Consider the following 68,426-nt stretch of genomic DNA (forward strand, 5'->3'; position numbering starts at 1 on the left):
TGCAGAGTTTGGTTAAACACACATCAGGGAGGAGAGTGCTGAAGATGGGATGGCCCAGCCCTGCAGCCAGCCATGTGTGCTGCTCAAAACCCCGATTTCAAAGAGACACAGCAGGTAAAACACTTGTGAACTGTATTAGCTTTATGACTCTGTTGACTTTTCCAAGCCCTGTGCTGGCTGCCTGCCTCGGTGTCCTGTTCTTTGCACCCACACAGAGTAAATAGGTGTAACTGCTGTGGCTCTGCGGGCAGGGGACATGTACTGTTATAAGGTGCAGGCAGGGAAAGGTTCCCAAGGCACTGCAGAGAGGAGCTCACTGGGGCTGAAAAAGGATGGAGGGGAACAAAGAACCAGGAAAACCTTCAAAACTTGTGAATTCAGAAGGCTCAGAGGTAAAGACATTGACAGCACCTTCCCTGAGGACAGATGCATAAGGATGCGAACAGGGATGTGACAGCCTTCCACTGCCCGAGCACACCGGACACACAAGGGCTTTAACTGGAGCGCCTGGAGCTTGGCAGGAGATGAGGACACGCTGACCAAGGCCTGTAGCAGACACTTCATTTAAATCTAACTGACCAGGAGATTTCCCCTCTCCTCATTCCCATTCTCCCAGCAGGAACAGTTATTATGCTAAGTGAATCGTTCAACCACCCGGGACCACCGCCTGCAATCGCTCACCCTAAGCAGCTTTAGTGGTTGCTTGGATCAGCACCCTGGGACTGCAGAAGGTGTTTTACCCTTTGCCCTGCTCGGTTCTCAAGCTCTCCTCTCTTCCTACCTCTTTTAACCCCACGGCTTCGTCCCCTGTCCCCTTTTCCAAGTGCAATGTGTTAAAATAGGAGTATGAACAGCGCTTATCTGATGCAGGGGAGTGCGAGAGCTGGCGAGCGGCCAGCAGCTAATAGCAGCATAAAAGCAGTTTGATGGGGAAAGAGAATTAACATGTTAATTGTCAGGCTGGAGAGGGTGCTGGGGACCAACCAGAAGGGATGGAAATGAAGAAAAAGAGACATTTTCTGATTACAACAAAGGTCTGAGGGAGACAGGCAGGTTTTGAGGCAATTTTCTTCCTTTTTGTCCCATTCTCTGCTGCCCTCCCCCAGCTCAAAACCTCTACCCAGAGCCTGAGGCACTCACAGGGATTTATCAGGAGATCTCTTCCTTTCGAGCATCGTGTCACTGCCAGACGCACCACGGGCTGCAGAGCGGTCGGCACCACCGTGCACAGCTCTCCCCTTCCCACAGGAGCAAGTGATGCTGCGGTGGAGACCCTGTCAGGGGAGAAAAGTGATGCTCGACAGAGCCCTGCACAGTCCCACCTCGCAGCAGGAGCCGAGGGCACAGGGGAGGTTTCCAACGCACTGACCCTCCCCTCCATCCCCAGGGAGGCTGGTTTTGGTGTTTCTTCTCTAAACAAAGGGACATTGGTTGATGGATCTTTTACATTGATTTCTCTCCAAGCGATAGAAAGGAATGCCTGGAAAGCTCAAGCAGGAAGCTTAGCTGCTTTAACCCTGCCTCCACAGCTCGCCGTTAACTGGGATTAAAGAAAGTCAACTAATGCTTCACAGCACCGGGATTTCAACAGCACGGAGCCTCCCGAGGCAGAGAGCCGCGACGGCAAATCCAGCAGGATCTCAAAGCAGCCGCTGCGTCTCCCCGCGGATGCCGTTTAACCCCGGATTTGTGAGCATCCCACTTTGGAAAAGCAGCTGGAATCCCATCGTTGACTTCCCTTGATGGACGGTGAGCGCTGCCAGCCAAACCCTTGGTTCCTCACTGCCCGGCTGCCAGCACCAGGGCTTGGATAGGGAAAGCCTTTTCCCATGCACGGGGCTCCCAGCAGATTCCCGGCGCTCCCGGCCCATCCCGGCTGACCAGCGGATGATCCAGTGTGTTTCCCTGGTGCGCTGGGGGGAACAAGGGCCAGGACACGAAGGTACCTGTATTGTTTTGTGATTCCTATTTGTGGGTGAATGCTGTAAATATGAGCCAAGAACATTTAAAAGAGGGTCCCTGAGCCACGCGACTGAATTCATTTGCTTTTAGACAAAATGCAGCCAGTTTTCAGCCTTTTACAGGCAGGAACACAGTTTCTTTCCTATGCCAAAGACTGACTGCGTTTGCTCTCCTGCTTTACTTCTGCCGTGGAGGATATCGAAGCAAGAACATGTACAGTGAATTGCTAAACTCAACCAGTGCCACTGAAGCTCACCTCATTCAGACCAACACGCCCTACCTGAGCAGCACACCGAGACCCGTGAGCTCCTCCGCTCTCTACATGTCCACAGCCCGGGTGTTAAAAGAAGGGGAAATAAATAAGCCAGACCTGGTGACTTACATCATCCTGTTTTTCTTTCTGTTCTTGACTGTGACATTCATTGTGCTCTTCATTAACTGCCAGCTGAAAAACTCTTTCTTTGCTACTCTTCCTTACGACAGATCGCTGAGAGAAGCCAAGAGCCCGTGGAGGACACAAGCTGTCTGACACTAGAGAGCAACGATGGGTTTACATCAGTAGCAGGCACCTGAGCCCCTGTGCAATAAGGCGTTATCTCCATGTGTTGCTGGATGGATGTGACCCTCTTTAAGAGGAATAGGCGGCATCGCAGGAAAAGATCGCTGAGCAATATGCTGTGTGCAAACGGGAATAGGTGTAAATAAAAAGCTCTGTTACGAACTCGATAGAATGCTTTAGCTAATTTATGCAGTTTTGTGCTACAAAATCACCCAGTGATTCCAGATTAAGCTCTATATGTATGCAAATGTCATCATCCACCCATTCAGTGTCCATACAAGGATATTTGCATTAACAACCATCTCTGATTCGGGCATCTGGTGGAGCTTGTTACCCGCGTTTATGAAACCATAGCATCAAATGTAAAACAACCACAGTATATTTACCTAACAGTTCCATGCTGAGGGTATGAGTTTACTTTCCAGACCCATTTTTCTCCACTGCTGCTGTAATGCAGTGGGAGCCCTGCCAGGCAGGAGGAGGAAAGGAAAAAATACTTATTTAGACTTTTGATTGTGATTCTGTTAAGACTGGGGATTCTTTGGCGTTTTACTGCATCATCGATAAGGGTTGAAGTTAATAGTTTTGTGAAGCACTAAATACTTGAAGGAATTTATCTTCAACCTTCTTAAGCTACAAAGGAAATGACTTGCCAGGGCATGAAACCAAAATAATCAGGATGGGGAGAAGGAAAGAGAGAAGACAAATACCATTAACAGCATGTAAACTAAGGAAAGAGGAGAGCAGAGTTCAGTACAAAGTAGGTAACTTCTGCAAGCCATTAACAGTTTTACAGGAATAGTTGCTTTAATGCACAATACACCCCCACTCCTTGCTCTTTATATAAACCTAGCATGATTAGAAGCATGCTTTATCAATACAGTAACAGCTTGATTCAACACTGATTGCCAGAAAACCCCACTGGTTTACTTTATTAGTTATCCCACTTTGCTCTAAAAGCTTCTGCTTAACCCTGCTAGCTGAGATGCTAGTCTGCAGCTGCTGGTTTCTAGCAATCTTGCAGTTACAGCACAATTCCCACTTGTCTTTCCCCACAAACAATGAGCAAAGGGCTTTTCTTCTAAGCCCAGTGGCCCAACATGCAACCAAATTGCAGCTCTCCCGAAACCCAGGGTCCAACATCTTATTTTTGCTAGTGCATCATCCATCAGAGGAATGGGGTTCAAACTGTGGCAGCTGCTGCACCCCTAAATGTGTTCTTAACACAGAGAGTATAGCCGAGGTGCTGTGTGTATATATGTACATAACTGATTTAACCCAACTGAGATTTTACAATGCAATTACACACACACACACACAAAGCGTGGATATACAGGAGCCTGCTTGCAAGCTTTTTTTTTACACCAAAATGGCACAGTTGATAACACTTCCATGTCATTGTCTTGGTTACCGTGTTTTATTCTGCTCAAGTAAGTTCAGCTACTCAACAACAGGCTGGAGCATTTTATTCCTTGATAGGTGGCCAATTTTGGTCTCCTCTGAACCAAATTTAAGCGGTGTGATTCCAAGCAATTATTCTAATGTAGAAAGCACGAATAAATTGAAGTGTGTTTCTCTCAGCCCTCTTTGAATAAATCAAGTTTTATCAAATCAGGCATTTCTGATTTATTGTGAAGTAACGACAGCTTGTTTTCAGCCACCAGCCTTAATGAGTTTGCTCTAAGAAGTCCTGCTGGCAAAAGCCTCAGAGCCTGATCAAGCACGTGTTGCACTGCACCCTTTAATCTAAATGAAGGTCCAAGAACAACCCAGGGATAACCTGATTTTTCTCCACAGCCCGATAGCTGGGATAATAGCCCAGAGGAACCTGTCACACTTAGAGTGCTAGCTGATTTCTCGGGAAAGCTTTTGTGCATGCCCTGTGTTGCTCTTATCGATATCCAGAACCATTTCTATTGCAGAGGAAATGCTCTATATTAAGGACTTTGTAACATTGTATGAAACACTATGTATAGAAAACAGCTGATATATGTTCTCTTACCAGAACCAGAATTAAGCTGACCATAAAATATACTTCCCAACTGCAGGCACACCAATGGGCATTCATTCACTTGCTCTAACAGGTTTTTAGGTGCATGGCACCTGCAGGGTCCCAAATGCATACTCCATCCCTTCCCTTTCTGCATGTCACACTCCTGCCCTGGCACAAATACACCATTCATTGGGGCTTTAGACCAATGCCTTCCCAAAAAAGCCTCTTGGCACCCGCAGCCCTGCAGCAGCCTCCTCCGAATGGCTTCTCTTCAAGCAGACTGGAGGTTGATGTACTAAAACATGAAGGACAAGTGAAATACCAGGACTGTGGGACACAGTGCTGTGAGAAGCAGGCTGGTCCCAGCTCGGGGCAGATCTTAATCCCATGCTTTGCTTTCAAATGATGAGTAGCTCCCATAATGCTTTGGAGAGCATCCGTATACTTAAATCCACAGCCATGTGCTCTGCTGCATTAGGACCTGTGTGTTAAATAGGGTTTTAACTCTTCTCCCTCTGGGCCAGGGAAACAACTCCCCGCTTCCACCTGGAAGCAGTGAGACCTTTCATATCCATGCTACCCTTCCCAATGGTTATTGTTACAGTTCAGTGTGCTGGCTTTAATCTCTTAGTCCATGGATGGTTTTGAACCAGCTGCCCACAGGGAGTTTGCACAGCACTGGCACTGAGTAACCAAGGAGATGCCAGTGCGATGCTCCTCTGCAAGAGCACCCCAAAATTGGAAGCTCACTCATCCCATTGCTCTGCCTGAACACTGGGTTAACATTTGGGAGACCCATCAGGAGCCATCTTCCTTCTTGCATTTCCTACCCATAGGTGGGATTTCTAACCCCAAAGTTAAATATTTCATGCCTCTTTGGGGTGCCTCATGTTGGTAATTACCCTGGTTCTGCATGGCAAAGCAGAAAGCAAAGCTGCCCTGCATGATCATGCATCCTAAACTTGCACTGCCAGGTTTAACATACCGTATTTGCCTCTGATTTCTTACTGGAAACTTAAGGAGAATTCCTTCTATAAAGATCATCTTTTAAATATCAACCCCAAAAAATAGATCTTGCCTGGCAACATTTCTCTGCTGGGATAGATCTCCTGCCTCCACAGCTCTTGAATTAACTTTTAGACTGATTTCTTTTGTTATATACAAAATACACTGTTATACCCAAAACATATTTCAATGCTGTTAGTTGTTGCCAGTGGCTGCAACATTGGTCTTTAACTGGACCCCCTACAACCACGTTTACCAGCAGATGAAACTGCAGCCTTAGACTTACATTCAGAAGCACAGATCAGGAAGATCAAGAGAGAACCCCAAATTGGGCTTTCCCTTGGGTTTGCACTCATCCAGAGCTCAAAAATGGTGCTCACAGATTTATTTGTAGAGCAGACTCCAGCACCCATAAGGCAGTTAATAGTATATTTAAAAAGAATTTGATGCCAGCTGCCTGGAAATAGTAAAGCACCAAAGCACCCATCAGAAGAGTTTTATGTTTGTGTAGTCTTGTATTAAGGTTTGCTCCCTGTTTCAAAGTGATCTATACTAGTACTCCATCAGCCTAGAGACAAAAAGGCTCAGGGGAGACCTTACCCTATCCCCATGTCCCAGTATTTAAAGGGTGGCTGCAGAGAAGACGGAGACTCCCTTTTTCCAAGCAGTCACATGGAAAAGTGGAGTGATGGGCAGGAGTTACACCTGGCAAGGTTCTGACTGGACATAAAGGGAATTTTTCCCAGTAAGAGCAACCAGCCATTGGAATAATCTCCCCAGGGAAGTGGTGGATGCCCCAACACTGGACACTGTTATAATTCAGCTGGACAAGGTGCTGGGACAGTCAGTATAGGTCATGTTTTGCCTAGAAAGGTTGGACCAGATGACCCTTGTATTCTATCTGACCAGTCAGAGGCTGCTTATTTGGTGTCTAGAGGTTAAGTCCTTCAACTGTGCTGGATTTTGAAGACTCCATAGGATGGTTTTAGAGGAAAATAACCCTAAATATAGAAACAGGGCAAAACCAAAAAAGCCAGACGGTGTGGTTTAGCCTATCTGCAACAACCGGCTGGCACATACTCTGACTTCTGCTGTTCCCAAGGAAGCCTGGGGACAGATGCTAAACAGCTTGTACAAGTCTCAAACCTCCGCTCTAGAGCTTGTGCAGGCTTCACTTTTCAGTCGAAGTAAGCAGCTTTCCAGCATGCACCTTTCTTCTGATTCACTAGTACATTTGCAAGTGGTTGGAGTGAGAATTCACACTCCAGAGCTAAAGACAACCATCTCTGCTGTGCTTGTATGATAAAAACACACAGGATGACGATTCTTTACTTCAAAGATTACACACAGATAGCCAAAACTAAGGCAAATGATTACTGGTGTTCAAGGTGACCAACCCAAAGTGCTAAGAAAGGCTGATCAGCACAAGTCAAGGCTAATTGAGCATTAAGATGATGCATTTTCTAAACCCATTTACATTTAACTGAGTGGCTGACAATTCACAGGTACTTTGGGACCTTTTACACATGCCTCAGCACACACACCAGATGACAGCCTGCTCTGCATCAGAAATCAGATTAACACTGTTTAAGATTCCAAGGGAAACTAGAGCCAGTATCATCACTGAGTGTAGTCCGTTTTTTATATTAGCAGTGTCTGGAAAACACAAGCTCTGAATCACACAGGCCCAAATACTGAATCGGGCAAGTCAAATGGGAATCAGCATTTCCCCAACGAAGCGCTTAGTTCAGGGAAGCTATTTGGAAAAGCCTGATTTAGCACACAATCCAATCACCAGTATCCTCTGACTACAGTACCTACAGCAAAAGTAACTTCCAAGTCTTCCTAAGGAATTTCTATGAAGCAGTTCATCTAAATGAGTAGGACTTCTTGGGATGGTGTCGGAGAAGGCACAGTCCTTGCCTACAACTGGGCAGGGAGCACTCTGGGACAAGAAAGGCCGATTTCCCTCGGTACAGGGCACTTTAAATGCCAGTGATATATTTGCTTTTTACCTAGCAGTGAACAGAAGTAGCCTCTGACTCATTTCACACACAATGAGGGTTGGATTGGGGTGAAGAGGTTTTGACCAAGCCTTTTATTTCCCCGTCTGAAAAAAAAACATAAATGAACAACTTCACAGGTCACTTTGACAGGCTACTCAGAGAGATGTATTTACCAATTGTTACTACACATCTAAATTCCCAGAGAGGAAGGTTAACAAAACCTCTTCAACCTATAAAAGATTTGTTTGTTTTTTTTTTTACTTTATAGAAAGCTATTAAGAATTCCGTGTGAAGTTTCTGGAAAGTCAAAAAGCTACTGCAACACTTCATGTGGATGTTACTCACAAGTTAAACTGTATCATATAGGTCGTGCTGTCACGGTAAATCTGGGAGCTTCACATGGCAATCATTTTGGAAGTAAAACCATCAAAATAGTATCAGGATATATATATATATAAAATAAATTATTACCTGAGTGACGGGATCCTCCTTAGTATAGCGCAGTTGCACATTCAGAGGAAAGCACCCCTATTATTGTAGAGATGAGAGAACTTCAGAGTATCACTGCACTGTGGCAGCCTGCTGGCCAGGTTAAAGCCCAAAGCAGGCAACCCACACACAAGATGAAGCACTAGGAACACTTTTATTTCAGTATTATACTAGGCAAATCATTTGTCCTTTCTGTAGCATTCACAGACTGGCTGGAATTGGAAGGGACTTTAAGAGATTATCTACTTCTTAAGTGGGTTTCCCTGTGGGACTGGGATTCAGTATTTTTGTATTCATCCTACCCCAAAAAGAAAGATTTCTTTTAATTTATGCACTCCACCAATTGCTATTTCAACCCGTATTTCTATAGTATCTTGGTAAACAAAAGAAGAGTTTTCTATGCCTCAATCTTAAAAATTAAAGCTAAAAGAGAGTAAAAGAACAGCAAAGAAACTTCTCCTGAATTCCCATTTTACTGGAACAGTGGGAGGACATTCAAAGACCTTCATTTCAATGACAAGGCTATCAGGTTAGAGGCCATCAGTTTAAAGCTCTACTCAGGCAGACATGATAATGGTTGTTTAAAAATGTTAAGGTCAGCCACAAGGGTAAAAAACACCCAAACAAAACCCCAACCACCCCCTATACAATGTGTTGCTGATACACTATTGGATGCAGCTTTGCATTACCAAAACCCTGCAGAAAAGTATTTTTAAGACACAAGATCACATCTGTACGAGGAGAAGATGGTAAGGCATCAGCAGCGAGTTACAAGAAGTCATAAATCAGCCCTTGGAAACAAGTATTTCAGACATACTGAGTTACAGAGAAAGGAAATGAGGAAAATCTGTTTTTTTTTTTTCGTTTTGTTTATTGAAATATGAGCAGCAGTATGCAAAAAAAATATCTTTAAAAACATAACATAGCAAAACCTAATCATTTAAAATTAACAAAATAAAAAGATGTTTAGAGTTAAAGGAAAAAACAACTCATGGCTAGAACTGTGTTTCCTACAATGTAAACAAAAAGCATAAAGGTTATGCTTGCAACAAACACAGAAGCAGACTTATGGAGCAGCACAATAAAGCAACATTATGTTGTAATCTGATGGTCTGGTCTATTGATTTGAATTCAGAATGGGACACCTTCCTGAAACACAACTATAAAAACTTAGTCACATTTGTCTTTTGAAGTAAAACATTTGGGTTGGTGTTTTTGTCCTAAAACCCATCACCAGCAACACTTTGGGGCAACTAAAACAATAACCTGAAGAAAAGTTTGTGTTTTAAAGGAGGGAGAAAACCCAACACATTTTTGCGTTCTCTAGACTTACACTGCAAGAGAATCTGCCCAAGAATTGAGAACTTTCACACTGTGGTATTGTGGGGAGAGGAAAAAATAAAAATAAAAATCATAGCTTCAAGCAAAACCAATTCTATACCAAATGATAACACATGGGCTGGTTCATCACTCTTTTGACTAACGGATTGCTCTGTTAGATTTGTCTCTCATACTAGAGACATGTCAGTCATACTAGAAAGTTTTATTTTGGTCCTATAGATACTCTAACACACTGTCATCCCTTCATGTACAACTACTTCATGCCTAATGCAATTAAATGAACGTAACACTTACGCAAGGCACTGGACTGACTGCCAGCAAGACTGAAGTCCTCTAAGGAGGAATATTCAAGCTACTGTCTTAGTGACTATAAAAGCAAACCCAGAAAGAACTTTTTCTAGGCTTTTGCTGGTATTGCCAAAGCTGTTAGTTAATGCTGTAGTTGGTGCAAAGTAGAAAGATGCCCAAAAGAAGAAAATACACTACGAAAGCCAAAACAGTTTTCACTGAAGAGTAACATCATTCTAAACTGGGCTACACTGGAAAGGCTCAATCCTCCACTACCACCACACTACTGACTGATTCAGTTTCTCCATCCCTCCATCTAGATTAAGAAGTGACTTACACACAAGTATGCTGCAATTGAAGCAGCGCTTTCTGATATCACTAAGCTTAAACCATCATTAGGGCCAAACAATTCTCCATCCAATCCATCCATGCACTGACAGAGGAATTTTATATCAGCAGCACAGTTGACCTAAACATGATCAGGAACTCCAGGAACCAGCAGCACACATTTGCTAACTAGAAAGCTCTCAAAAAGTCCTACAGAGAAGTAGAACATAGACAAATCTTACTGGGTCTGCTCCTGCAAGCCTACCTTGGCAAAATCAGCAGTCACAAGGATATTCCCAGCACTGCATATATTAGAGTTCAAGAATATGTACACAAGCAGACTAATGCCAGAGTACTGTAGTACTTAATGACAGCATCAGAAGTGGGTTAACTGGATATTATTGCAGAAATTATGGTTCAGTGCATGGGTAGCCAATCTAACCACAATACTAGCACTAAGCACCAGCTCTGGCTCATGAACACCCACTTCAGCAGCCATTCTTGAGTCATTTCACTGGCCACATCTAAACACACAAGTGAGCACAGATGAAGCCAAGTGAAAAACATTTTGGATAAAGTAAAACCTTGTACCTACAACTGAGATCTTTCCTTAATCCAATGTGCCATGACGTTATAAAAGCTAATCAAGAAAAAGAAATTCTGTAGTGTCAAACATACATATTCAGCAACTTGACAAAAGAAAAGCCTGATCCTGTGGCCAACTGACTTCACATCTTACTTGATCAAAAGAACCATCTCTGGGTTGCAGCTCCGAAGAATTAAAGAGAAAACCCCAAAGGTGAACAGCAAATCAAGTTCTTCCCCTTCTCCTGAACATTCAGTTGTTTGGTTTTGAACACACTTGAGAAACGGCTTAAAAAACACTAAACCCATAAAAAGTACACCATCAAATACAGAAATTCTTGTACAAGAGAACATCAGAGTTCTGCAGAAGTGTTACAGTTTATTCCTTTAAGGCATTTTATAGGAAACATTTTAATGACACGTAAACAATTTCATTTCTTTAAGATCACTTGTTACTTAGGTACCATATGATGCATGATTTCCATGTTATTCAATAGAAGACACCGGAACTTGTGTAAGCAATCAATGTCTCATGATTGCAGTAATTAACTGCAACACACCTTTGAATAACTATTTGCATTTTAGAGTTTTCAGCCTCTCCCCCAAACACTGAACCCTTTTCTGAAGAGGTGATCAGGAAAGAGAAAAAAAAAGAAGACAAGAAGGTAAAAAATACAATGGGACTTTTTCTGCATGCAAAGAGATTTTGTATATAATTCACTTTAATTCTCTTAGATTCAGCCTCCTTTTTTTTTAAAGGGGAAAAATATACATATGTTAACTGATTTCAGTGTTTAGTACAGTGTTTAAATTCTCTACTGAGTAATACAACAGCACAGGCAAGAGGATTCCTTACATGTGAGAAAGAAATTTCATCATCATATTAATGCAGTCCTTCCATCCCATAAAGCTGCCAACTACAGCTACAAGTCTTCTGACTGAACACCTGCCACCAGGGACAGGATCAAGACCACTGTTTCATGTAGGCTACAAATAAGTGATTACTTTTGGTCATTACCAACAGGTCTGTATTAAATCACATGATCTGGAAGTAAAAGCTTCTGCAATCATTTACTAATTTGCTAAGCCACTCACAGTCTTTGGAGAGACTCAAACGCATACTGAAAGTGAATTAAATACAGTGTAATCACTAATACTGCATAATGTCTACGGAGAGATTAAAAAGGCCTAACAAAGATCAATTCCAGACAGGTAAAATAAACAGCTAGAACACCAAAAAGAGAACAAAAAAACTTAATTCCTTCCAAAAAGTAGTAAGCGCTGCCATTTACAAATAGTAGTGTTTATGTTAAAATAGAGAAGGGTACCTAAAAAGAAATAGCCTTGGCAACCAAATCCAAATGGCATGAGTGTAAATCAAAGCAAAACAAGGATTATTACTCCAGAAACGTGCAAGATGTTTACCTTGTATTGATTACTATTGAAAACGGTGGTTAAAAGAGAGATTACAACACTAAAGTGGGAAAAAGGCTAAGAACTGCTATTCTGCATTAATATAAAGTGTTTATGACAGCATTTTCCAATAGACAATAAAAGTGTTTTTTTACAGCACTCCAAGATTTGTAAAAAGTATATTTCATGTGTACACTTAAAAAAACAAAAAGTCACATTGCTCAATCTGAGGCAAATTAGCCATGATAAAGTCTAATTTTGTTTATGACAGATGTCAATCTTAAGATGTTAAGCAACTATGCTAAAACTACAGCCTGCAAACTGGAGCTGCACATGTTCAAACAGTAAAAGAATCCCAAACTATGATATGTATTTATTTGCTGAAGTCAGTCTTCATAATTCTTGTCCCTCCAGGACAAAAAACATTTTCCAGTTAAGACATACGCCTGTAACTTCTAGGGGAGGGAGGGGAAAAGTGTTCTGAATCTTTTCAATAGACTTTTTTTGTTACCCTTAGGGCTCAACTGTCACTTAAGCATCACAAGAACAAATTGAAATGTAAAACTGATTAGCTATACACAATGGAATTGGTCACAAAGGGCTTTAAAAAAAAAGAGAAGTTAAACTGTAAGATCCATTCTCCACATAGCTCACAGTATCCACACTGGAAGTTTCGCTAGAATTAGAATAAGTTCGCTAAAAATAAGGCTGAAGATAGAATTTCAGCACTATGAAACAGATGAGATGGGATTAAGGGGAGAACCCATTTGTGTAAGTACTTTATCCAGCCACTGGAGGGGCCCATGAAGGTGAATTTCTATCCAGCATGGGGTACTCGTCACATCTTGTCGGTGATATTCAGCTCCCCAACCCTGTAAAAATGAACAACATGTTATCGATCAAGTTAAGGACATGCTTTCAAAATAACTGTACTAACAAGCAGCAGGAAATCATGTTCTAAGATATTTATCTGAAGGCAACTCATGATCTAGCGACAGTTCTTATCTAAAGGAAAAAGAACATGAGGCTGGGAAGGAGTGGGAGGGAAGCTGCACCTGGAAGCCTAAAGTTTTATCTGCTAAGCCTTGAAGTAACTGCAGGAGCTCCTCTTGGAGCTAGCTCACTGCTGACTCAAGAACAACTACTGGCTATGGCCACCTTTTCTGTTTCTCCCTCCTGCTCCCTAACCTCTGTACTCTCAAATTGCGCAATATTTATCATAACTGACAAAACAAGGTATCTTTTGGACAAGATGCAAAAAAAACCCTGGAAAGCCCAAGTCTAGACTTTGTGCTAACTCTGAATTGGACAGCATCTTGATTAAACAAGTTGAGAAAACACCACTGAGAGTAACAGCAGAGTCTGACTTAATGAATTCAAATCATGTCTTTTTACCCCACACCAATTATTTAAAACTCAGTATCATCTCTACTGACATTCTTTTAGTGGTCTTGTAATTCACTTTGTTTTTTCAAATTTAGAGCATGAGCTCAAATCTCCCTTAATAAAATTATAGCAACCACGATTAAATGCCTGTCCTGAATACTGAATTAACTAGATACCCATCATCCAATACAGCAGTGTGTGCTTTCCCTTTCTTGCACCAATTTTCCTCCCTCCAAACTAACTATTTTCAACATAATTACCATTTAAAAGAACCACAACAGGTCAGAACAGCTTTGCTACCTTTTTACAGTGCAAATGAAATTGCCGCTGAATACCCAAATCCACAAGAGATACCAGTGCCCGATTTACCTTTACAAAGCTCATGCGAATGGTGCACATTTTGGTGAGCTCGTACACTGCTTCAAATCCATGGTTGACAGACTGAGCTAAAAGCTGAGCAAACTCCTGATTGTTGAAGATTTTCAGACTGCATCCACTGGGAATCTTGCATACAGTCGTTGGATGAAAGCCATGGTGGTAGTTGCAGTTCCTGCTCTGTACAAATATGCTGCTATCACTTAAACACTCAGCATAGACTTCCCCACCAACATAGTAGAGATGAACTCCTGGAAAACAAGATAAAAACATTTCAAATTACTTTTTTTTTCCTGAAAATATAGTACTTAATACAGCTCCCTCAAAATCAGAGACAACAAAGTACATTTTCTGTTTGAGGAGCTTTTCAGTAAGCTCTTTTGTCCACATTATAACATACTTCCTCAATTCAAAACACAATAAGCTTCATTGTACACTAGCCACTAGATGTCCTTCTCTCATCAATTAAAGAACAGAATGGAAAAACTACTGCCACACAGCACTTATTTCAAGCTATTTTCCTAGAGAACTTCTGTGGGTTTTAAAACTCCAGTCTTATAAAACTGATGGTTTCTGTCTATGGCAATTCCAACAGAAATAAAAGTGTCCTAGGGAAGGGGCAATGACAGACATGAACGAGAAAGTATATCCATGCTCTGACATTCATTTTTGTATTTTTGTGAAGAGGTAATCCAATTAGCTGCACAACTTAAACACCATCAAACTTTACAGATCTGATAATCAAAGCCCTTAGATTTTCACATCTGCCTGGATTCAGATATGTAACATAAATGCTTCCCCTTCATTATGTACTGAAGCCTATATATCGCTGCAGACTATACTGCAGTTTGCCAGATGAGGCTGCAGCAAGTAAGCAGATGCAAGTTAATCTTTCAGAAAGCAGCAGCTGTTGTGAACATTGCTAGATCTGCCTGGGACTAAGGCAGGATGGTTATGCAGAGGAACCATTGGCTTCAACCACCCTAAACAGCTGTCAGAAAATCTGGAGTGAGCAAGAAAGCATTTTCAGCACACAACCCTGTATGTTTAAAAAGACAGGGACTACCACTTGCTAACTAACAATCTTTTGAGTAAAGATCTTCCAAGAGATTTCTAAAGAGGGGAACGGACTAATGTAATAGTCTGAGAAGAACATAGGTACCTCTAATTGTGCACTGGATTATGCTTAATATCACACTTGCAATGGAATACTTCTGCAGGGAGAAAAACTTACCAAGTAGGATTGGGTAGTTGTAAGGAGACAAAAAAAACAAGACTTCCAAAAGCCATAAATGAACAGTATTTTAATCCAAAAAAAAACATAGAATCATAGAATGGTTTGGGTTGGAAGGGACCTTGAAAGGGTTCCAACCGAGGAAAGGTCTTCCACTAGATGAAGTTGTTCCAAGCCCCGTCCAACCTGTCCTTGAACAATGCCAGGCATGGGCAACCACAGCTTCTCTGGACAACCTGTGCCAGCACCTCACCACCCTCACAGGGAAGAACTTCTGCCTAAGATCTAAACTAAATCTCAGAACTTTTACCATAAAGCAAATTTATTTTAATAATTAGTATTAGAGACAGACATATTAAAACTCACTGCAGCCAATACTACTCTACAACATGATCCTGGACCCTTGTTACATTTCTGACCTTAGGGAGATGCACTAGATTTCCCTGCCAGCACCATCAAAAGGCATTAGCCAAAATACAAGAACCTTACAAACCAGCCATAACCAAGAAATCAGATGTTTCCCTTCATATTATTAAAGTTTCTTGGACAACAGCATTGCAGAGCCATGCATCATTTTGCCATATATATAATTGTTTCTAACTAAAAGACCATTAAGGAACAGGATGGGTCTTGAAGACAGAAGATATATTACAAGCAACAGTGACTTTTATCAAACAAAAGTCAACACCAACTGCACTGAATGATCTCTGGTATTAAAAAGGCCTCTAAATATGTGTAATAAAAACAGGGTTCTCTTCTCAGGACTTTGTTACAGTAAAAAGGAGATATTCAGAAAAGTAGTACTACCTTTTAAGATAATCCAAGCACATTTCAAAGATGAAAACCATGCATCTGTATGTGCTATCAGCCAAACAGTATGGGAAAACTAGAAGATCTTGCAAAACCTGCTGTCTCCAGGAATCCCTCCCACACACAAACACACCCCATGGATCCACTCAGACAAATGAGCCCTTGCAGTTTTGCATTAGCACTTCAAAGTCCTGCTGACAACTCATGCAAGATACTTGAACGTACTGGAGACAGCAGCGTAGTACCTTGCATGTACAACAAAAGAAAGAAATCTATCTTTGGTACACTGTGAAGTAGTATGAAGAATTTGATTTAGGAAGAAGATATAACATAGAATATCAGAAGTCCTGCAATATTTCTTGGTGCTGAAACATGGAATTCTACATACAGACTACTACATCAGCCATAACAAGCAAAGCCCTATGACAATATAGTGTGGTAAGAAAGAGGTAGTATTTAATCTTTTAAATTAGTGCCAAAGAAAAATGTGTTCAATTTCTAATTAGACCTAAACCATGCTTAAGTAAACTGTGTTCTGATACCAGAGAGGTAGATAAGAATAGTAGAAACCATCTGTGATGTTATCTGAGAACAATCATTGTTGCAGTATACAGAAGTTCAAATAAAAACAAAGACTTCGCTTCATAATCATGCATAACACAACCAAGCTTTACCTTTTCCAATGTGTCGTCGAGTGTTCTCAATTGTCGAGTTGCGATTAACGTTTGAGAGCAAACCTAAGCAGAACCTGTTTTTGTTATTGGAGGGATCTGTAAACCCATCTACTAAGACACTTGTAGAAGATGCATGAAAAGCCTCCCCAACACGATTATTTAGCTCGTAATACACGATGGAACACCAGTGTTTGGGTTCTTCATAGGCAACAGGCTGAACATCTGAAAATAAGCAAAATGGATTTACATAAGGATTAAAATATTAAATCTCAAACTCTAAAGCAGACGTTCCAGCATACAACAGGTAAGTAAATGCTCAGTCAACAGTTATGATGGCCAAGAACTGTCCCGATTTGGATCTTAATGATTTTTATTGTTAGGCATTTTAACTAGTCCACTGACTTTATAATATTTTCCTATTTTAAGCCTGTTATTAAACAAAAACCTACACAAAAAAAAATATAGATGACTGTGGTATCAGATGAAACGTGATTCTTCTGTCCACTTTTAGGAGACTTGTTATAATTTTGGGACTAATCTCATAGCTTTTGTGTATATACAATTCCAGCAGCAGGTAAAGGTAGCAGAAAAAAATGGTTCTGAGAAATTAATAAAGTTCAACTTGTTGTAAGCCATATGATGCACCTGAGGCTTTAAAAGCAAGAGATGCAAATAAGCAAGGCAAGCCTTATTTCTCAACTCTTTCTCTTACATCCCCAGCTTGCCTTGGAGGACTGCTTCCACTTATCAACAAGGTTCATTGTGTCATCTGAAGTTACTCACTCAATTTGGTCATAAGCCAAACCATGTTAATTTTACACCACACTCTACAAACTTACCTCTGGTAGATATATTTGGCATGATTTGAGGGATCATTGAATTGCTTGTGTCCATAGACTGCGAATTATCCTGCCCCATTTGATCATCAGGGGGCATATATGCAGGAGGTGGAGTATCAGCTGCAAACATGAAAAAAATAAACCCAAATAAACCTCAACAATTTGGAGTATTTATTTATTCATGCTACAGCTGTAAATACACAAAAATACTCTTGAACAAGAGACCTTAAAACATTTGGACCCATTTTCAAAGTAACCTGAAGACAACCCAGCCAGCTGCCTTTACTGTAAACTCCCTCAACAGTTGGATTCTTACCTAAATAAATTAAGAGATGGGGTTTTTTTCTTCCTGCATTTTTGTTTTAAGAACTGTATTCCTGCAGCTGAGCAAGATGACTACAGTTCCTACCTCCTGTCACACAAACATTAGCTTTCCTGCCTACCCTCTCCTCCGTGGTCAAAAAGAAAGTACTAGAAGAAATAACTTTATTTGCTGCAGCATAACAAAGGCCTAAACCAGTTATGGTTTTGCTGCTTCTGTAGGCTGAGTTCATTACAAAAGTGCGGATCTCTGCATTCTTCCATTCAGCACAGCAGCCAGTGTACCAACATATCATTATCCTCTATTTCAGAAATTCTCTCCGGATACCATTAATGCATCCATCCCAGTGATCCCAGTACTTATCCGAGAGGGATACCCCACTGAATGGACACTCATTTTGTGGCACTGGGCAACCAGAAAGAACAAAGATGATGCCACTGAGCTACTAGAAAAGAAATTCTTCCATTTATCAACTTCTTGGCTTTATAAGCCACACCAATAACCAGACTCCATACAGCTTGTCTTATTATTTGTTGGTTTTTCCTTATTTTTACCCAAATAGGTTAAGTTCCTATAAAAAAATCTACTGTTTTCCCAGTTAAATACCATGTGTCTTTGTTCTAAGACAGACATCAATAAACTTCTTGCTCAGCCTCTTATATCTGCTTCCTTTTCATTACTGAATATTCTTCTGAAGTATGTATCAGTTATTCTACATGGAAGCTGTGCAAAATAACTGACCATACATGACAGTAAAACAAGAACTAATTCTGATCAGTGACAAAACTAGTAAGAAACCCCTCTCAAAAAGCAAATGGAAAAGCTATTTACTGCAAGTATCACATATTCCTGAGGTAGTAAGTCACAGCAGCATGTGACATTTCAATTATTTTATTAAGTTGACATTTAGGCTGTACTTACCCGGTAGCTGAAATGGACTGGATGGTCCAGAGCTAGCTGGGGAGCTCGGGTAAGTGCTGCTGGCTGGAGAAGGTGGATAGGGACTGTTTGGTGAAATGGAAAATGGAGTGCTGTTGGGTTGCTGGAAAGAGTCTGGAAATGTCGCATTGTGTGGCATGTGTGGTTCGTTGTGGCTTAGGTTCCTGAACTGGACTAGTAGACTGTGCTGTGGATTGAATTCACTATGTCTAGGCACTAACACTGGAGGTAGAACTGAAAACAAAACACAAAAAATAGATACTTAGATTAAAACTAGTGATAGGAGAGATAAAAGTAAAATGCTCTTCTGCTCATCATGGAAAGACAAGGGGTGGAAAGAGGAGTAGGGGATTCAGTGATGCCTTTACCCCATCCTCTCTCCTTTACCTTTTTACATTATGCTCCATGGAAGACTCAAACTTCACTCTTGCAAAATTAGAATGAAACTACACTTACTTCATGCAACTGGACCTTTTTTTCCAAGAAAAAAGAAACAGTCTACATGTGGCACATACCAAAGTACTGATTTCGAGGTGCTAAGCTGTCCTGGTTTTGGCTGGGGTAGAGTTAATTTTCTTCCTACCCTCAGTGTATGTGTAAATTACCAACTGAGTTGAAACAGAAATACAGTCTATATTACTATAGCCTAACTACATAGTTACACATAGTCCTTTCTTGCTGAAGACAAAAAAAATTCTACACTGCAATGTAACTATTGCTAAGCTGGAGTTTTAACTTCTAAATTCAAGAGTGCTGGAGTCTGGAATTCAAGTGCTACAGCAGAGCACCTGAGCACTACAGCAGGTTGTAAGCAGAGTTACAACCATTTTGTGGAACAATGGAAGCAACTTTTCACTGCACTTTCCAGAACAACATACTTCACCTCTCCCACTCGTAACCACAATCCTCCTCACCTTCTCCCTTGGCAATGTGCCTTAACAGCAAACTTACTACCTGACACAAATCTGGTACCTTGCTCTAACTGATCATCACTCTTGGTTCTGTTCAGCTCTGCTGCCTGCTGCTGGGAACTCAAGTCCCACTTGACTTTATCAACTCTGTATCTCAGAATTAGTATTTTAATGCCTCAATTCATGTCACTCAGTGACGAAATACTAAGCTCCTGAAAGAAGGTTATAAACCTCCTCGCAGACTCAGGGTTTTAAACAAGTTTGTCACAGAAACCAAAGTATTTTGATCACTGCTTTCTATTTTATTACAATTGAGGAGTTTGCCACTAAGTTTAAGATTAATGGGCTTAACAGATCTGTTGGAAAAGTGTGATTTGCCACAAAATAAAAACAGCTAGTACAGAATGGACAACACACCTCCCCCAAGCCCCACCAGAAAAGTGTACTTCGAACATTATTCCTCTTCCAAACTCCCTCAGACACCAAATGTAGTTTGTTATACGGCACTGGAGAAGGAGTGAACAGTAAGTGGTTCCTGAAGATATTATCCAGTTTTCAAGACAGCCATGTTCAAACATACCTGGGCTCTCCACCCTCTTATAGTGGTACGGATTGATGCAGACTTCCTTCTGTTTAGATCCAAAAGGAAATTCACAAATATCCAATGGCTTCAGCTCGTGATGACTTTGTAGATCAGGCCAACGCCAAACACGACAGTAAATGACATGGGGAAGGCCTTTTCTGTGAGAAACTTGAAGTCGTCCATCTAAAGAGCGGGGGATAGTAACGCACTTGCTGGGCTGTCCTGGACTGCTCAAGGCTTTCTCCAGTTCTTCCATAGCACCTTTTTTCTTCTTCAGCTTTTTAACCAAAGCATCAACAGCTTTTTCGGCCCATTTTTCCTCTTCATCTCCTTGTTTCCAGCCCAACAGACGCTTTACAGCTGGGCTAGTAAAGGAGAACAAACTGGCCATTGACGTCATTTGACACAAGTCTTCAAAAGGTCTGTTAGGTTTTGGCTGTTGGGCTTTTTTGTTTATTTGGGTTGTTTCCAAAGAAATGTCAGTTATTGCCACTGATGAGCTGCACTAGTTCTTGGAGGCTGACAAATGAACATAGAAATGTCAGTGATGAAGTCTTCGCATCAAAAATAATGATCGATTCCTCCTATTAAAGAGATAAGTTAACAAGTAATTAGTAAACAAGTAAAGAATGCGATAAACCAAAAAGGCCAATATCAAAAAGAATCCCTGCTTCCATCCAGCCATGGCACCTGATTTTGTTTCAGAATAATCTCTTAAGTACAAGAACCTCACACCAAAGCTAAATGGGATCAGAGTCCCCAGTTCCTGCATCACTGATCAGTGAGGGAAAGGACAGCCAAGGGACCAAAAGGACAGCATGGTTTCTGTTAACAGTATTCTTTAAATCCATGATTTTCCTTCAGAAAACAGGCTTGGGGAATATGCTTTAAAATTGGTATTATATCCCTGTCATGGAGCTTCACCAGAAGACTTAAACTCACGATGAAGAAACAGGGAAAAGGCACAGTGGAACCAATAGTTTCACAGCCAGTACTGCACTGAAACACTCAGCTTCTCAAATGGATCTTTATTGGCCAAAAGGAGAAAATACAAAAGCATCTGCTTGCTCTTGAGCTCTAATTCAGCACCCTACATTTTTGGAAGAGTATTAAGAAAAAAAATAAGAAAGAAGCTGCAGATAACTACACAGAAAACAAAATCAATCGGAAGAAAAACACAATAATACCCCCAAAGCAACCCTGCCCCAGGCACTCAAAGGTGATCAACCTTTTCAGCTGCAGCTATTTTTATGCTGCACTTCCTTGTATCTTTTCAGAAGAATATTTGAAGCACTGGATATATTTAGCCTTTGGCACAAAAAAAGTGTTTTCTTTTCCCCAGAAAAAGAAGGGGGAGGCATAGTGGAGCAAATACTGTGACCTTTACTACAAACTGCCTCGGAGAGGAGCAGAACAACACTGTGCAGCTCAAGCAGCGCTCATGAATGGTGATGTTTTCTACCACTCACCAGCTCTAATGCAAATCCTCCCCCCACCAATTTAAGGAGTACCGATGACAAGAGGAAATGATGTGCTGTGGCAACGCACTGATAAGAACTTGTAAAATCCCTTGTGAATACTAAATAAGCAAGTATAGACAATGAGCAGCTGGCAAAAAGCAAGAGCAGAGCTAAGAGAAAGGATGTCAATAACAAAAGATGCTTCCTTTCTTGCTACAGAGACTGCCAAACAACACTGTCTCTCAACTTTTGATAAACCATGGTGAATCAGAACACCTAACATAGCCCAAGATGCCAAATCTGCACATAAGAGAAAGGTGTGTGCTGGGGAGCAGAAGATTTAAGTTCCTCTGTGCTGGTTCTCTTAGATTTCTACCTTTGATCATCAGGATCTTTTTGCCTCCCATCTCTGATTAATTAAAAGTTACCTGATAAGGTTTCTCTTAGTGTCTAGGCACATATACAAGCTTGCTCAGACACATGGACAGGTACTTTCCTCTAACGTAACCACACATTAAGCATCAGCAGCCAAAGATACAGCAAACATCCCTTGACAAAGCATTTATCATGTTGCGCATGTAATCATCCTAGATGTTCTACAAGGGAGGTGGAAGGTGAAGAAAGCAGGGAACAAACCCAAGGACACTTGACTACAATGAAGAGTGTAAGTTTAAAAACTTATGAACATCCTTTACAGGAAAAAATCCATTTCTTTCACACAGTAGCTTAATCCCATTGGTAATTCTTTGATTATTCAGCTTTGTTTCTATAATATCAAAAAAAAAAATGGGAAAACCAAACCAAACAAAAGCTGTTTGAAGATCTTTCTTCCTAAATTCTCATAAAAAGCAAAACGAACAAAAAGAAATTAAGGGAATAGAAGTCCCCTACTGCTTCAGTAAAGCCTCAGAAGAGGCCATTGAAGAAAAAGAAAAGAAGACAAGAACCCACAACCAATTATGTATCACAAGAAATAAGGACATGTCTGCACTTTGAGTATCATTTAGTTCCCCAGAACTATTACACATGAGAACCTTTGCACCCTTCAAAGTAACAGGAAACACATAAAGGGAGATAAACTTGGCCAAGAATGCAGACTAAATTTATTCTTTTACTGAGGATAAAAGTTTACTGTTCTAAAAAGTAAAAGCTGTTTATAGTCACATTAAGTTGCTTCCAAGCCTTGCGCACATTCAATAGCTGTAAGATATCAACTACTGCTCACACCCCTAAGAAAGGAAATGATCCCACCTAGAATCTCAGACCAGAAAGAAGACAATTCAAAAGTTCTCTTTTTGGTTCTCAGCTATGCTTTCAAAGAACCTTCAGCATCACCGAGGCAGAAGAGACACCAGAAATTTCTATAGTTGCTGAGCTCTGATGAGATTCTAAGAAATGCCTCTTGACTGTCACCACCCTGATCTATTTTCTGTTACAGCTGCCCCATCTATATTAAGCAATCAAGTTTGCAGATCTCTGATTCTATTCTATGATCACATCTAATTGCTTATTTTTTATTTAACACAACAGTAACATGCAGCAAGTAGGAACAAAATTTTCCTGCTTGTATATAATTTCAACATCATTTATCCACAAGTATGCTCATGGAATAAACAACTCTAACTAAAGGCAAAGAAAGTTGGAACAGTTCTAAACTGATGCTTTGGAGGAACTAGGGTTTGTAGGGCAAGTGTCAAGAGAATTTTGACAAATAGTTGCCCTATAAATGATGATTTCAGAAACAATCTGCTTGGAGTAAATAACATAACTCGAAACCCTTCACATTCATCTGAATACCTATCAACAAAACCAAACCTAGTTGTCCACATACATGCTTGCACTATAATCACTGAAAAATGAGACTGCTGAAGATGAAAGCATTAACAACATTTACTGGAAATCCATTCTGGCCACCCATGATGCTTTCAAGACTCTTCTCCTGAAATGTATTTTTACCTGTTCAAGAAAAGCAAGGGCAAAACAGAAACCCTGAAACAAATTACTAATAGATTTTAAGAAGTACAAACGACACCAAATTAAATCTCATTAAAAGCTTTTCAGAAGTTCATTTTGGAAGGCAAAAATACTGAAGGTTTACAGCTTTTGCTTCTTAAGAAAGCAAGGCAGAATTAAAAAGCTTCACGAATTAGTTTTACACTTAAGAGTGTTTCCTTCTTTGGAGCTATTTAAGGCCATAGAGCAGCACGTTCAGGTATTTATGTAGAAACCAAGCATTTTCATGATAAAATACCTGAATGAGAAGCACAATCCATTTAAAACACTTACTTGTATTTAATATCATTTCAGCATCTGATTTTTGAAAGGTTTCTCAGTAATCATGCATCTGCTAGGAACAGCATCACCACATCATCTATATTTACAATCAATTTCTTCTGAGGCTTTAAAAGTGCACCTTATGACCTGTGACTGCAGTACAGCAGCACGTCACCAAGACTTGAGCACAGAAACAAATGCTTGAGAGTCACATTTTCGTTCATAGTGTTGCACAAATTACATGTATTATTGCACCTCTAGACCCAGCTGGCAACAGCTTTCGGGGGGGGGGGGGGGGGGGGGGCGCTTTCTTAACTTTCCTTAAGAGGCAGAGGACCTATTACACATTACCTGCTTTTATTAAATAAATTTTCAGCTGAGCTAGAAGAGAACATCAGCTGGAAAACATGTTATTACATTTAAAATAAAGTAATAGTTACAAACACTCTAAAGAGTGAGTGCAATGCATTGCAAGGGGTAGTGTGAGGGGGCTTTTAATGGGTAAGAATAAAAGGAAGTAAATGTATCTAAATTGGACTTTGGGGCATGCATTATTTATATGTTTAAAGTTCTTGTTAATGACTTCAGCAAATGGAAGGAAACTAGTTGTGTGAACAGATCCATTGTTTGACCCCTTCTTAATACCTCATCAAGCCAGCTACACATAAATAAACTGGGCTAACAGCAGAACTTACAAGTTACTTTTCAGCTTCGAAGATGGGAAGAAAAGACTACCTTTCATCTACCATCACAACACTAAGCAACTCAACTACTTTTCTGGTTCCTCTTCTGAGGTTTTCTTAGCATACTATATCAAACCAACAAGTTTGGCAGATAAATCTGATTCACTAGAAAGGAATCTCCTTCTGGCTAAAAGGGTCTAGCAAGACTCACAGCAGAATAGATCAATATAAAATTAAGTGTAGTGTATTTATTTTAATGAGCAGCACTTCTTATGTAACATGTTCTGCCATCTATTCTAAACTAATTTCCCCACTTGCAAAATCTAAAGTATCATTAAACCAAGCAGCCCATCACTCCAGCAGCATGGCAATAGATGCTTCTTCTTACAAGGGTTACAAGGGTAAGAATAAAATGGGTTAACAACTAGACAGTCTTCATCTTTCCCTGCTGCCAATACTAAGCCTGTATTTCGAATGCACAAGCACTATTCTTCTCCTGCTTAATTTACTTTGTTGCAAATTAAGACAGCTTCCTGTAGCACCATACCCAGTCTGAACTAAGGAACCTCAGTGCTCATGGTTAGAAGCTGCTTTGAGACTCAATTTCAGAATAGAAACAAACCACCACTTATAACCAGCTACACAATTGGTAGTTCATTAGAGCAGTTAAAACTGTGCTTAACTTTACTGCCTCTTCCAACTTAGAAATGCTCAAGTATTTTGACTTCATACACACATTAATATATTATATATGCACACAGAACACTCAAACTCAATTACAGCATATTATGCTATATCCAACCATCAATATTTTCTTCAAAATTGTCTACAACTACAACCTCGCACATCAATTTCACCTGGTTTTATGAAGGTCCTTCTTTCCCTCCAAACTTCTTGGCAGGAATTACACTTGGGTTTTATTATAGTTTTCCCAAGTCTATGTCTTACCTTGTAGCCCAGCACACAGTCCCATGCAATGATATGCATTACAGCCCTTCCTTGAGGACAAATATAGAAGAAATGTTAGCTCCACAATTTTCCCATATACATCAAGGATAAGATAAATCCCAAGGTTACACACTGGTTAAAAACTTGGGTAATAAACCCAAAGGGCCTACGAATCTCATACCACTTCATAGCCCTTCAACAGAAAGGGGTTTTCTTCAATTATCCTGTGCAACATTTTAGCCATGAAGCAGATCACCAGTGATATAACTAATTTTTTCCTCTCCTCCCCTTAAGGGCAAGTAAAAGATGAAAGGAGATTTTATAAATGGTATCAAAAAGGAACTTGTGGTGTTTTTATCAGAACTGAGCTTGCATATCCAAATGTACATCCAGTTCACCAGAACCCATAAATGTTTTTATACCAGCACTAGATTTCTTTGCTTGAAACATGCCTTGTAAGGCAATATATTCTAACTAATACTACATGTAAACAAGAACAGAAAGGAATTGTCTGGTATCTTCAAAACTTTTACTAACCATGAACTGTTCTCCAAGCACAAAAATGCACTGACAACTTCAGACATGGCTTTCTCACACAATGCTTGTTCTTTTCATTTCCACATCTGTACATCATCTAACACAGCTTAAAAAGAAAATAAAATTGAAGCATTTAGCTCTGTCAACTGAGAAGTATTTAACTAGCACTCTCTTAAAGGAAACATCATAAAAACTCTGAGGCCAAGCACAAGCAGTAATACATCGTACACAGAAGTGGAATCATAAAAGCCAGATAGTAAAAGCCATGCTTCTCGTTTTTCTTAAAGTCTTCAAAATAATTACTCTTAAGAAATAATACAAGTGATCATGATTTCTATAACAAAAGAGGTCCAGTCAGGAGTTCACTAATAGAGCTGTACTGCATTTCAAAAGCACCCTCGCTCCCAACTGATGCCAAGAAAACCCCAGAAAGAGTATAACCAAAGAACAGAAAGGTCTGAATTTAGTCTGCATCATGGCAAAACTTGATCTTAACTGTGATACAGGGGAGAAACACAGAAAACTTCCCACGCCTGAACAAAGTTAATATCTATTTCTTAAGGCATCTGCTTAGAACACAAAAATCCACTGCTCCCATGGCCCTGGTGTCTGCAGCTACTCTAACTACTGAGCAATTAGCTTTTGTAGAAGTTCTCAAAACCTACAAATTCCATCTCTGAACCAAAACCTCTCTCCCTTAAGTGTTTTGTCAGATCTGTGCATTTTCTCACACTTCTATTTCTGCTAATTGGTGCTTTCCAACAGAAGCATTATGCTGAAAAATGCCATCACCAACAGTAATCGGCACGTCTGAAAGTCAGCCCTGAAACTGCCTCATGTTTTTAAGATTACTTAAGATCTACTCTAACCACAGCAGATAACTGCAAGTTAGCGTCCCTTTCTTAGTTAAAAATCACATACAAAAGCATTACTGAATTTCACTAAACATGAAAACAAAAGCTCATTCTGTGGACACAGACAAGCAAGGAGGTGATTAGAAATTACCTTGGAATTACAACTGGAGAAAAAGCTGGGAAAACAAAGGATCTTACATTTTTCACAACCCCTAAAATATGTTAAAAAAGTTGAACAAAGCCTTCCAAAAATGTTGATGCTCCTATGCAAGACCTTCATTAAAGATCCTAAATAAAATGTGAATTAGCAACAAAAAAATGTAATCTGAAAGGGACTTTAAAATTTCATGAAGCTTTGAAAGAGGGGAAGAAAAATAAAGATGTATGGGTGTGGGTGCATATATGCTTCCACACCATCTGAATTGCATTAAGATTGTGACAAGTTTACAAAAGCTACAGGATTGGAGGGAACACTGACAATAGTAATTCAACCAGCTTTCCCCCCGCACACCCTTTGCACAGAATGAATGAATGGCAAAGTATTCTAAATTTGTCAGTTTGTGACATGCACTGACCCAGAATTCAGAGACACTACTTCATAGCTGGTGTATCAGTAGCAGCGATCCTGACAAAGATCCTCTGTCGGGGATGACAGTCCTGGCAGGCTCAACCTTGGTGGTAGGTCAGCAGGGATACAGACTTGGCAGGCAGCAGGCTGCACCTTGCCAACCCACGCTGGTCAAGCACACTCTAGTGCCAGCCAAACTTTTATACGTGGTCACAGGAATATGGCTAAAAGGGCTTCCAGAAAACAGGGCAGGAACTTGCACTAAGACTAATGATAACTGCAAAAGTCTTCAATTACTGTTCAACTTGCTTTTAATGAGCTATTTATCAATGTAAGCCATGAACTATCTGAAGTGTTCTCAGCTCACACAAGAATGAATCTTTTAATTCTTAGCATGAGCTCCCTTACCTGTTGCTATTAAAAATCACTTAAAAGATCTTTGAGGAAGAAATATTAACACAGTACTTTTGGCAAATCTATCATAGACATTAGCAGAAACTTGTATTTTTATTTAACAGACAAACCTAACAAAAAAGCAGCTCAACTGGTGGTGAAGGAAGGTACAAGAACTTGCACAGAATTGCTACAGCAGCATCTCTGCAGGTAGGTAATTCAGCCAAGAGAAACAAAGGAGTTCTTTGAGTTTTCTTTAAAGAACTATAAAGAAAATATAGAGGACATTTTACTAAAATTAAAAGCATCCTCTGGAATACTAAAAATCACAACCTAAGCTGCTAAACCCACTTGAATAAACCCCGATATTTGCTTAATAGAGTGCATGCACTCCATCTTGAGACACAGCTTCTTCCAGCTCAGATAATACTCTACCATCATGAAAACTCTGCCCAGGAGACCATCCACTCAAGGTGCAAGATTAAAAACTGGATTTCATAACCAGACCCACGTAGTACAAAGTCCACAGTTACAGCTCATTCAGGTTCCATCAGAGGTTAAAATTCCAAATCTCAGACAAAATACAACCACCACAAGTATCATAGCAGCATGCCCTTTTGTAGTGATCTTTTGCCATCCAGAGAAAGAAATGCAGAGGAAGCTTCTCTTCCTCCTTTCCCACTTCTCATCCCCATCAGGACTGCCCATCTTGGGCTTCCACTAGGAATGTTTTCTAACAAAACCAAGAAAATTCCTCCCTCAAGTGTATTTTCTCCACAATGGAAAGGAAAAGAAAGCTTTCACAAAGGCAGGTACCCCGGTAAGCACATGGTTTGTAGGAGTTTGGTTTTGTTTGCAAAAGTAAGCGCTATTAAGCACTGAGCGGCAATTTCAAGACCAAGTGTGCAATTTTAATATCAGCGGTAAGAGTAAACCACTATCAAACGGTAGGGATTAAGACATTAAATCCAACAGCACTCTACACACAGACAGGGCACTTTCAAAAGTTACAACACCCTAATTATGAAACATCTTCAATTAAGTTATTTGCTGCTGCTATTAACTTCCACTACTACCATCTGCCAGCTTCATAAAGTGTTACATTACTCTTGATGAGCACGGGCACATGACTCCAACACTGTTTCCACCCTTTTTTTCCCCCCTTTCTCTTCAACATACTTCTGTGATTCCTTAAAATATCAGATATTCTGTGCAGAACTTTCATAATTGACATATACAATGTTAATTTCAGGTTTTGGTATTATAAAGCCACCCATGGAAGGTAAATCAACAAAGACATAAAAACCAGCAAGAGATTTCACCTAAAACCATCACATACCAACGATCTGATTACCCCCGACACGGCAAAACTTAAGAGGCTGATGCAAATGTTGACAGTTATTTCTTGGAGGTTTTGTGAAAGCTCAAATTATTCACTGAGTAAAATCTCTGAATCCCCACAGATCCACCAAAACAACAACTATTACTGAACCTATTCAATAATACAGTCAACAACTACTGTAAAATCAGTTCTTCCCTGTTTTACTGAGAAATAGCTTCATTCAACGAGCTTCAAGTCCCACCAGAAGCTACCCAAGTGGAACAAGCACCCAGATCACTTGATTCCCAGTCTTGTGCTTTTAACCGCAAGACCATATTTCCTCTATTAAGTTTACAACCCGCAGAAAACAAAAATTGCCATTCTAAATCATTCGGGCGGCCCATCTGTTGTCAGGCAGCTGTCAGGGCTGGGTGCACGCAAGGGAAGGCCGAGATGGACAAGTATGGGTTCCCTACCATCGCCTCCGCGGGAAAGCGCCTCTCTTTCCCAAGGGATCCGAAACGTGGAATTGTTCCTCTCCCTTTTCCTTGGGCCAAGGCCTTGCTCCAGCCGGGAGCGAGCTCCTCGTCTTAAATAAATAATAAATAAATAAAAAGAGAAACAAAAACCACCGAGCCTCTCATTAGCGTTGCAACAGTTCGCTCCTACAGTTACGTGCACAGACTTATTTTTATCGGCACGGAGCGTGTTTTAACAGCCCAGCAGCGCGAGCCTGCGCTCCCCTTTCCCTCCCGCGGCTGCTCTTCCCTCCACACGCCGCTCCCCCTCAGCCCGGGCCGGGTCGGCCTAAAGCCCCGCGCCGCCGCGGGAGGCCTCGGCCCCTCTGTAAGTTTCGGAAAGGCCCGTTCCCCCGCCCCGGCAACGCTAACCGCAGTCCCCCCGCCCGGACCCACCCGACACGGAGCAGAGGCGGCCGTGCTCCACCGCGGCGACCCAGGGAGAGCGTCCGTCCGTGAGGCTGCAGGCAGGGGCTGGGCCGCTGCCGCCCGCCCGCTCAGCAACAAAACTTTATTGGGAGCCCGCGGAGGGGGACAGCGGCGCGGCGGCGCCGGCGGGGCCAGCGCCGGGACCCGGATGTGCGAGAGGGGCGGGGCCAAAGCACGGGCGGGAGGCTGCGCTTCCCGCGCATGCGCGCTGCAAAGGGAGGACGCAGACGCGGCGGGAAGGGCGGGTGGAGATTTAGAGTGTGCCCGCAAAGCAAAGTGAAATAGAGAAAAAGAGAACCGTTCGGGGGCTGTTGTCGAAAAAACACCTTATCCCAGACGGAGGGATAAAGAGTTGTGCTGAAGATCAGCGCGGTCTCGCTGTGACCCCTCATGAAATGTCTCTGCTGGGGCTGATTGAAGGCGCCAGTGGCAGCCGAGGGGTGAAGGCCGCGATGGCCGGTGCTGCAGGGGCTGACATCCAAAAGGCTCAGCTGAGCTGATAAAAGGGCTGAAGAGACGCAGTGTTTGGGACTGCGGGAATCGAACTTGTATGCGCTAAAGAAAGTGAAATAGAGAAGTGTCGGGTTGTTGATGAAAAAACAACTCACCCTGAATGGAGGGGTAAAAAATTTACCTCGAGATCAGTGAACTTCCACAGTGACCATTCAGGAGGATGCCTGTGTTGGAGCCTATTGAAGGTTCCAATGGCAGCTGAGTGGTGAAGGCTGTGACAGCAAGCACTGCAGGGGCTGAGATGCCAGGGCAGGGTTGAGGGGAAGCAGCAGGAAGGGCCTGTGGGGATCCAGCTTGTACCCACAAAACGAAGTGAAATGAGAAAAAATGGAAAAGCTGGGGGTTGATGGTGAAAAAATAACTCACCCTGAGACTGAGGGATAAAAAAATTCACCTCAGGGTCATCTCAGACCCTGCATGAGGGTGCCTCTGCTGTGGCCTATTGAAGGTTCCAGTGGCAGTCAAAGGGTGAAGACCATGACGACAAGTACTGCAGGGGCTGAGATCCAAGAGCTGGGCTGAGGGAACATGATGAGGAGGCCTGTGGGGATCCAGCTTGTACCCACAAAACAAAGTGAAATATTAAAATCGTTGCGGTTTGTTGATGAAAAAACAGCCTCAAAATGGAGGGATAAAATATTTACTGCACTATCAGAGCGGTCCTACAGTGACCCCTATGAAACACCTCTGCTTGGGCCTATTGAAGGCCCTTATGGCAGCCGAGAGGAAGGCTGCGATGGCCGGTGCTGCAGGGGCTGAGATCCAGGGTCTGGGGAGAGGGATGGGGCCGGGGGGGTGGGGGGGATCCAGTTTATACCCCCAAAAGAAAGTGAAATAGAGAAAAAATAGCATTGTTGGGGGTTCTACACGAAAAAAATAACCCCAAGAAGGAGGGGTAAGAAAAGGGATAAAGAATTTACCTCAAGATCAGTGTGGTTCTGCAGTGGCCCCTCATGAAGATACCTCTGCTGGGTCCTATTGAAGGCCCCAATGGCAGACAAGGGCTGGAGCTCACTTGCACTGAAATCAGTAATAAATCCAGTTGTCCAATCAAAGGCCTCATATCGCAGGGCAGGACTGGCAAAGTCCTGCTTCCCTTACAGAAGATGAGACAGCTTAGAGCATTGTGTAAGGGCTGAACCATGTTCAGCTCTGCTCTTCACTCACATCACTCCAACATAAGGCTGAGGCCTGAATTCTGATGGCAGTGAGAAGCGTAGTGCATATGTGGTGCTGAGGGGAGGAAGCAATATGGGAGGGAGGGCTGGGCTGGGCTAATGGGGCACAGTGCGAAGGGCTGGGCTGGGCTGGGCTGAGGGGATGTGGGGGTTAGGCCTGGGGGGTTCCAGCTTGTACCCACAAAAGAAAGAAAAACGCAAAACATGTGGGGACTGTTGTTGAAGAGTAGCTCGCCTCAAGGTGGAGGAATAAAACATTTACTGCAGAATCAACACAGTCCCCAGTGTACGCTTATGAAATGCCTCTGCTGGGGCTTATTGAAGGCCCCAGTGGCAGCTGAGGGGTGGAGGCTGTGATGACCAGTGCTGCAGGGGCTGAGATCCAAAGGCTCAACTGGGCTGATCCAAGGGCTGGGCTAGGCTGAGGGGATGGGAACAGGGACTGGGAGGGGGGGGAGGAGGGCAGCAGGAATCCAGCTTGTACCACAAAACAAAGTGAAACAGAGAAAAAATGGAAGCATTGGCGGCTGTTGATGAAAAAAACTCACCCTGAGAGGGAGGGATAAAAAATTTATCTCAAGAGTAGCACAGTTCTGCAGTGACATCTCATGAGGATGCCTCTGCCGGGGCCTATTGAAGGCTCCAGGAGCAGTCTAGGGGTGAAGGCCACAATGGCCGGCACTGCAGGGGGAGATGGCAAGGGTTGGGCTGAGGGAGCCTGGTGGCAGGGCCTGTGGCGATCCAATTTATACCCCCAAAAGAAAGTGAAATAGAGAAAAAATAGCAGTGGTGGGGGTTCTGCATGAAAAAAACCAACTCCTCCCAAGAAGGAGGGGTAAAAAAAAAGGATAAAAAGTTTCCCTCAAGATCAGTGCAGTTCTGCGGTGACCCCTCCTGAGAAAGCCTCCACTGGAGCCCATTGAAGGCCTCAGTGGCTGGTGCTGCAGGGACTAGATCCAAGGGCTGGGTGGGCTGAAAGAATGGGGACAGGGATGGTGGGGTGATTGAGGGAGGCAGCAGGAATCCAGCTTATATCATAAAACCAAGTGAAACAGAAAAAAACAGAAGCGTTGGGGGTTGCTGATAAAAAAACAACTCGCCCTGAGACGAAGGGATAAAAAATTTACCTCAGGATCAGTGCGGATCCGCAGTGACCCCTCATGAGGACGCCTCTGCTGGGGCCTATTGGAGGCCCCACTAGCAGTCTAGGGGTGAAGGCCACAATGGCTGGCGCTGCAGGGGCTGGGGTCCAGGCTCAGCTGAGCTGATCCAAGGGCTGGGCTGGGCTGGGCTGAGGGGGTACAGATTGTATCCTCAAAACCAAGTGGAATAGAGAAAAAAAGCAAAACATAGGGGCCTGTTGTTGATAAAATAACTCACCTCAAGATGGAGGAACAAAAAGTTTACCTCGAGATCATTGCAGTCTCCCTGTGACCCCTTACAAAACACCTCTGCCAGAGCCTATTGAAGGCCCCAGTGGCAGCTGAGGGGTGGAGGCTGCAATGGCTGGTGCTGGGGGGGCTGAGTTCCGAAGGCTCAGCTAGGCTGAGGGGATGTGGAGGGGGGGCCTGTGGGGATCCAGCTTGTACCCGCAAAACCAAGTGAAATAGGGAAAAAAGTAGAAGCATTGGGGGTTGTAGATGAAAAAAACAACTCTGCCTGAGATGGAGGATAAAAAATGTACCTCAAGATCAGCACCATTCCACAGTAACCCCTTAGGAGGATGCCTCTGCTGGGGCCTGTTGAAGGCCTCAATGGCAGCCGAGGGTTGGAGGCCGCAATGGCCGGCAGCTGATCCAAGGGCTGGGCTGGGCTGGGCTGGGCTGAGGGGATGCAGACTGTACCCACAAAACCAAGTGGAATAAATAAGTGGGTGGCAGCAGGGAGGGCTGGAATAGATTGAGGGGATGCGGCATGAAGGGCCTTTGGGGATCCAGCTTGTACCCACAAAACCAAGTGAAATCAGAGAAAATAGAAGTGTTTGGGGGTCTGGATGAAGAAAAAACTCACCCCAAGAGGGAGGGATAAATAATTTACCTCAGGATCAGTGCAGTTCCGCAGTGACCCCCCATGAAACACCTCTGCCGGTGCCTATTGGAGGCCCCAATGGCAGCTGAGGGCTGAATGCCACGATGGCCGGCGCTGCAGGGGCTGAGCCGCCGCCGGCCCTGCTGCCCAGTGCCGTGTGGTGCCTGGGATCAGTGCTGAGGCCTGCACCCTGATGGCACTGGGCAATTGAGCTTTAAATGGGCATCGCCAACATCCACAATTAGGGGAAAGTATTGAACGCTTCAGCCCACAAAGTGATTTTAAGAGGAAGCTTTCCCTACATGAAGATAAGGAAAGCACAAGTCGCCTTCCTCAGAGAAGGCCGATTGGAGCCTGTGTCAGACACGGCATTGACCTAAACTGAATCCCGGTCTCACCCACCACAGAAATTCCTACAGCGTGTGTAGGAACAAAGAATATGGGGCAAAATCATCATCTGTACATAAGCTTGTATCTTTGTTGTAGGACGGGTAACTACTCTGTCTTGCAGCAGTTAAGGGGCATCTGGCATGCCAAGGGAATCTTGCTATCAAGCAAATTCCTGTTGGAGAGAAATGTTAGAGACAGGGAAATAGAATGGAAAAGTTATTTTAGATATAAATATGTATCAAATACATATATAACTAAGTGAAAAAGAAGCCACATGAAACCCCAGGTTTTATTTGTGTGAATTAAGGGTAAAACATTAAAAAAAAAAAATTTTGAAAAAAAAAAAACAACAAAAAAACAAACCAAAATAAAATCTCACAGCATAAAGTTTGTAGAAAGAGGGAAAAATATCCAATGAACCAAATGGAAGTTTCCATTTCAAATACATCTGAGCTTCAAAGACATTTTCTTCTGGTTCAAACCCATGTGGCTCTTGGTTATTTTTGAGGTAAACAGAAGTATTTTGCACCAGTGTACTCTGATCAGATCTATACAGAGGTCAATTAAGAGCCCAAGAAGATATCTCTACCAAAGTTCATGACAGTGGGGAAGGAGCAAAGCTTTGGTGTAATTTAGCCTCAGAACAGCGCTAACCTTTGGCGACTCCAATATATCTGTGCACCAGCAATTGTTCTGCTTTGGCCGGGCAGTCCAAACTATGGGACAAAAAAAAAACCCCAACTGTTGGTCGTCTTCCAAATCTTTTGTGTAACTTAATTAATAAACCAAGTAACAAACAACAAATTGGCAGCAGGCATTTTAGGTGTTGTTCATGTGCCAGCCGTCGTGTCTCTGCAAAACAAAATGTTCTCTTATTGAGAAGTTACAAAACGGTTGCGTACTGTCAGAGCAATCTACAACGTAGAGCTCCCCTGTGCTGCCTCTTGCGGAGGTTTTAGAGCTCAAACGATGAGGAGTGCTGAAGGTGTGCATGCAAGTGTATGGGAGAGGATGAGGAAAACTGAAGTTTTCCAAAACTAAGTTTTCCAAATGGTCTCAATTTTAAACAACAGGCAGGTTGGACGTGCCTGCTTGCAGCACTCCACTCAGAAAGCAGTGATTCTTAAGCAGAGTGTACAGACTGTTTTGGAATATGGCAATATAAATATGATCTGCCACCTAAAGAATAGGCTTCCTCTAATGGGCACACCTCAAGTGTCTACAGTCAAGTAATCTCAGTCAGTGAGACAAAGGACAAAGTAAATGACATTGGTGATCTGATTGTTCAACTCTGTGTACCCTTAAGGTGACACCATTAAGTTAACACCACCTTCACCACTGTGTACTTCATACATGGTTTCCATTGCTTTAATCTCTACAGCCACGCTCCACTGGGTCCACTTTACTGACATACCAAGTTCAATGAAAGGCTTGCAACAAGACGACTCAGAGCATCCTAAACGGTTTCTAGAAATCAAGTGGTTTCATGAATTCATGAATTTTACAACTCATGGAACCATCAATCCTCTTTAGCATTGGCAAACCAAGATTTTCCAACACACAGACACGCAGCTGTGGTGGTCCAAGGAAAAAAGACAAGCTAACCTTCTACTTACCTGAATGTTTAATTGCTAATTGTATGTTCAGATTTTGCAGAGACAACTGCACACGTTTATGCTTTTGGTCCTGTCTTTAAAGTCAACCAAAGTACCCGTCTTGGATTCCTTTACACACAACCCAAAAGCAATGAAGATAGAAAACTGCCTTCTCATAAACCAACATTACTGTAGATGTGTGTGCTGGAGCTACTATAACCTTACAACCTGATCAAAGCACAAAACAACAAAAGACCTACCACCAGTTTGTATGGTTGAGAAGCAACCATGAAGTTCAACAAGCATCTTAAATTACATTATTTTGATGTTTCTCTCCAGATTTTGAATACAATCCCTATATTTCTGCATGAGATTTTTGTTTGTCTAGAAATGAATAGTTTGAAAATCAAATAGATTGTTTGAATTATAAGGAAATGGTCGGGGGCCGGGGCGGGGGGGGGAAGTTGCTTTATTCTGCAACGGTGGCCTTCCTGTGACTTCTGAAATGACTGCACTGTTCCACTTCATTCTCTGTCAACTCTCTAAATTGCTGGGGGAGAAGGGGGAAAGCTGGTTTTACATATATATATATATATATATATGTGTGTGTGTGTATATGAGTATACATATAAAACCAGTTATCATGCCTTTACCCACATGAAGCATTTGCAAAACCACTTTCTACCTATGTTAAAAAACTCCTGCATTGTGAAAGATGGCTTACTATTTAATCCAAATCTAGTTTCAAAACAGGACTGGGGGAGATGGTTCGGATAGCTCAAGAAGGTTCCACTCTCACAGCTGTCAGCTGAGAAGAAAGGGGGGAAGGGGGAAAGGCTGAGAAAGGAATTTCAGGGTTTTTTTGGCAGTGAAGAGAGGAACATGCCATCCCTGTTTGAAAAGTTTCAGGGTGGGAAAGGCTAAGGAGGGGCTAACATACTATACATACCTTTACGTATATTTTTGAGGCTGAAAAGCAGTGTTAAGTTTGAGCAGAGTTCAGCAAGTGGAAAGGGAGGTGGCATTGGCTCTGGCCATTTAGTCCTCTTAAACAGCCCTGCGAGTTACAGCACACTGAGAGCAAGGGTGCTAGATGCTAAGTGGCTGCCTCACAACAAGAAGGCAATACAAAGGTTGTACGCATTGCATCACATATGTAAAAAAGTGAAAAAAGAAAAAAGAGTTTAACGTTTGGAGGAAATATATGAAAGGTGTTTATCTGCCAGTCCCTTGGCGGTGCAGGCTCCTGTGAAGTTACACTCAATCAAAGGCTTACAGCCTTTGAATGCTATGAGAATAAATTATGTACCCTGTTATTGTTACAGCCACACTTCTGGGTACCTTGCGTGACTCAACTCACACAGCAGTACAGAGGAAGGGAGAGAAGAATTAGTCTTGTCTCCTGAAGCTATGGGTACGAGATGTTAACATGAAATTGTAGGCCAGGGGAGGGAAAGGCAAGCTCAAGTTATACTTCCCAAGTGAGTCTAAAGCTGCAAACTCTTCTCAGACTGCAAGAATAAATGTGATGTGTTACTGAATACTGGTAGGTCTATGAGGACGTTAGAAACAAAGGCATTACGTAAAGGTTTTGTAAGTTCTCACACTCCACAGAATTAAAACGTGTGTATCTTAGGGATGGTGTATCCAGTTTGACAGATCTGGGAGTCAGCGAGGGGTGCAAAACTAGACATGCGATTCAAGAAATGAACGTCTGGAAAACTAATAAAAAAAACAAAGCAAAATTCCAAGAAGGAGAAAAAAGACTGCAGGAAGAGCAAGATATGTAAGAAGTGGTAACTGAGAGAAGCCTTTGCCTGAGAACTGTCACAAAGTCCACATCAGGCTGTGAAGCCTCTTCCATTGACACCTATGGATAGCGCTTGGTCATACTGCTGAATTGGATCTGCTTCTTGGAACAAGGGGTGGAAACCTTCCCAGAGGCATGGAATAAATGTCCCAGCTGATTAACACAACCTAATACACTGCTCTCACACAGGAAGGGATAAAAAATTGTAAATGCCACAATTCCTTTGGTATTCCTCCGGTGTTGCTATTTTTCTGGACCATCCCCCAGCTTACCCTCACCATTGCATCAGCAGTACCAGTATTCTCATTCTGCTGGTCAGTGATTCCCAACTATTTCCAGAATGCGATCTCACAGTATATGAACACTTTTTGGAGTCTGACTCCTACTGCTAAGCTCAGAGGATAGCCCCTGCCTCCTAAAAGGTGTCTGTGGCAGCCAGACCAAGACCTCTGGATAGCCTCCTGAGTGTATTCTTCAGTGTTGTTATAGAACCAGAAAATGGGTTGGGTTGGAAGGGATCTTAAAGCTCATCCAGTTCCAACCCCTGCCACAGGCAGGGACACCTTCCACTAAAGCAGCTTGCTCCAAGCCCCCTGTGTCCAACCTGGCCTTGAACACTGCCAGGGATGGGGCAGCCACAGCTTCTCTGGGCATCCTGTGCCAGCGCCTCAGCACCCTCACAGGGAAGAGCTTCTGCCTAAGAGCTCATCTCAGCCTCCCCTCTGGCAGGTTAAAGCCATTCCCCTTGTCCTATCACAACATGCCCAGTATTGTCACCTGCACAGACCCAATTTTTCCTGGGGCTCTTCACTCCCCAGCCCAAGTGTTGCCTTCTCAGAGCGGTCCCTTTGGAAAGTGCCTGACGTTTGGGTGGGAATCGTTCTCACTTCGGGACAGTGAGAAGATAACTGTAGTCTCACACTCAACATAATCATCTGCTGGCAGACTCATGAGCTGGAATTCCATTGCTTGTAGCAATAGTTGGGACCAACATCCACAATAACTGTGCACTGAAAACTTGTATTTGTGGCTCCATGGCCAAAACCACAGGAAAACTATTTTTAGCTCAACAGAGCTCTAAATAGTGGAAGCCCTAAAAATTCAGTTCACATCATGGGCCAAATTCTGCCCCTGGTTACACCCACTCTATGGACAAGCTTGAATATAATAAACAGAAACACTCTGAAACAGAAATTTAAGGAAAAAAAGAAAAAGGAAACTTTTCCTTCTGAGTAAAATCAATATTTTAAACATTAAATGAAGAAAGAAAGGTACTCATCCTCCAGCATGTCCTCTGGGAATAAATGAAAGGAAAAAGGAACAGTTTGAAATAGAAGCCGTCTATTACAATAATTGTACCTATTACGATAAAGGTAATTCGTCCAACAATGTATGTCTGAACAATCCCTATGGCTAAAACCTATTCATTATGCAGTTACTTTTGGCTGAGACCAAGGAAAAGGACGCTGAGTTTATCTGTATCTTAACAGAAGACACAGCAGATGAGTGTAGCCTATGAGTAACAAACCAGGTTTTAATAGCCAGACCTACGCTTAATTACTCACAGGCCAACTTTCTAACAGCAGCTTTATCACCTCAGGATTTCACAACACAAAGCAATTACTGATGGCAATGCCAAGTGCTGGAGCTTTCTCATGTAGGAACTGACAGGACCTGACTTTCTCCTTCTGGGTGTATTCCTGCCCAGGTCCCCAAGTTACAGATGCTGGGTCTTGTGTTTAAACCTGTATTTAAATTTTGTGGCACACTTAGGGACACAGCTTTTTCTTTTCCACCCTCATGACCAAATAGTTGGGTTTAATAATTTCCTCTACAGTATCAAGATCTGCATATACAAGCATAATAATGTCTATTATAAAATTAAAGTGCTCTTGGGCATGGTGCAGTGCAGGCTTTGGGCAGCATGCTGCAAGCTGTTGGCTTCTCTTTTCCATTGGAATTGTATTTTTCCTTTCTTTGCTTTTTGTTAGGAGAAGGGGAACCAGATCGTTGTCTAAAACAAAAATTAAACCTTTTGGAGAAGACAGATGAGAAAAACACAAGGGTTTTTCTCATAATAATTAAAAAGTTATTTTTCATTCACTATTTGATTGTTGATGAGCTTTCTTCCACTCTTTATGCACTGCCCTATGGCCTATGCTTTAAAAGGAAATACAGGAAGGGAAATCAAAGGGCAAACAACACATTTTCAGTTTTGGTTCCATTTTTGCAAATCTGAAATAAATTGGGATCATTGTTATTGTCTAAAAACCTTTGTATGTAAAGGAAGAAAACCCACCAAGTTCATAAATGCCTTAGCTGCTTCCATGGGCCCCATGTAAGGCACTGTCACTAAAATAGTTCCCAGCCCTAATTACAATTCACCACATCTTGGGAATGACATTTAGGATTCTCAAGGCGCTTTTAGATCATTTTTAGACTTCGCATGGAAGTTCAGCTGTCACGAAGTCGGTTTTATTCTGTAACAGATTTTATCCTTTGGAATGTTATGTTTGGATTGAGCCAGAGATATGGAAAAATACATGCAATATAGTTCACTTACCCCACTGAAATATAACTCCTAAAACAAAGCTGCAACTTTTTTGTCCTTGAATGTTCCTATTCGAGCCTGTGCTTGCCTATAGCTATTTAGATTTGGGGGGAGGTAGGAGAAACAGCTCTCCCTTACTGCGCTCTTCCGACTCCATTAGTTAGCCAGGGAGAATTCCTGCTCGCTATCCAGTAATTAAATAAATGTTTAACATTGCAGGATTTAATTGGAATCCCAAAAGTTAACAATAGCCTCTGCTATCGGTGTCGCTATCTGTGGGGTTCTGTTTCCACAGGCGTATATTTAGACCTTGGCCACATCGCCCACTTGCATTGCGAATAGTACACACACACACACACACACACACACACACACACCCTTTAGAAAAAAAAAAAGAGAAGGAAACAAACAAGCTCAGTAAAATCTGGAAACTTTTATAAGTGACGCCCTCTCCGCGAATCTCCTTCCCCCTGCTGCAAAACGCACTTCAAAGCATAGCAAACCAAGTGGCAGGCAGGCGCTCGTAAGAAGAAAACAAAGCAAGAAGCAGTAACAAATGAACAGGGCTTTACCTTTCAGCAACTTACTGCAGCTCCATTTCCCGAGCCTTTATTTTTGCCCTAGCTCACTTCCAAGTGATTCCTATTCCTCTCTTCCTCCCATGCTGGCGGCGGGGAGGAGCCGAGGGTCCCCAGCTCCGGATCGGGTAACACACCCAGCAGCGCGCCCAGAGTCGGCTGCAGAGAATTCAAATTCCCACTTTAGAAACTTTCAGCAAAACTTGTGTGTCAGGTCTATTTTTGCTTCCTTCCTTCATCCTGTAATAACGCTCCTCGCTCCGATGCAACGCAGCCATCTTTTGTGCTGTGTCTTTCTTACAATCTGTAGATCAAAAGCTCTTTCCCGGTGTAAATCCCGGCTCTGCCAGAGCTGCCTGATCCCTTTTAGTGAATAATTTATCTAGGTTGCAAAATGGGAGCTATTACAATCACAATGTATTGACTCTTTGCATTAAGTCTCTGTGCATAGGAAGAATACTCGCAATCTGGATGCATTTAATGCATATAAATGTGTATATACATGTTTAATACATATAAATCTATATGCACATATAAATATATATACACACATTTAAGGCATTTACATGGTACATCTGTGCACACATGCAGACACACAAACCTCAAAACAGGCCAGTGTAATTAGGATAATGGCATTTTTCATGTAAGAAATACAATTATAAAGCACAAATGATCTTCATATCAGGCCTTCTCCATTTGCATTTCACCATTCTCTATGTTATATACAAAGATGGCAAAAGTGGAGACTAACATTGTAAGTCTGCATGCTCATGCTCTGTGAGTTAAACACAATAAAAGCCTATTAGTCTTGTTGACAACAGAGCTCACAGAGGTTTCAAAGTCCAGGAACAGTCTGACAGCAGCACTCCCTAGGAGAACAATGTAAAACAGAAAATAAAGTTCATGCAATTAGATGCTTGAAGAATCAAAGCAGTTCTTACTAAAATAATGAGAATATTATGATTATATCTAATTACTAGCCATTGATCTTCTTGAAGATCATAGAGCCATAGAATGGCTTGGGTTGGAAGGGACCTTAAAGGTCACCCAGTTCCAACCCCTGCCATGGGCAGGGCCACCTTCCACTAGGGCAGGTTGCTCCAAGCCCCATCCAACCTGGCCTCGAACACTGCCGGGGATGGGGGTTGCTGACAAGGGTTGTGTCTAAACGATCAGCTCAACCCTCTCAAACCCTAGTTCTTGAGAAACCTTGTGTCTCCCTCACACTGCAAGCTGGAGACCCTTGCTAGAGCCCCTATCTGGCAAGATTTAAGCCAACAATAGAAAAGAAGGTTCAGACACCCCCCGTAAAGAGTATAGTGAGGAAGGATGAACATGGCTTGTCCAAGGAGTCAGGCTCTGCAGATCACTACTGGATTCCTTTGAAGGATTCAGTCAGTGTAAGGAAGATAATGATATATCCTACATGGATTTCTAAAAGACTCTTGACAATGTTTCCCACCTTTCTCAGGGAAGATCATCTGCCAGGAGAAAGGAGGTAATGGTCTCCTGAGAAGGTACTGCTACTCAAGTATCTGGTTACTTTCCATGGTAGAGGGAAGTGGATTTTCACAGGTGTATTGCACGTTGATGCTGCTCAATGTAGTGCTCAGTGAGCTGGAAAAGGCAGTAAGATGATCTGTGGGTAAAAAAGTTGGCCAGGGAAGTGAAGATGAGGACTCAATGTGAAGAACGGAAGAAGGAGTTCACTGTACTGAGTGGGAAACAAAAGACAGATGAAATTTGGTATAACTATAAAAGTAAAGCAGCACATGTGGGAGTGAAGTCACTTCCAAGATGATGTGCTCGAGCATTATTACTCAGGAACAATAATTTATAATAGTTTGATGCAGGTGTTGAATGTATTTTTGGTCACCAAGGAGTTCACTGAATGTCAGGAATAGCCACAAACGGAATGGCAAACAAAGCAAAGCGGGTCACTCTGACACTGAATTCCTGGTGCACCTGCATCTCAGGATCCAGGCAGTGGGCTCAGTTTCCATCTGATAAACAAATCCTACATCTGGCAGAGGCACAGACAATGCCAAAAAAGAATGACCTGAAGCATCAAATTGTCCAATGCAGGGAATGTCTAAGTAGTCTTTTCCACCTGGAAAGAGCTGAGAAAGAATATTGCAGACATCTGCAAAAAGCCCAGGTGGAACAGGGAAGGTGAAAGAAGACTTTGCCTTCCAGTTCTGGAGGAGGTGAAAGGAAGCTTAGCTGCGGGCTTTTGAGGAGAAAAAAGTAGTTCTTCACATAAAGTGCTGTAAGGAGCTCAAATCTCTGCCAGTGAACACTGTGGGACTAAAAGTTTACAGAAGTTCAAAAACCAAAACCAGTGACAGAGCTATTCATGAAAGAAAAACCTGTTAAAGGTCAGTAAATACAAAGATACTGACCTTTGGCTTCAGAAGTCCCTTGGCTACCAATTGTTGGTGAGTATTCTGTGCCATTACTGTCTGCCTTGTACTTGCATTCTTCCTCTGGGCATCCTCTGCTACTGCCTGTTGGGCAAGACACTTGAGCTGGGCAGAACGTTGATCCCACCTAGTTGGGTCATACTTGTGTTCTTCACTTGTGTTAGGAGAGCTGCTTTTCATCCTGAAGCTCAAATCTCACTGCAGTCATATTTTATTGTCTAAAGTACCATTCTGGTCTGCATTTTTTCCAAATTGTGTGATACCTCAGTTCTGCTTCTCCACCATCCTAAAAATACCATTACATAGTTACAAATTACACATATAAAATGCAACTGGTAATAGGAACATAACTTTTCTGGTCAAAAACTATGAAACTGGTTGTTAGTGTACCACTTTGGCTTTCTCAATACGTCCATAGGCTTGTAGAATCACAGTATGATTTGGGTTGGAAGGGACCTTGAAGATCGTCTGGTTTCAACACCCTGCAATGGGCAGGGACACCTTCCACTAGATCAGGCAACTTCAGAGCTGACATTTTTAATTCAACTCCCAATTTTGAATTCCAAAGACCAACCTGATACAGAGGATCTCAGGTGTGAAAATGCAGAGCAGTTATAGTTGCACTGCACTTCCCACTATCCCCTAAATTCGTAGAACACGGAGATGTTTCCGTTCTACATTACCAGGGATGTGTTTGTGAGAAAACCACACAATTCAACTTGAAACAGGCTTTTTCCTGCCTTTCTTATACATAACTCATCACACCCAGATTTTAATGTTTGTGTTCTTGTTTCCAACCTACTCTGCCTATTTGCTGTATAAGCAGCACCTTGAACTTCATTCTGTCAAACAAATTCCTTAGAAACACCCTGATTTTGGTGCCAGTTTTCTTAGTGGGATACTTGGAACTGCTCATAGAAGGCTATAAACTTTGGGTTTAGGAAAATACTGATTAGTGCTACACTTAAGCATGAGAATAATCTCCTGGCTATTTAGTGAAGTATTTATGGCTATGCTTTAAGTACAGGCTTAAATTCAATTAACTTCATTTTAATCATGGGCTTAAGTGCTTTGCTCTCTCAGGATAATAAGGCCATTGGCATTTCATTTAGCTGGCTGAGCTTGTTTTTAAGTAAATCTCGTATTCTCAAGCAGAAACTGACAATCATGCAAATAAGAGTTACCTTTTTGCCTAAAGACAGAAAATGATAAACCGAGTGGTTTTCCAGTCCATGAGGGGAAACACCTTGGTATGGAATGGATTTTCATTTCCCTGATACTATCATATTAATTGTCTGGTAGTGAAACGCTGCCTAGTAAGAAGGGATTGTGCCATCTTTGATCTCCTTCTGTACATGAGCAAGGAGAAACATAAATGTTGCTTTCCATTGAAATGAAGAACGTTTGTTTGCTTGTTTGCTAGACAAAAGCAAATGTCTTTGAGACACTGTGGGCCATAGTTTCACTTGATATACATTGGCACGTCTCTTTCATTCCAGGGGAATTACACTCATTTTACACCTCGGAGTACATCTCGGAGACTTTTCACGTCATGTATAAACTTGAATAGAGAGACTCTGTATCATGAGGTGAGATGATAATATCCAAGTGTTTCACAGTCATAAAACTATGAGGTCTGGGAATGCTTGATGGTACTTAGTAAATACACTACGGTCTGCTCATAAGTGGGACCAATTGTTTGGAAGCAGAATAAGCCAGTTGGTAGGCAGAGCCAAAAAGCAGTTTTCTTTACCATGGTACCCCTCATTAACAGCTTTTTCCCCATGAAGTAGTAAAATTATGGTTTTATTCAGTCTTAGGTGGCTCGAAAAAAAACCTTTCAAACATCATTGGCATTTGATCTGTGCATCAGAGAACCAGTTTACACCATTGGCTAGAATCTTTCTGATGCAAATTGAGAACTGACATAAAATAATGGCGGTTTTACCACCATTCGATTTTAAAGGAAATAAATTGTGTTATGTTGTCACAGCTACTTCAATTGCAAGACCTGAGATAAAAGATCTTCAGGATGTTCTCCCAGTGTAAGTGTTCACAGAACCAGACCAAAAGCAAACCCAGCGGAACTGGAATTTCTGATGTTGGGAGAACTTCAGACTGGAAACTTGGTTCCTTTAAAACCAAGAGTTTTGAGGAGTTCTGAGTGATTCACAGCCACTTTGGAGAGCTGAGAAACTACCACTGGCTACTCTTTGCTGCAAGAGCTGGAAGGTGACTGTGGGCCCTGTGACTGCCAACACCTCAACTGCCCCATGCACCTTTGATGATATCCCCAACAGAAAGCAGAGCCATTGCTCCCACCATCACTCACCCCCGGGAGCTGGTCCAGCCTGGAGAGGTAGAAGGAGAGTGGACTTTCCTCCTGCAGGCCATTATTGCTGCAGGAAACAAAGGTGAATGATAATTAGTGAGACCATGAGAAGCTTGCAGTGAGCACTCGGGGGTTTCTCTCTTATTACTACATATTGGTCTTGCTGCTGGTGGCTCAAAAATTTAGGGACAACATAACGCTGAGTAGGATGGATTCCCCAGGTCCTGCCTTCACCTGACTGACAAATACCTTCTCCTGTCTTGAAGAAACATTGGGTTTGGTCTGCAGATGCCTCTCTCTGACTCTTTCCCTACCTGCCTTTTGTCCTTTCCACTTACTTTTGCAGGCTTTACACTGAGTAGAATGCTGCATATAAGAACCAAATATATGATTTAGTCTTTTCTTCAAAAAGGAAAACAAAGTCTGAGGGCACAGTGATTTCCAGCTGTTTGAATTCCTGACATAGAAAACCCTGTGGTTAGTCAAAGGTAATCCTGTTATTTCCACCAGTTTTACAACACTATAACCATCACTTCCCATTGGGTGGTTATGAAGCTACATCGGTGCAAAGGGAGAACAAAGTTAAACCATCCCTGCTTCTGAGTACAGAAGGGCGTTTGGACCTCCATAAAAGTTCACTTCCTTGTTGTAAATGACAATAATTCAGGACAATTCTTCTGAGGTTCTTTGCATTTAAACATCAAAAAAAAACGTTCAAGGCTTCAGAAGTGCTTTCAATCTGAGCTGCAAATCAGAGGGGGAAAAAAGGCAGTAAGAGTTAATGGCTTCTTTGGAGCAAATTCTCATTTACAGCTTGTTCATCGTTAATATGTACCTGTACAGCCACCCTGAGTTCATAAAGTTCAGTGAATTCAGTAAAATTTAAATGAATTCTTGTATATTAAAGGCCAAGTCATGTGGGGGTTTTATGCAGGCAAAAGCCTTGCTGCTTTCTTCCTGAATAGGGCCTGATTAACGACAGCAGAATTCAGCTTTATGTTAATGCACCATTTAGTGCCCCACTTCTGCGTGCTGCAGTGCTACATCTATGCCCTTTCCATGTTCTCAGTTAAATTAGAAGCAAAAAAGGAATAGATTAAAATGATGCATTCCAAGTATTCTGCACACAGACTTGCTCCTGAGCTCGACGGCCCTTTTTGTAACCAAATGGGCCAGAAACAGCCTCTTTTCCCAACTGTTGGGATTTTTTAAATGTGGCTGTTAACATTCTTTATGGTAACAGAGAGGAAAACCTCACGGTCTATCCTGATGCTCTGCTTGCAGCTATTCCTCCATTGCAAGGGGCACAATGCACATCCCTGGCTGATGCATGGCTGCACAAGAACCATCCATTTTTATCACTTTTGGTTATTGTTCCTTTCCCTCGCCACAAATACTTCCCACAGTGCCACTGTTTTCTCTTGGCCTCCTTACTCATCCAAGCTCATAGTTAGGGGCACGCTGGGCATTTTGTTCTGCCCTTGTTTTATGTTCTGGTAGGCATGAAAACACTCAGTAGGGATTCCATTATGTTTTAGCACTTGTGTTGAAGGGTGAAATAACTTCAGAGCCTGTCAGGGGAGTGATGCATCATGAATAGTTCCTGCTTTAGTCTACATATTTTTGTTTAAACATTCTTAACCATGTTTTGTAACAAGCTGCTTTCACTGTGCTAGACTGTCTGGAGGAGGAGGATCTGTTTTAACTTTCAAATGACCATGAAAGATTGGAGAGAAACAACAAACAAGGACATCTCTGTATTAAGCTATCTAACTTTTTCAAGGAAGCGGAGGCTGGAGAGCCAAAAGTTAGCAGAGTTCAATGTTGTGCTGCCCTTGTTTTTCAGTATTTGCATTCTTTCCACCTAGGGATTGATTTCACCTCAGATTTGTTTCTTCTGTGATTTCTTTGAAGACCGAATTTACATGGGCAGAGCAAAGGGCAGACCAGTGCCAAACCCCATTGGCACCCTGTTACTGATAACCTTCAGGTTCTTGTCAACAAATCATATGTTTCCAAGACAGAAAATGTCAGATTTGCCAGTTTTATCATATTATGAGAACTCATTACCCCATTCAGCTAAATAACTGCACCAAGCTTTTGGTTAGTAGACATTGCTGACTAGTTCAGTTTTGGGAAAACACCCAAAATTCCTTTCACAATATCAAGTATGTGAAGGTCGTGTAGCGTCAGCGAGCAGCCCTGACTGGAAGGGACTGTGATTCAAGTCAAGGATGGAGCATCAGCAAGGAAGAAGAGGAAAGGGCATTTTCCTCCTCTCAAAGCTCTTCTCAGTGCAGTTCAAGCCAGAAGTTACTGCACATTCCTGACTTTTCCTTAGCTCTTTAAAACAAGTAATGTCAATGACTGAGGGATTTTGTATACTCACAAGATGAAACCAAGTCACAAAAAGTCTGCAAAGTCTTTTCAGTCTGATAGTGTCCTTATTTACCTGGGCTCCCTTTTGGATTTGGTGGCCAAAGCCACCAACCCTGATGGTACATCAAACCAGGATGGTGCATTAGCAGTAGTACAGCTTTTATTACCTGCCTTATTCACTAACATGTGCTCATCGCTAACATTTCTTAAACAAGCCACGACATTATATATCCCCCCAGACGTCCACCTTTAAAACCAGCCTAGACACTACATTCTAGAACGTTAAGTTGAAAATCTAAGAGCAATTTCTTCACAATAGTTGAAGCAGGAGCATCTGTTGTCACTTTGCCCTGAACCCCACTCATGGTGAGCACCACACGTGCTACCCGGAGGCAGGCTGAGGCTTAGGTCATGACTCAGAGTGGTGTTAATCTTCCTTCCTTAGGGTTTCCTTCCTCACTGCCTCCAGGAAGTGGGTCCTGCACCAGCTTTCTGCCTGGAACAAAGGGTGGCCCCACCGCAGCATCTCGTCCTAACCTCCTGCAGAGGAAAGGAGTTCACTGCGCACACAGCGCCATCAGTTCCTGCTGACAGGGAAGGGACAGAGCTGCCCTGCTGCTCGCTTTGATGCTACTCATGGTAGCATCAGGAGCATGATGGAGCTTGTCCAAGGGTCTGCTTAGCAAATCTGGTCAGGTTTGAGCGCCCTGAGCAAGGTCCTTCATTTCACTTGGCGTCTACAGCATCAGGATGCCAACAGCTCTAAAAAGCAGGTCAAAGTCCAGAGACATTGTGCTGTCTTGTGCCTTGCCAGAAGTCACAGGCTGTACCCCTTGCATGATGCCACCTCCAGAAATCAGTGGTCTTATATCTGTCCCCAGGGCGAAACCAAAGCTCTGCTTCCCAGCTGATGCACTGGATCAGCTCCTGTCTGGCCTGTCCAGTAGATACCAAGTTACTTACATGCAATGACAAGTTTCATATCCTGTCTTCTGCCCCTAAAGCAAAAAGCAGAGGGGAAAAAAAAAACAACTTAGATTGATCCATTACTCTTCTAAAAAGATAAAAAAAAATAAAATCAGCCGCTCTTACTGGTGCATTTGTTATGGGAGTAACTGTGAACTGCGGGGTAGAATTGCTGGCTGCATGCAGCTTGTGCTTAAAGGACAGAGACCAGACTTCATGCTCCCTCCTGTCTCACAGACATTTTATCAGCTGGAAGAAAATGAATAAGATCCCAGCAGTGATTTGCATTCACAAGCTCAATGAAAGAGATGCAATGCAGAAAAGTAATCACACGGGAATGTACAGAACATTAAAACCAGCAGCAAAAGACAGCGTAGAGTCAAAACACAGGTGCATCATCATTATTTTCACTCAAGTACTATATCCTCAGATAACCTGCACAAAAATCCCTGGAAGAGTTGGCGGTAGGAGGACTCCAGAGGATGAAGGGAAGTCTGTAGAGGACATGGAGCTGGTGCCAGAGGATCGGAGGCAGCAAGAAGGTACTGGGTTGAAGTTCTTCACATCAGTAGTAAGCTGCCAGGTCAGGCTGGGCGCTCTGGTGGGTGACCTGCTTTGATTTGCTCAGAGCAGATAAGACCTGTAAGTTTCACGTGTGACAGTTGTGGTGAATACAGGGTAAAGAAACTACACCTTTGGGTTTTCCTTAGCCACGAATTTTACAGCTTATAATTCAACACCACATTGAGAAGCAGACCCTTGCTGAAGAAGGGGAGAGGAGAGGGCAGGACTGGACACCACAGTGCACAGCAGTGCCAGCTGCCATGAAGAGTGATGTTCTGTCTGCTGAAACTAAATCATGATCAAATAGATACCACAGGTCAAATAGTGCCTGCACACACATTACTCTGGTTACAAGCTCCCTTCGTCAGGGTGAGAAAGGTGTTTGAACAGCTAGAGCTGTCAAAGAGCACATCTCATACACACTTTTAACCACCTCTGGTCAGAAGAAGGAAGGAGAGGAACCATGTATGCTTGCAATTACAACCCAGGGGCCTGATCCAGAATCTATTGAAGTCAACAGAAAGGTTTCCATTGACGTCAGCAGAGGCTGGGATGGGCCCCCAGAGCTTCACTGCGTGCTAACATCATCTTGACTGCTATTAGCTAGAGCTTTAGTGGGTGGATTTCAGGACTAGCTTCGATGCCCAGGTTCCTTCTCCTTGCAGGAGGAGTAGAAACCCAGCCTGCAACCACAGGGCTGTAGGTTTTAAGGCTGGTTTAAAACAAGGACCAGGCTTCAGCACATTGTGCAGCAGCCTTGGGCTGTGCTAAATTAATGCCATCTGCTACTGGCCTTCCTCCCCTTGCCTCCTCCCACCTCCTCCCTCAGGGGGCTTCTGACAGTGGAGAATAGCTGGAGTACAGTCACAAGCATCACGCCTCTTCCTGTCCCTAACACACCCTTTACACCCTTTGTTTCTCTCTAAGTGTCATGGGTGGAGTAGGATCCCAGTACGCTGGCTCCAAACCAGCTGGCAGCATCTGGCCAGGCTCAGCCCCATTTCTTCAGGACTTGGAGGACCTGAAGCAAGGCAGAGCCTCAGAATCGCAATCTCCAGGGGTTAATGATGGTATTTTTCACCCAGGAGAGGAGTTATTTGCAGTGATGTCACCTCCTTGTTGAAAGCTTATGAACTTTCCAATGTCAGGGGAGAACTGCAGATACCATGTGAGATCTCTGCTCACTGGGTTGAAACCTTGCAAGGAGAGGCTCCCACTGCTAGGCTGAAAGTTCAAAAGGCAGGAGCCATTTCTCACCATCAGTGCTTGTGAATGGCAGTTGAAAGTAAAGATCTTAATTACATTTGGCATTTCTAATAGGCAGGCTCCCGCTAAATAAATGACATCATTTGTGGCACTGGCAGTAAAAGAGCCCACTGTAAGGGACTGTAAACATGAGTCTATCCAGACGGATTCTGCCCTAACAAAAGGAAGGGGAAAGGGGGGGAATCCTGCTAAATGACCACGATATTCACATTTTCTTCAGTATTAGGCATGTCCCAATACCTCTGCAAAATAGTTTTGAAACAGGGTAAAAACACGCTCAGAAACTGGGACTTTTGGGAACCATTAGGAAATCACTGGACTCCACAAGGTGCAAGTGTTCCTACTGGGGCAGGGTCTTTCTGGGCAGGGATTTTGAGGGTGTTAAAGATCTGTGAAGCTGGATTGAACCTCCTCCTGATTACTGAATGCTGTGCTTGACATTTCTATGGGATGCATTTTCCAAACCATTCACAATATTCACAATCCCTCTTGGAAAATGGTTGCCCATCATGCAACGCTTGCGTGCTCCTTGTGCTTCACCTGTGGGTGTCACAGCTCCCGCATCAGTTGAAGGGGAAGAGATGGTTGTGTTTAAGTCTAGAAGGAGCTCCTTCTACAGAGGAGCAAAGCAGCTCTTTCCTACCAGGGTCTCCCCATGGTTTTGGTGTAGGAACGTCTCAGCCTGGGCTTTTGGGGGAAATACCAGGATGCAGGAGCTGGGCACCAAATCATGATAAAGGGAACAGACAAGAATGCCTTCCCTTTCTCCTCAAAATCAACCAACCAACAAAAAAAAAACAAAACAAACCCAAAACGCAAAACCACACACAAAAAACCTCGGGGGAAAAAAAAAATAGGAAAAAAAATAGAAAGGAAGGGGAGAAAAGGGAAAGGGAAAAAAAAAACAAACCAACAAAGACAAAAAATAAAGATGAAAAAAAAAACAGGAAAAAAAGAAAAAAGAAGAAGAAAAGAGGAAAAAAGGAAAAAGAAAAAAGGAAAAAAGAGAAAAGAGAAAAAAAAGAAAAAAAGGAAAGAAAAAGGAAAAAGAAAAAAGAGAAAAAAGGAAACAAAAGAAAAAAAGAAAAAAAACACAAAAAAAACACAAAAAAATAAAAGCACAAAATAACTTAAAAAAAAAAACAAAACCAAAAAAAAAAAATCAAAACACCAAGGAAAAAAAAAAAAGAAAAAGAACGAAACCAAAGCAAACAACCCCTAACCCTGTATCTCAGGCTCAGTTTTCCAGTTTGCCCCTGCACAGCAGCCTGTCCCGGGCCGTGCTGGGAATGAGCGCAGCACCAGCTCGGAGCAGCCCCAGCTGCCAAGACAGGGGGATTCTTCCGAGCTCTCCTCACCTCATCACGATCCTGCCCGCCCCTGCTTAGTTTGTGATATTTGAGGGCATCGCAGCGTGAGGCGCTCTGAACGCAGGCCATTAATTGTAACAGGATGCGGTTAGAGGCTTTCTGATAGCTGCGTGCCCGTAACTGTAACCTGCATTCGGCTATTTTCAGCCCTTCATGCAGGGAGAAGCAACATTTGCATTCACATTGCCCTTAGTGCAGAGATGTGCTGGGTGATAAATTAAAAGCGCAGTGTAAGGCCAATACCCATCTGTTCCATGTCAAATATGTATGATTTCTTCCCTTACTGGCTTCTGTAGATGGATGCTCTTTTTAGGCAATTGCATTCACCGCTGAAAAACAAGTGCTCATTTGGCCTGTGAGTCAAACTATGATCTTAATACTTTCCCACTGCTCAGTTTTTGGTATCTCCTTCCAAGCTGGGCTTCCAATAGGGTAAGGAAGCTAAGGAAAGACCTTCTCCTTGGTCTTTTATTCCTTTGCAAGAGTAAATTATGGGATACATTCTTGAACCAAGCATGTGGAAATACCCCCTCGCCTGCAAAGTGACATGGGTTCATAATGTCCCTTCCTCTTATTGATTTAGTTGCAAGTCACTCTCTGAATCACTCACAGCATCATCATGCGAGCGAGCCCTTTCACAGTAGTTAGGCTTGATTCAGCGGAGCACTCCCCTTGCCGAGTGTGAAAGAGGCCATTTATGCTTAATAACGATAATAACCAGCAGTTGGAGACTGGGAAAAGAAAGGAAAATAAAACCCTGCAGAACTTTACAGGAAAGGACATTTCATGTTGCCAGGAGGGTGAGAAGGTCAGACATCTGGTGCTTAGTCTCACTCTGGATTACAGGCAGGAATGCACGGCCACAGAGGTGGGGCTCGGCTGGCCATGAGGCAAAGGCTTTTGTGGCCAATGGGATTTGGGGTCCCCCATTGTGCCCCCCTGTTTGTATGAGACCTCTTGTGTTCGGGGGTGCAGAGCACAGAGCGGACTCATTCTGCACAGATGCTCTCAGGGAATGAACAACAAGGACTGTAATGGGTTTAAGCTTAAAAAGGGAAAGTCCAGGTTAGATATAACAATGAAATTCTTCCCTGTGAGGGTGCTGAAGCACTGGAATGGGCTGCCCAGGGAGGTTGTGAATGCTCCATCCCTGGCAGTGTTCAAGGCCAGGTTGGACGAGGCCTTGGGTGGCATGGTTTAGTGTGAGGTGTCCCTGCCCATGGCAGGGAGGTTGGAACTTGATCTTAAGGTCCTTTCCAACCCAAACCATTCTATGATTCTATTAGGAGGAGAAAAGCATGATCTGAGAAAAATTTGGAGGTTAATCTGGATAATGACTATCAGGGAAATATTTAGGAAAACTCTGAGGAATCCTATTGCATCCATCCTCATAAATCATGATAAACCCAACTATCAGATATCACAGAGACCTGCATGCCCACACTCAGTGGTCACAAACTTTCTAGGCATAGACTGTCAGATATTCATAGAATCCCAGACTGATTTGGGTTGGAAGGGACCTTAAAGCTCACCCAGCTCCAACCCCTGCCACAGGCAGGGACACCTTCCACTAGAGCAGCTTGCTCCAAGCCCCTGTGTCCAACCTGGCCTTGAACACTGCCAGGGATGGGGCAGCCACAGCTTCTCTGGCGTAGACATAGCAGCTCTGTGAAGAGCTTCTTCCTGATATCTAATCTAAATGTACCCTCTGTCAGTTTAAAGCCATTCCCCCATGTCCTATCATTACATGTCCTTTTAAATACAAATAACAAAGTATGTGTTTCAAAGAGCCATCTGCAAACCACCTTACCACTTCTAGACCCTTCCATAAGGGGCCACCAACATTGCTGCTTTATTCCCCTCTAGTAAGGCAAAAACATTGCAAGGGTGCTGAAACTGCAAATATCAAGACCATGCAGTGTCCTCCTGTGAGAGGAGGGGATGGAGAGCTCATCCTGTTGGCTCTCACTTGGCCATAAGTCATTGAAATACATAGAGTAAAGGGAATCTACATTTTCCTAAAGCCTAGAATAATGCTCAAGTTTAACCTTCAAGAGCTCAGCGACCCACACATAAAGGACTATTTTATTATCAAACCCTGCAATGTTTTTCCTTTGGTGCTGCAATTTGAACACCCCCCAGCATTTATTCTAAGTTATCTCAGACATTCTCTGTGTTCAGTTTACATTCATCTCCATCTATTTTTAACAGAAAAATAAACTCAAATGTGCACTGGAGCAGTGCAGTATTTCTCTTGAGTATCATAAGACTGCTTGATCACATCTTTTCCTGGCACTTAGTCCATTGGTTTATGAATTATTTTGTTACACTGAGTACACAGTTGATAGTTGAATGGCTGGAAGTGATTGTTCTCGAAATATGGATGGAGTTGTCATGGTAATACATTGCGAGGAAGATTAAGGCATGCTTAAATTAAGGCATGCATTGAATTCTCCGTTGTTTTAGCTACTCTTTCCTTGCCATGTTTGGAGAACATCCTATCTAGTGCAGTCCTCCAAGACATCTTACTCGATTCCCCATCAAGCAGTGACTAACCCAATGCTTTGAGTCACCCATTTGCCATCCCTGGGCTCCAGCCAGTCCCGTGCAGCCTGCCTTGGCTGGCGGGGCAGCGATTGGCCTCCAGCACTGCCTGTTTTGCAATACCAGGAATTCCTTCCAGCCCCTTTGAACTAAATCCTGAACAGATTCACACTCTGCCGGAGCATTTGGCTCCAAGATACACAGGAAGGTTTTCAAAAGGACAAAACAGATCAGACAACAGCAAGAGCTGGGTTTCTACAGCTTAATTTTAAGGGGTTTAAAGGCATCAGTAGCAAGAGATGGGGCCTGGGGGGATTTTCAGTAACACATATGGAAAGTGTCACCCTGGGGTTGCCTCCCCTATGCCCCACACAGTAATGTGTTCAAAGTCACTGTACCAGTCCCTATCACAGAAACTCCAATAAAGAACATTTGAGTTGAGCATCTCACTACTTGTGACAGACTGATCACATTTCTGGCTTCTGCTGAAAGAGATCAGCCACCACCAGTGAAATCTCTGCTCATCTGTGACCTGTCACTGGAGGTTTTTACACATGGACAGAAATGATGTGCATGGCTGGGAAGGGGGAAGCATCATTTCCCCACAAGCATCTCCCTATAACCGGCCCATGTCAATGTTTCAGGTAGATTTAGTCTTTGCCTCCCCATCTATGCACAGTCAAGAATATACACTGAAACCTTATCCTTGAGGACATTTCCATGGCAAAGGGGCATTATTGGTAGTGCCGTGCAGGGTCTCAAATCCATGCTGGTAAATGAAACATGAGCAAAGAGAAACCTTCAGATGCCGAAACTCAAGTTAAAAAAAAATCAAAACAAAGCTCCACAACAACAGGCCAGTCTATGGACATGTGGGAATGTGATTTTCAGACCTGCCTAAATGAAACAGAAGCCCTGTATTTATTTCTGGACATCCTACTGCTATGGACAAAGCAAATTCACAGCGATAAGAGTTAGCAAAGAAAACAGATTATTGTCAAATCCACTGACACGGAGTAATAACAACTCATTGCAACTGCAGTCAACACCTTACTTGTAAATCCAGCACATAAATATTCACTGCCCTGTACGTGATCTGCAGCTTGCAGCAAAGATGACCCCAAGCACATCCCAAGCACATGGGAAAAGGATCAAAACAAAAAGCACGTGATGGTTCTTAACAGAAGCTACATTATCCATGGAAGAGACAAACACACATGGCCTTCAGATCCGTGTAAAACAATACCAGGGCTGCAGCAGGGCTGAAGCTGGGAAAAGCAGATGCTGCCCAAAGCAGAATCTGCTTGAGAAGTTTAACATGCACAACACACATCAGGAAATCAGAGTGCTTTCATGTGAGCAGAGAAGAGCTCATTGCAAGCTTATTGCCAGCTAGAACTGATGAACCAAATGGCAGGGAGACTCAAGAGGCAGAATTCATACCAGGATCCATAAGCTCATTCAGCTGAGTTTGCCCTTGTATTCAGCTTCTTGTAGAGACAGGAGCCAGCTACAGAAATGAGGCCTGGCTTAAGGTCAAGAGCTACTGAAAACCATAGGAACAGTTCTGCAGCTTTTCCTCTTAAGAGACACCATTATCCCCAACAAGAAGCAGGAAACTTCAGCTGGTGCTCAGTCATGGGAAATTAAAAACCCACACAAAGCATGAGGGTCCCTGAGACAGGGCAGGAGGGGGGAAGCCTCCCCAGGCCACATGTGTTTGACTCCTTCAAAGATGCATTCAGTTTAACCCTCAAATCCAGAGCTGTTTCTGCAAACGTAAGGAAACCATCTCCAGCTTTAAGTAGGTGCCAAATCCATTGTTTTGGCTAGAGAGACAAATTAGCTTTGGGCCAGTGGAACAGACTGGATGACTTACTGAAGCCCCTTTCACAGCGCTTGCCATCATTTCATAAGCCAATTACAACATGCAGAGAGGTTTAAAAGCATGCAAGGGCAATGCTGGCCTCCTTGTGCAGTACAAACCAGTGCAGATTGCATGGAAGATACCAGAGCTGTTTCTAAGGTCATACATCTTAACTCTTTCAGTTATTCCTAATTCAAGTAACAAACATGGAAAATTTACACTGAGTTTCTGGCTGATTTAGACCCAAGACTCAACTTGTGCTTCAACCATGAAAAAGTGGCAGATAAATCTCAGATAAGATGGACTAACACTGGTGTTTGCATGTGGAGATACCCATATCTCCAGAGGAATGCTCTCCTCGAATGGTCTCGAGGAAGGTGTGGAGATTCCTGTGTGAGAGCAGTTGGGTATTCACTGTTTTCCATGCACACAGCTTACGGATGGGAGAGAAAGAAGCTTCTGCACTCAGTTACAGTTGCCTACACGAAGAAGAAGGGCCTGTTCACCACATTCCGGGTCCTCGTTCTCTGTCTACACCAGAATATTTGCAATCAAATCTCAAAGCACTGAGAAGGCAGCAAAGATTAAAGCTTTTCCTCATCTGTCATTGCCAAGCACGCAAAGGTGATGCTTGGAGTCCTGGCGAGGAGGTACTGGCATGGTGTATCCATGGTCCTCACTACTGCATCGCTCCTGGCCTCCACGCATCTCCCATGGGATGTTGTGGAGGAACTGCAGCGCCATGCAAACAGGGTCAGGTGAATGGCAAAGCTCAGGCCAGGAGTGACATGGGAAACAGCTGGGTGCTGCGAGAGGGAGGTGGCTGCAGCCCTGGTGTTGCTGTTGGCTGCCCTCCCTGCCCCATGCTTAGGATATAAACCCAGCCTGCCAGAGTGATGGAAAAGCAGCTTGTGCCCTGAGGCTGCTTTCCCCCTTCCTTTCTAAAGAAACCCCCTAATTTACCCCCAGACATGAAGGGCATGGGGATGATGCCTTCTCTGAGAGGATGGTTTAAAACTCCTGTGCTTTTTCATTGTTGTCTTAGGGAGAGTTATCCCAAAAGCATCAGGCGAGGCTAAACCTCCCTCATCAGGAGCAGCAAACACAATCAGCACTGCTCTGGCAGTGGTGTGCAAGCTGCCAGCCAGAGAAACATGTAAAGCAGCCACTTGAAAAACAAAATTCCCCACTTTCTCGTGCATGTGGAATGAGCATGATTTATCTGGGAAGGAATTTGCCCTCAGTGTTGATCTCCTTAAAAGAGACGGTAACTAAAATAGCCTCAGGCCGCTCGAAAATTAACCAGTTGTTGTGTACAAGTGGCTTTCTGATCGCTTCCCCTCACCCTAAACCCTTATCTTATCCCAGTATCTGTGTCAGTAACTTCCTTAGCCCCTATCCCACAGCAGATCATGGTGATGCTCCTGCATGGGCAGATATTGGTACCATTGTCGGACGATTGCTAATGCTGAGCTGGGAGAGCCATTCCCAAAAGTGGGAAAGAAGAGTTATCTGGTCGGCAGGGAAGAAGCCAGCTGACACAAACGGCTCACCCAGCCAAAAAAAAACGGGATTGCAAATATCAGGAAGCAGGATTAGAATCACAATTTCTTGGCACAGGCATTATTGGCTTTAATATTGTTTGTGAAACCTGCAGTGAATTGGCTGGGGGGGAGGAAGGGAACCAACCAGCCACCAAAAACCCTCCCAGACAAAACAGTCTGTCTTTTGTAGGTCCGTGTACAAACTCTCCCACACAGCCTGGGACCAAGTGTTGGACTGAGGCCTCAGCTTGGCTTTCATTTACCAGCCAAGAACAACAAAGTGGGTTTACAGGGGGCCAGGGCAATGGACGGGAGGCTGTCATCTCCTTGGGTTCTTCATCATCACCCTGCTTTATGATGCCCTGTCTGCACCCCTGTTGTAGCTGCCTTTACATCCCCATGCAAGGAGGAGGGAGATGAAGTCTATTCCTTTTGCAGAGCTTCTCTCCCCTGTTTGATAGGTGCTCAGGGCTGGGCAGGATTTCAGCTCTAACACCTATAGCTGTCCATCACCAAATCTGAAACACCCAAGGAGGATGGGACACCCTTTAACAGAAGAGCCACTGAAAGGACTGTATTCATGGGGAAGCTATGACCCTCTATGATAAGCCTCAGACAAGGCTCAGATGCTGTCCCAAATGGAAAAGCCGTAAGGGTGATCGTACCATCACTGTAAGGGTGAGGAGGTACAAGATGATGTAATGGAGGTTTTATCAAGTCTTTTTACTCATGTTATTATTCACAAAAATGTCTTTGTTTTAGGCTTTTGCTTAGAAAAAAAAAACAAGAGTTCATTGAAGGGTTTAATGAACCTTTAAAGACATCACTGCAAGGACTGCCAAATTAACCTGCCAAAACAGCCTTATTGAGCTCCTGGAAATTCGTGACAAGGAAATGTGTATTTAATGTACCTCATTTAACTCCTAATATTGAGAGGAATCAGCAGGTGTATTTCTCTGAAGCACAGAAGATGTTAATGGAGACAGCGTGCACTCATTCAGCCTGGGCCTTTCTAGAACTGAAGAAAATACTCTTTCCCCTCTCCCCAGAGCAAAGGGCTTTTTTTCCAGTCTCTCTTTAAAGATCTATTCTTTTTCTCTGCTTCAACCAGCATTTATCCCCCACTTGCTGTGTGTTCCACCATGGTTCAGATGCGTCACTCCAGCAAGCTTCCCTTTATGCACCAGTGCCTAAATATAGAGGTACTTACTCATGTACTACTCCTGCAGTGTCAAAGCAAGTACTACTCAGTGAGTTCCTGGAGCACAACTCAAATATCTGCCCTAAAAAGCTGATTATTGCTGTTGTGGCCTCGTGGCAAAGCAGCACAGACAGGCTCCATTGAACAGATAGGACAGGTCTATGTTTGAAGACCCAGCTCAGTCTCCCAACACACCAGAGGCATCCCTGTATCCATCTGACCCATACTCTGCTCTCATTTTGTGCACATCAGACCCTTACTGTCCTGCTGATTGTGTGAGGAAATGCTTTAACACCTCACCTGAAGCATCGCCGAGCACCTGATTTCTGCCCATGCCCCAGACTGCTGCACAGCATCCTCCCATTTCCCTTCTGCAGACCCAGTTCCTCACAAGCTGCCATCACAGCCAGCCCCACACTCACAAACCAATCACCAATCCAGGTTGAACTCCTGTTTTCTGCATGAAGAAACTGAAAACAGCATCTTGCACTTCCCAAGGGAGCACCAGGGCTACCAAAGTATTTGGCAGTTATTTGTGAACACGTTATTTTACCCTGCAGGTAAAGGAGAATGGACAAACAAGAGAAGATTCACTGATGCAGAGGGCAGGATGCTATAGCACGCTATCTGGAACCTAGCAGGGTGGAAGGGGAACAATCCTGGTCTTCCAAAACTGCTCCACCTGATGGTGAATTGATGTAAGACATATTCATAATCCTAGAACATAGCAGAGAAGCTGGCTCTGCTCTCAGCTTTCACCTAGAGCAGCAGCTCCTATGGTAGCATCATACCAAGGTGTAAGTGCTCACACATAGCAATACCACCACAAAGATGCTCTTATTACAGCAGCTCAAGTGCTTAGGGAGGGGATTGCATGAAACTGCCCATCACAGCCACGTCTGAAAGGGGTCTTCAGGGCACGGACTCCAATTTGATATCCCCAAGACCTGTGCAGGACATTTAAAGTACCCAAGCCTGGCAGGGCTGCCAGAGGCAACCTGTCCTCCCATCCAAAGTGCTGTTGGTGAGTCTGCAAACCACAGAAACATCCCCATGCTTTGCTGAAGGGGCATCCTCTGCTTCTGGGCACATTAACAGCAGGGGAAGGATGAAAGGAGAGTAAGAAACAGATCTCTATTGCTGCCTATGGAAAGAGAGCCTTGCTGAGCTCTCCCAGCTGGCCAGTGCCAGCAAAGGTCAGAACTGCAACCAGGGCCTCGCTGTTGGGCTGGGTGCATCCCAACATAAATCAATAGAGGCAGTTAGAAGAGATAAAAGGGAATTATTCTGCTATATCCCATAACGTGACTAGACTGTGCTAACAAGAGACCAGGACACCTCCTGGAAGTAGAGCAGTTTGAAGCAATAAAGCTATTTCCCTTGTTTCATTAGACCTTCCTGTTTGACACTGAAGAGGACAATCCTTCCTGGTGTCCTGGACCCATGCTGCTTAGGATCCCTATCCCTTTTCCCTCTCTGCTGATCATTCCCATGCAGGTATTTGCAGAGCAATGCAACCAGCGGGCACAGAGCTCCGCAGCCCCTCTGCCCTCTGTTGCCCTCAGTGCTGTGGGTTTCTGGAAACAACACTGGATCGCTCCTGCTTGCTAAATCAGTCCTGGCTTTTACAGCACCATTTAAACTACTTCCTCAGGAAATTTCACAGGCACAGTGGCAGGCATTGATTTCAAGCAGAAAATATCCCAGCAGGAAACTTAAAAAGGAAAGATGTGCTGTAATTATATCTTTTCTGGGCTTGCAAGACAGAGGAAGACAAGGTATAAACTAACACATGCACTGAAGCTGTAATGTGCAATAATGCCAAAATTAATACAATCAGAGCACTTCAGAGCACAATTCCAAGCACTTTCCTTGCAATCAGTTTCGATGCCTAAGCGCAGAGCTTTCCATTTGGTTGCCCAGGATTGCAGCAGTGCCATCGCTAAATGGCACAGCCCATCTCATCTCATCTCTCTGCAATCCAGCTAAACGAGCACAAGCAATTAAATACCTGTGGCAGCTTCTGGTGCACAAAAAGGGCCCGAGATGCACGTCCAGGTTTTCAGTCGATTTCTGGGAGTAATGAAGGCTTTAATAGAAGCAGAATGACTGCACAATGAAGGTGGATAAAAGCTTTGAAACTACCTCACACTGTCACAACATACATCTCTGAAACTACCTTTCCTCAGCCGGTTTGGGATCTGCACATATATTCAGCCCTTCAAAGCAAGGATGGGATTTAGGGGGATAATGACTTTTAAGTTAAATTCACAGATGGAAAAATGGGGGGGGGGGGGGAGGGAATAGAATCACAACTTTCTTTTGTTTCAATTAATTTGAGGATGTGTGTACCAGAGAGACCAAGTATCCTTCCCTAGGTCCCATGATAAGCCTGCAATTGAGCCCAGGTTTCCATAATCCAGACAGCATCTTATCTGTTGGACTGTGCCTGCCTCTATAGCACTTCTAAAGGCTGATGTCCTCAGCTGCAGACATAACACAGATTAAAAGTCTCTTGGCATTAGCCTGCTATCAGCCCTTCCTTTGAAAAGAGAACCCTACTAATAAAAAGGGATATCCTGCTCCTGTAGTGTCCCATAGCCACCCATCATGCTGGGCAGCAATGTGGGAAAGAGAGGCAGACAGTATCATGTAGAGATTTAGAGAGGGATTAACCCTCTGAGCCAAGCTCAGTTGGAATTCGATTGCAACCACAGACCACAGCAAATAGGCTGTAAGTCAGCACCAGGAGCAGCTGAGCAAGAATTGTTTTCCCTTTTAGTGCCCTTGAACTTGCACTGCAGAAGAGAGTGTTCCTGCAGAGCACTCCCTGCCCTGACACAGCCAGCCCCGCTCTGAAGGGGCAAACACAATGCTTGCACCCAGGGGATGAATGTGATGAGGTTGGGTTTTGCCCAACCAATGCTATTGAAAAACAAACAAAAAATCACTGGCTCTGAAACTTTATGAAGCAGAAACTTGATTTATTCTTCTGAACCTGATTTTGCAGGAACAATATATAAAGAAGGAGCTTTTTCATCTATAATTTAAAGCCTATTTTAACTTTGCCACGCAGGTACACATGTCACATTTGTTTAACAGGGAAAAACACGCTTATTGTTTTACATCTCTCCTCGGAGCACGTTTACTTGTTGCGCTCTGCAGGTAAACCAAATAAAATCCGCACTATTGGCACAAGCAGGAAATTCAGGCCCTATTTTATAGCCATGTTTTATGGATGTGATCAAGGGTGGAGACACTCCTTTCTGCTGCCACCTTATAACTTGTTCCACTTTCCTCACCTCAGAGCTAAAGAAGAAATGAAGCTTTTCTTTCAAGGCTCAGTTTTGCGTTATTACCAGCAGGGCTATTTATAATCCCTGGAACAATAGCTGACCTTGGCCCAGCGCGAGCACTTGCATACCCTGTGCCTGCATTGTCCCGCAGCATTCCCACCCCGCTGCCTGCGGTTGCCTTCCCTCCCCAAGGCTGCCAAGCCCTTGGAAGCAGGGTGGGGACATCCCAGGAATCATAAACAAAGTGAGGCAAGCCGCGACACTCAAGGCTTTACCGATAACACATCCAAAGCCGGGGAGAGGTGATGTCTCTCTCCCCCAGCAAGCGCAACTTCCCTGCTGACCTCTGTAATGAGATAGAAGCTATTGCTGATAGCACAAACTCAACAGAAAGCAAACTCTTCTCCTTGGCTTATTTTCCTCATGGAAAACAACCCAGATGTCCTGGTTTTCCTCCTGGGTTATTTTTTGCAGTAAGGAAACTGCAATTAGAGAGGAGCGGGGCATGCATCACATTGACCCTACAGAGTCCGGCTGGCAGCGCGGTCCTTGAGCAGCACTGATGCAGGTCGATGGGGTGAACCTGCTGTGCTGCAAGGGAGGGGGATGCTCCAGCCCCCTCACACACCAGCGAGGACTGGATGGATCCCCTCGCTCGGTGCTTATCTGCTGGCCTTGCCCAGGCAGCCCTGGCACGGCTCCTTGACTGCACGATGCGCAAGCCCTGGTGTGTTTGCAGAAGCAGAGCAGCGGGAGATAAAGCCAAGGCCACCGGCTGGTGTGCGGCCAAAGGGCCCGGAGTGAACGGGTTAGAGAGGAGGGGCAGTGAGGAAAGGGTCAGAAATCAGCCCCAGAGGCAGGGCTGCCCCTGCTCGCCATGGGGTTTAATGACCAAACCGGTTGGGTTCCAGCACTGCCCGCGGGGAGCGGAACGAGGGGCGCAGGGAGCTGCGGGACGGAGCAGCCGGAGGTCCAAGTGCTGCTTTGGGCTTGCTCTATAGCAGAGATCCCCACCAGAGGGACCTCTTGCTCAGAGCTGGGAAGCCGGGCTCCAGACACCCCTGCGGGCAGGCTCCTGCTCCGCAGCCGCGTTTCCCACCTTCTCCTTCCTGCTTCAACATCTGGATCCAGCTCTGGCAGAGCAGAAGCCTGGATTTGCTGGGGAGAGGGTGGGAGGCTCAGGGGAGCAGCATCCCCTCTCCTGCAGGCACAGTGGGGACAGGCACAAGGCCATCACAGCCGCTGTGAGGTTAGACTGGTGGCTGAAGGCAAATCCCTGCACAGCAATGGCGAGCAGCAGCAGCCCTTGCTTTGAACCCCGGCTCAGATGAGTGTCTCAGGATACAGCCACCACGCTCCCAGGAGAGCAAAGCCCCATCCTCATTTTCAAGGACACAACACATCCTCCCTGTTCCAGCAGCCAATGAATGGTAGGAAGGAGGTGCAAGAACAATGAGGTGCTTTTGGCCTCAGTGCTTGGCAAAGCTGCCAAGGAGCCACCGTGTACCCACTGCCTGAGAATGGGGACTTCAACCTGTCAGCATCTTCTGCCATTCTCCATCCATCCCAAATCAAACCTCAGCCATCTAAGGACTTAGAGTCCACACCATCAGGTAGCCAGAGATGAAATAACAATTCACTGGGAATCACATTCCTTTTGCACCTGATTTAGACCGAACACTTGAATTTGCAGCTCAAATCCAAGGAGGGAGGGAACCATTCCTCTTTCAATGAACCCTTTTGTGGGTAGATCTGAGACTGCCCCAACCAAGTGGCCATTATCAGAGTGGTTGTTTAAGGCTGATTTCCTCCTCCCTCTCCTAATGGGATCCTCAGCTGGCTGGGGACTCAGGAGCAGGAGGAAGCGGTTCTGAGCCCCACAGCTCTGCTGAGAGATTCTTATTTCTCTCTAGCATGGTTCTAGCTATAAGAAGCTCCCACCACAATTGGATTAGAGGTTAGATTGCTTCCCAAATCCCAAGGGGAACAGCAAAAACAAGGAGAGGATATGGAGCTGCCCAAGAGGCACTTTGTGCTAACACACACCTGCAGCAAAGCCCAACCAGCCTCACAAACACCCATTAGGACCTGATACTGGGAGGGCGGGTGGCCACCACCACCCATTAACACCACAGTGCTTTTGCCTGTTAGGCTGGCTCACCAGAGCAGAGTGCTGGGATGGAGTTTAATTGCTGACACTATTTAGAGAAGGGGTTCAGGGGCAAGGAAACACACACAAGTATTTGTGAGCAGAAGCCTGGGATTAACCCAGGTTTCCAGATGGCTTCCATGGGAAAGTGCTGGAATCACTGCTCTATTGCAGCACGTATGGTGCTATCATCTGGCTCTGCACTGATCCAGGGTAACCACCCTTGTAAAGTATCCTTTGGTTTAATAATAACAATAATACTATAATTCAGTGTAACTACCCTTGTAAAGGAGGCCTTCAGTTGTTATGCCCGTTTACTCTACGGAAGCATCAGATGTGCTATTGTCATCCCAGGGAGCATCCTTTTTCCTGCTCCCACCAAGACTGGCTGCAGGCTGCTCCTTCCCCTTCAAAAAACTTATTTTTCCTGGCAGGGGAGTGAAAAACAATACGTATCTATAAAAAAACCAAGATATTCCTCAGGTCATCCTCCAAGAGCCATGGTTCCAGAGGGGAACTTTCCCACCTCTGAGATGAGCACTGTTAAACACCCTTCCTAGGTAGATAAGAGCTTACTGTATAGGGAGTGCTTAAGACCTGGGCACAATATTCATTTCTAGTTTATAGATTTATTCATAGATAATAAGAAAGTGGAAATAATGATTTCTTTTTTAAAGTCTTTTGGGGCTTTATGGTTTATGCTTTCCTATCAAAGGAACTAAACCCCTTGGTTTATGCTAGATTTGATGAGTTGCTCGGGTTTCTTTTGTCCATACCTGATTGCATCACATGTCCAACATGCTCTGAACGCAAGAGGGATCGGCTATAAAATTTTTTATATATATATGTATACACACACATATATACATTATATAAAATATATGCATATATTATATATGTAAATAATTTTGCTGTGGAGCAATGCTCAGTGATAACTGGTAACCCTAAATGGCGCCTCAAAAAAATGATAGTCACACACACGCACACCTCCACCTGGTTATTAATGAACTTCGTGCTGATAACTGAAACAGTAGTTTCATGGTGGAATTCCAGCCTCCAGATTGTCCCACAGCCTTTGCACACAGCTTGTGCTTCCTTAGGCAAGGCCTGGAGCGAGCAGCCTTTGCACGAGTGAGAAACAATGGCTGCAAGCGAGGAGTCACAAGTGCCCTGAATTATGTGCAGAATAATTCTCGTATTGATGTTAAGGGGGTTTCCTTTCTTGATATGATCATTTCCTTTAACTGCTGAACTTGGAAGGGAGCCGTCCCCGGTGCCATTGTGCAGGGCTGCGCCGCGCTGGCCGTGGGGAGGGCTGCGGTGCTGCTCCCGCTTCTCCTGCTCCAAAGGAGCTGCTGTGCCCTTGGGATTTGTAATGTGGTGGCATGGGGAGTCCTTCTGCAAACACCAGCAGTGACAAGCCCTGGCCATGTTCTGCTGCCTGGCAGAGGAGGAAAGCCCCCAAGATCTCCCTTTTGCTGCTCACACAGCAGGATCACTGGGGGAGCTGCTGCTCCACCAACACAACAGCCTCTGCCAACTCTCTACCCTTCCACTGGGAAACTCAAGATGTGTGCTGTTTAGTGTTAGTTCTCTTTTCAAAGGGCAGCTCCTGCCCAGCAATGCCTGGTGCCCTCGAAACACCCCTTCCTTTCCTGACCCATCACTTCTTCCAGCCTTTTACCTTTCCTCCCCAGCAGCATCCCGGTCCCTCTCCAGCCCCACGGCTTTCACTCAGCAGCACACATGTGCGGATGGCTCTTGTGGTGGGAGATTAAGCAACATCTCCCTGCAGCCATCTCCAGGCAGCACCGCACCAACATCTGCTTCAAGCCCTGTTTTCCCAGTGCCCCAGACATGATTTCAGCACAAGATGGTGTTTCATCATTAGCAGAAGCAGTGATGCTTCAAGAATTACGTGCCTGCTTCATTGCACTGCTCCTGATTAATGCTCCGCAGTCTTGGAAGAAACAATTCAGCAAACCCCAAAGAATTACAAAAGGGAAAACATTCCCTATGGCCAAGTCAAATTCCCACTGAAATCCCTGCAAGCATTTCCACCGGCTCCAGGGGGAACTGGACCAGTCACTCTCCAGGAGACAACTTATAAATGGATGAGGTTGTGTGAGTCACCTATACATCCAGCCAAATTTAGCTCCTTTCTCCAGTGAGTCTTTTGTCTTGTCAGTGCTGTTGATGTGAGGAGCTTTGTCCTTCTGTTCCCTCAATACCTTAATGGTCACACACCTGGCACTGTGCACAGGATGGTGACCACAGGCTGCAGAGCACCATCACCTCCCAGCTCTCTGCTTGAACACAAGTCAATTCGTTCCTTCATGTCAGCATTTGCTTACGAGCATCACCTTCCACCATAAAAACCTGTTCCCTCTGTTGTGAAATAGCAGATCAGCATGAGAAAGGAGGAGGGCTTCAGAAAACCATGCTGGTTTGTAAAGACATTTGGTTAGATGGCATTAAAACAAGTACCTGCTCCCGGGAGCACACCAGGGAGGAAAGCTGCTCCCCTGGGATCCCAGCAATGCTCTATGCAGTAGCTGTTGGCTGCCTCTTGCCATCCTTCCTCACCAATAACTTAATCTAACCAACAACAAAAGAGCATGGAGTCTGGAAAAAAAGGTGTCTGGAAATCACAGTGGAAAATGGCTTTCCAGGCAGTAGCACAGCACTCACCCCTTCCCTGACATCTGGAGGGGCAGCAAGAGGGGAGGAGCTGCACCACCACCTCCATAGATCCAGACATCAGAGCCATTAAACAAATGAATTCTGTAGCTGGAGAGCTTCAAAATGTGTAAAAGAAAGAAGCAGCCTTATCTGGTAAAGGGGTTTAAGCAAATGGAGGCCAGGAGAGCTCTTGAAGAACACCCAGAAAAACCAGCCGACATGGGATGTAAGTCTTCCAGATCCAAGCCCTCCCGTGTCTGCTTCACCAATTCACTACCCAAGTTAATTTAAGGGGATTTAGGAGAACCTGATGTGTTTTAAGAGGGGATTGCTGAAGACACTGACAGGGAGAAGAAATGCGCTAATGAGAGAGAAGCCTTTAGAAGCAGTGAAGCCTCCCTCACACCACGTATTTGAGGCAGAGGAACAAACAGAAGCTGTAATTACTAGAAGAAAACATTTCAGGAGCCAGCACGGGCCTGAGGACAAGCAGCAAGTCCATGTCCCTAAACTGGCCTTCTATAAACAGTGCTTTCTGCCAGAAACCAGGCTTTCTGGTGAGACACAGCCAGTCCCCCCCTTGAGGGATTCTTCTGGGCAGAGAGCTTGTGTTCGTTATTGTCACTCAGTGCCCTGAAAGTGCCATCACCTCACTTGTCTACCTGTGAACTGCCCACCTCTACCTCAAGCACATTGGGTTAAAGCCAAAGCTCTTAGCAGCCACATCCTTCCCCTCTCCAGGGCCTCAAAAGGACCTCATGGATCCAACACAAACCTGGGTGCTATCAGGTGATGACCAGTGGCACCTCTAGAGACTGTAACAGGATCACATTCAAAATGTGAAAGAAGAAAAAGAAAGTCTTCATCTGCTTAGTGGCTGTTTTTCCCTTAGGAGACCGGAGGGATGGGTTTAGTTGGCCACCTCCCATGCTTGAAACACACACACTGTCCATTCGGACCTGTTCAGACTTCATCAACTTCATTACCCTCCCACATTACTTGGCATGATCGGCCAAGTACAATCCTAGAAGGTGTTTAACTCCCACATTTTCATAGGTTACAGCCAGGAGCTCAGTGTTAACATCAGAGAGGGTCATAAAGTCATTGCTTCACTCCACGGAATGTGGGTGTGGAAAGGCTCGCTGTCACCTTCCAGCACCCTCTTCTCTACACA

The 68,426-nt window shown here is 43.7% G+C and overlaps 2 protein-coding genes across 5 annotated transcripts; one reads left to right on the top strand and one right to left on the bottom strand.

Moving 5' to 3' along the window:
• The first annotated feature begins 1,038 nt into the window (after positions 1–1,038).
• SMIM32 (small integral membrane protein 32) lies at positions 1,039–4,135 on the top strand. Its single transcript, XM_062638046.1, has one exon. The coding sequence runs from the start codon at positions 2,174–2,176 to the stop codon at positions 2,489–2,491; it is 318 nt and encodes a 105-aa protein (XP_062494030.1). The 5' UTR covers positions 1,039–2,173; the 3' UTR covers positions 2,492–4,135.
• Positions 4,136–10,908: 6,773 nt separating this feature from the next.
• SMAD5 (SMAD family member 5) lies at positions 10,909–40,927 on the bottom strand. 4 transcript variants are annotated; one of them, XM_062638050.1, is made up of 8 exons: positions 29,994–30,184; positions 29,556–29,668; positions 20,039–20,625; positions 18,530–18,781; positions 17,287–17,406; positions 16,448–16,669; positions 13,724–13,980; positions 10,909–12,840 (listed from the first exon to the last, which is right to left on the bottom strand). In XM_062638050.1, the coding sequence occupies exons 3-8, from the start codon at positions 20,439–20,441 to the stop codon at positions 12,697–12,699; spliced, it is 1,398 nt and encodes a 465-aa protein (XP_062494034.1). In that variant the 5' UTR covers positions 20,442–20,625; positions 29,556–29,668; positions 29,994–30,184; the 3' UTR covers positions 10,909–12,696. The 4 variants fall into 4 exon arrangements, with proteins under 4 accessions (XP_062494034.1, XP_062494032.1, XP_062494031.1 ...); XM_062638048.1 differs by lacking the exons at positions 29,556–29,668; positions 29,994–30,184 and adding an exon at positions 40,664–40,927; XM_062638047.1 differs by lacking the exon at positions 29,556–29,668.
• Positions 40,928–68,426: the final 27,499 nt, after the last annotated feature.

Source organism: Pezoporus occidentalis, unplaced genomic scaffold (genome assembly GCF_034315485.1).
Source record: "Pezoporus occidentalis ecotype Australia unplaced genomic scaffold, CSIRO_AGI_Poc_V1 ctg55, whole genome shotgun sequence".
Taxonomy (NCBI): Eukaryota; Metazoa; Chordata; class Aves; order Psittaciformes; family Psittacidae; genus Pezoporus; species Pezoporus occidentalis.

Excerpts from the sequence above, each read along its gene's own strand:
- SMIM32 (XM_062638046.1), top strand. The coding sequence starts at position 2,174 with ATGTACAGTGAATTGCTAAACTCAACCAGTGCCACTGAAGCTCACCTC.
- SMAD5 (XM_062638048.1), bottom strand. The coding sequence starts at position 20,441 with ATGACGTCAATGGCCAGTTTGTTCTCCTTTACTAGCCCAGCTGTAAAG. Across the intron at positions 17,407-18,529 it reads CAGTCCATTTCAGCTACCGG|CTGATACTCCACCTCCTGCA; the intron begins GTAAGTACAGCC and ends TCATGTTTGCAG. Across the intron at positions 12,841-13,723 it reads TTCGCATGAGCTTTGTAAAG|GGTTGGGGAGCTGAATATCA; the intron begins GTAAATCGGGCA and ends TCATTTTTACAG.